The sequence below is a fragment of the Mixophyes fleayi genome, chromosome 4 (genome assembly GCF_038048845.1).
Source record: "Mixophyes fleayi isolate aMixFle1 chromosome 4, aMixFle1.hap1, whole genome shotgun sequence".
NCBI lineage: Eukaryota > Metazoa > Chordata > Amphibia > Anura > Limnodynastidae > Mixophyes > Mixophyes fleayi.
The window spans coordinates 84,139,809-84,211,897 of NC_134405.1; the positions used below are offsets into that span (position 1 = coordinate 84,139,809).

The window sequence follows — 72,089 nt, forward strand, 5'->3', positions numbered from 1 at the left end:
TTTTCTTGGACGTACTCCTCCATAGCCTTAGACTCCGGGAGGGAAAGGGGGTAAACACGGCCCCTGGGAATGGGTTTACCAGGTATCAGATCAATGCCACAATCCCAGATTCTGTGAGGGGGAAGTCTAGTGGCTTCTTGTTGACAAAAAACATCAGAGAAGGTTTGGTATGGTTCAGGCAAAAGAGTCACAGGCAATTCTTGGTAACATCTGGGACTATTCGGAGGAACCACTCTCTGTAGGCAGTGAGAGAAGCAGGACTGTCCCCAGGACAATATGTGACCTGATTTCCAGTCCAAGGTGGGGGAGTGGAGACGAAGCCATGGAAGTCCTAGGATGACTGGGTTGGTAGATCTCTGAATTACTAGAAAAGAAATCTTCTCCCGATGAAGCGCTCCTATCTGAAGCAGTAGGGGAATAGTGCGTACCAGATTGGACCCCTCAGGAATTCTTCCCCCATCAATGGCCATCAGAGAGATGGGTTGTTCCAAAGCTTGTGTGGGAATAGCAAATTGTTTAACTACTGCGGCAGAGATGAAATTTCCTGCGGCTCCGGAATCAAGAAGAGCCGACTGCGGGAAAGTCTTTTGTCCTAACTGAAGGGAAATGGGAATAGACAGGCAATCATTACTACTGGGAACTGACTGACACTGAGAAAAGAGGCCCAACGATACAGCTCCTGAACTCGTTAGGCCCTGTCGTTTCCCGAGCGTTTAGAACAAGAACTCAGAAGATGGCCGCTCTCTCCACAATATAAACACAACTTGTTCCGAAATCTCCTCTCCCTTTCTTCGGCTGACAGGCGGGTCCTCCCTAGTTGCATGGGCTCTTCAGGAGGAAGAACAGGGGTTTGGAAGTTGGGGGCCAAGCGAATCATACTACGCCGAGACTGTTCCTTCTCGGAATTACGTTCCTTGAAACGCAAATCAACTTTGACACAGAGGGAGATAATATCATCCAAAGACGTAGGGAGTTCCTGAGATACCAGCTCGTCTTTGATTCGGTCTGAAAGGCCCTGCCAGAACGTAGCTACTAGGGACTCATTGTTCCAGCGAAGTTCAGAGGCCATAGTTCTGAAGTGGACCGCATACTGTCCCACAGACTGGTTTCCCTGGCGGAGACGTAATACGCTGGAAGCGGCATTGGACACCCTTCCTGGCTCATCAAATATTTTCTTGAAAGTGGACAAAAAGACGCTGAAGTTATGTAGAATGGGGTCGTCCCTCTCCCATAAGGGGGAAGCCCATGCTAAGGCTTGACCGGACAATAACAAAATCACATAGGCCACTTTCGTTTTTTCGGAAGGGAAGTTCCCTGGTAGAAGCTCGAATTGTATGGAGCATTGATTTAAAAATCCTCTGCAATACTTGGGGTCTCCATCGAACTTGGGTGGGTTAGGTAACCGTAACTGTGTGGAAGAAGCTGCTGCTGCGGCCTGAGTTACAGGGGCCACTGCCGGCCCAGGTGGTCCACCAGCCACTAGGGTGTTCTGGACAACATCCGAGTAGATAGACTATTGAGGAATTTTAAAAGCTGCTCTTGGTTAGCTTCTTGCTTATCCATCCTTCCTACTAAATGCTCCAACAGATCTTTAGCTGTGGTATCCATGGTCAGAGCAAACTGTAACAGATTCTGGATACTTCTATTACTAATCTTGATTAGCACTGGCTTACCTGAGGTGCGGAGTCTAACGATCTCCCCGGTGTTCACCAAGAACTGCCGCAAGGCGGGGTGGGCTTCGCCTGCCAGGAGTCGCAGGTCGCGGTCCCCAGGTTCGCCCCAAGATGTAGTACAGCGGAGTGAAGCGGAGGTAGCGGAGTCAAACAAGCCGGTTCGGTACACAGGAATGGAGTCAGGCAGAATCAGAAGGCAACTCGGAGTCAACAAACCAGGTTACACGGGTACACGGGTCACAAGAATAGAAGAATGGTCAGCAAGCCGGGTCGGTACACAGGGATAGGAGAGCCAGGGAAGTCAAACAGGCAGAGATCAGCACACAGGAAGACACTGGAAACTGGAAGACACTGCAATCCACGAAGAACAGGAGCCAGGAACAGGTAAGTGTTGCTCTGACACTCAGCGAGTGTCAAAGTGAGGTTTTTATGCTGAAGGGGATTCAAAATCCCCGCCTCTGGGTTGCGGTCATGTGACCGCCTCCGGGTGCGGTCACGTGGTCCTGGATACGGAAGTGCGGCTTCTGGACGGAGCGGTGGGGATTAGGTAAGTCCGTTACACGATTGTCCCATGTCCGTCTACTATCTGACTACCTCGTACCTCCTGCCATATCTTTCGCTGCACTCTGTGTGAGTCCCCTAACATTACTCTAACTCATCTGTGCTACTTATGTGTATTACCTCATCTATTTGTGACTTTTTTCTGTATCCGGTGCTGCAGAATCTGTGGCACCTTATAAATAAATAAATAATAATGTTATTACCAGAGTTACTGAAATTGTTTAAATAAAGTTACCACTAATTTAGAAAAACAGTGTTGGTATTAGAAATTACTCTGCATGAGGAATGTGTTGAGATAAAGAGCGGCAAGGTTTGTGATTAGAAACAAAGAAATGATAAGGGCAGGTGACAGGGAGTATGAAAGAATGAGACAGTTGAGTTGAGGAGAACAAGAAAGAAGGGGGAGGACATGTAAGAGGTGAGGAAGAGGAACATTGAGGAGAATTTAGTAAAAAAGTACATGAAATAATAGTCTATAATAGAACTAAGAGAATATTGATGAATTCAAAATTGAGGATAAGTTATAGAGAAACCTCAGACCACAAGGATGAGAAACTGTGTGCCAGGAATACGTCAGTTGTGAGAGATAAGTGTAGCAACTCACAGTCCAGTAGAAAACAGTGTATGTAATTTGCCTACAGATGTTTATATAACTGAACTACAGTAGTTTTCCTTTATCTAAAAAATTGCTAACTTTAGAGATAATTAGACTAAGATTTTGCTTCAATCAGACAAAATTAAAATTCAAATAAACGTTTACCTCCCTCACTGTAGTAATATAATTAACATATAAATATATAGGGCCTGATTCATTAAGGCACACAAAACTGAAATATTTTGTTTTTGTTTTTTTAAAAAAATGCATGTAAATCGGGCATACGCACGTCTATATTCAACTAGAAGTGGTTCTGATGAAACGATGAATATGGTTCTAGATATGCTCTGCTTATATGGCATTTGCTGTATGCAGACAGACAATACGGGATACGTACAATACATATGTGGAATATAAAGTCTAAGCAGAACACAAAGGAACGAAAATAATTCAATTATTGTCATTTGTTAATAATATAGGGCCTGATTCATTAAGGATCTTAACTTAAGAAACTTCTTATTAAAGTCTCCTGGACAAAACCATGTTACAATGCAAGGGGTGCAAATTAGTATTCTGTTTTGCACATAAGTTAAATACCTGCTCCCCTGTACTTCGTCTGCCCGCACGGTTTGACCACTGCTCGTTCAACTACATTTGTTCACTCTTCACCTCGCCGGTAGCTATCTCGGAGGGCCGCGACCTGCACGTCCCTTGCAGTGAACCCCAAACTCCCTTGCGGGAGTCCCTGGTGAAGACCAGAGGCGTGTTAGACTCCGCGCCTCCTTGTTTAGCAGCACCAATACCTGCAGGTGACCTTCCGCCTGAAACACTCTGTGATATAATCACAGTTATGCCAAATCACAGAATGTTTGCTTGGCATTATTCATAGATAACAATGTACCACTGCCCCAGGTGACCATGATCCCAGAATGGTTGTTTACATTAACAAAAGATAACATTCAAGGGAGACATCCCTCTGACAATGGAGTATATTTTTATGTACATATTTGTATTTGTTTATATTAAAAGACATGAGAGCAAAGTCAGGAAACAATGAACCAGTGAGGGTCAGAAGGATTAACAAATATGTGTATCAAAATTAAACTGTCTCTGGTTTCACACTTTGGTGTATCACTCTGGACAGTATTTGGAAGACAACTGTCCACACTGTGGCTACTAAGGGGCAAGCCCAGAAGATATGTAGCAGTTCTGCCCATAAGCCACATCCTCTCCAACAATTAGGAGATGAGTCAGATAAATCCTGAGCAACCGAGATGGTGTACGATAGCTTATTGTCATTAATTTGTATGTAAATTCAAGGTGGTAAGCACATTGTGAGAAAGTCAACATTTGGACAAACAAGTCTGACCATAATTAAGTGAGCTTTGGAAAATTAAGGAGGATCAATCCAAATTTCACACCAAATGGATATGGTGCCTCTCATAATTGTTTATTTAACAATTTGTGGATGGCATGGGGCAGGGTTAGGAGAGTGGTGTGGGGGTCGAAAAAGTTACTTAATGCTTCGGTTGCAGATATTTAAAAAAGTCTTGATAAGGTATGTCGTACTATATGCTCAGATCCAAAAATGAGACAAAGAAGGGCCCTTCATAAATGTCTGTTTGAGTGCTCAGCCCTTTTTTTATTCCAGTTTGTAAAAGAAATGTTGGGTATTAAAACCGAAGTGTTGAGATGGGCAGAGATAATTATTGAAATTGTAAATTTTTTCCCAGTTATTCAAGTAATCCCAAAAATTTCTTGAGCTCCCCACTATGGATAGATGGGGCTTAGTCTTATGTGCATGGAGCCATAAAAAGTGTGGAAGGAAAGTCCGGTCCAGCAGGAAGAAGATTTTGATTGATGATGGATTTAACCAATGTCTCTCTTGATCTAGCATACAAGCTGCAATGTAGGCCTCTGGGTTCTCAGCTGAGATGTCTAAGTATTCTTTAGAACAAAGTAAGATGGAGGCTACTATTTTGGGCCTGTAACTTTTCAGTAGAAAAGCTGATAGGATTGCTTGGGCTTTCAACTTTGGATACAGAGGAGGACAACTCTAAATAGGTAGAGGAACTTTGGAAATGACCATTGTTAATTTGCCTAAACATGAAATTTATAGTTTTTGCCATTTACTGGGAGAGGGTTTAATGCTTACTGGTTAGGATAGGAGGGAAGTCATTAACATAAATACAGGAGAATGAGGCAGTGATATTAACCCCCTGGGCATTTAAGAGAATTGTATTGTGTTGAGTATATTATATATTATATTCGCATTTGTGGGACTCCAGTGACTTAGGAGAGATACATAGATTTAGGACTTCAGATTTGGTAGTGTTTAACTTCAAATACAAAACCTCACTATAGTGGTGTAGCACATTATGAAGTGACTGTAGGGAAGTTTTCACTTTAATAGCAATTATTAGGATATCATTGGTGAATACTCAATTTGAGTACCTGGTTCTACAAACAGATACCCTGAATGTTAAGATTAATCTAGTCACTATTGTTAGCCAAGATTCCAAGGCTATAGGAAAAATGAGTGGTTATAGTGGACACCTCTGCACTGAGTGATAGGAGAAATGCTGGAGGGGTGATAGGCAACATCTGCGCTAGGAGATTGTGGATTCTCCCGATATTGTCAGGAATGTCACGTCCACTAATTAATTGATTCGGGTAGATTAGTAGAGGTAATTGGGTCTGGAGTCTGGTAGCATTTAACTAAGAGAATATATATTAAGATATGTACTTAATAGCGATATCAGGATAAAGTTGGAATAATTTTCAGGGGTTGGGTACACCAAAATGTCCACAGTCATAATGTCAACAGGTTGTACAGATCGTACCCAACCTGATTAAACACATACAAGAAGTATGGTGCTAGGTTGTCAACAAAATAATTGCAGTGTTGGGGAATCCATCAGGGCCATGAGACTTTACTGCTAAGGTACTTATGGTATCTAAAATTTCAGTTGTGGAGCAAGGCCAAATAAGAGATATTAGCACTTTGTGGATGATCTGGGGTAGTGTACTTGGCTGTAGGAATTGGCAATCTGCTCAGAAAAAAAGTTGATATGTGCACTCATAAATATATAAGTAGTACAACGAAGCATAAAAGTTTGCTAAGATAGCAGCTATTTTGGTAGAGTTGGTCGTACACCCCAGTTTATTTCTAATGGATGCAATGCAATGATTTGAATATGTTTAAATTGGTAAGCTAGCAGCTTGCAATAATAGATTGTTATTAATTGTGATCTATTAGTAGCTGGCATATCAGCTAGCATTAAATGACTATTACACATAACTTATTGCTGTAGAGATGCAGGAGGGTGTGCAAGAGCTCCCTAGCTGGTTTCCCCCACAAAAATTAATAAATACAAAAGTTAAATAAATAAAATAGTATTAAATTATTTATATAAAAAGGTACTGCAACCTACTCAAAACTGCACATTAAACACATTTTTAAATAGCCAATTACCGATAAACAAGTGGTGATATTATTATTTACTGTGTGTTGAAGCTGTATAGCTTATTTTAAATGCACAATTTTTATTAATTTAGGAATTCAACCACCTTCTGAACAGATATCAGTATAAAGCAGGAGCAAGCTCATTGTGTTCATGAGAAGCATAAACTGCATATCGTTGATGCCAACTTTCCCCTTCACAATTACCCTCCACATTTATAGCTTAAACTATAAATATGAAATAACGACTCGGACACATATTAACAAAAACAGGTCACAGTTTAAATAAAGAAATATTTTTTGGTGGCGGAGAAATCAACTGTGGGACATCTCCAACTGATTACCTGGACTAAACGAGTGGATGGCCAACTGACCCTCAATCCACTAATCATAGATGACCTCCCATAATGAATGGCCGGTGCTAAGCCTGGTGTCAGAGTGACCATCTAGACTCACAAGACGTGCCCATACAAAGCAGGTCAAAGAGTTATCCCCACAAAAGGACCAAGAGTCACCTTTACCTCGAAGAGGGCAGTTACCTATAGCGGCGTGTGTATCAGTCGCTGATTGCAGTGCTTTCCCACTGAACTCTGCCTGCTCTATATCAAGGGAAAAAAACAAGGTTAGAGATAAACAACAAACACCCGGAAAACCGATACCTACAAAGCAGAGTTGGAGAGAGGGATTCTGTGAAGAAAAACTGAGGCAGAACAACAGCCAGAAAGGACATATATACAATAATCCTAACCACTCCTCCGCCAGCTCCCATTGGCTGTCCTGGAACTGCAACAAAAGATCTTAACCCTTGCTGGTAAGTGTTTAGTGTATTGGCGCCCAAACATATTTGTTGTGATATGTGATATTATCAAGCTATAGAAGGCAGATTGTTATCACCTTACATTAGTGTTATATGATCTTAAGCTTAAAACAACACCTAATTTAAATAATGAATATGGTGCATTCTCTTAGAACATGTTGGAGATGAATTTCAGGGAGTTCTCCCGTGGGCGTGACTTTGCCCCCCCTCTCGGACTCCGCCTCTTTAGTGTAGAGGGCAGGGTGGGACCTTGATGATGCAATTCATGTCAACATGACCCAGCCCCCACATATTGCAAATGATGCAATCACCCCCATACACCTTCCATTTGGTTCAAAAAGTAGACAAATATGCTATGGTTTTATTGCTAGAAGTACACAACAGAAAGGGAGGGACACATTTTAATAGCTGACCCTTGGAGATAATGCAGGACCCATCTGATTTGAGGATCAGGGCAGAATAGGTAAGATTTTGTTATTTTATTGATCTCTCTGAACTCCATTCAAAACTAAATGTTTAGTTTTGGGTGCAATCATCCTTTGATAACTATATAATGCAACAAGACATTTACTATTAATGTTAGATTTTCACAACTGCATAGCAGGTACACTTTAAAGGTATAGTTTTCTATACAAAAGTAATTTTATTATATAATTCTTAGCAAAAGAAACAGTCTTACAAAATGATTGTTATAGGACGAGATATTTAATTCAGAGTATATATTTTTGGGGTATTTCCCTGTGCAAATGGACTTAATTTTTATCTTTTCTCAGAGGTACTGCAGATGGTACATTTGACTATATTTTCAATGGAAGGATCATGCAGGCACATGTTATGCAGAAATGAACTTTTTATACTCACAAGTTACAATTAGAGATGCTCAGGCCCGGTTCCTCGGAAACCGAACATACCCGAACTTAGGGGATCCGAGTACTGTGCCGAGTCGGCCCGGTACTTTCCTGATTTTTCAGAATCCAGAACGAGACAAAATGTCATTGTAACGTCGTCGGATCTTGCTAATTTTGGAATCCATAAATACCCCCCTCCACGGCGATCTAGTGCCATTTGAGAGAGTGACACAGAAGGGGTAGCATAGAGTGTAGAGCAGTTGGGCAGGCAAAGTTAGAGAATTGAAAGAGGAGGGGGTAGCAGTGTTAAACAAAGTTATCAGTGACATTCAGGAGAGCTCCATAGCTCCAGTGTTAAATATCATTGCAGAAAAATGCACATAATAGTTCTTACAGGGCTGATGTAATTCTGCAGTCCAATTCTACAGTGTTATATAGGTAACACACAGAAAGGAGAGCTCCATTGGTAATTCTCATTGCAGAAATACAACTACTAGTCCTTGCAGGCTTTTGTTATAAATTTGCACAAAAAAGTGTATGCTGTTATATACACCTAAAGAGAAGAGCTCCATTGCTCCATTGCTAATTGTCATTGCTGAAATACAAATACTAGGCCTTGCAGGCTTTTCTCCTGACTATTCTTTTCTGCCACTGCTGTGTGCCAATGTGTCCTAGATATGGTAGGAACTGCCGTGTGTTTGAGTCATTGCTCTATCGCTTACCATCCAGCCCGGTCGCTGCAGTATTTGTCCGAAAGTGTATGAAAATAATAATGTGACCTGTGAGGTGGTCAAAATTGACTGCAAATGACTTGAAATTAGTGTTATTGAGGTTAATAATAATGTAGGATCAAAAAAAGAGCAAAATTATGTGATTTTAGCATATTATAGAAATGTTTCTAAAAAAATACAAAACAAAAACCAAAACAAGTGGAATTTGCTGGCGCTATATAAATAAATGATGATGATGATTAGGGTGGTTTTTCCAAAACCAAATCCAAAACACGAAGCTAATCCAGATCCAAAACCAAAACCACTTCACGGGGGTCAGTGAGCATCTCTAGTTACAATGTTATAAATACTCAGTGTCCCCTTACTTTCTTACAACAAAAATAAGTCTCAAGCAAGAAATAATTTAAGGGGAAGATTGAAACGCTTAAATTAATGGAGTGGTTCGAAAGTAAACAAATGCAGGACCTTTAAGTAAGGTTCTTTCCATCTTTACCGATTGATCACGCAGAGGTTTGCACAGTGTCCACTTGCCAAACCAGGAACCGTGCACTTATGTATGCACTAGGAATACAAACTGTGCATTCACGTGAAATGATGTCTGCTGAATATGCACGAGTATTCTGAGATTTAAATGAGTAACTGAGCATTAGTGGGTTAAATGTAAACAAAAAAAGAAAAACTATTTATGATAGTGAAATCTTCATTTGTAGTTAAAATTCAAGCATATAAATTTCTGAGCGTGTTTGCTGTGTCCTAGGTAAATGCCCTCAGCAGGAGGAAATCAATACCTATTTTTCTTTCTTGATTAATAATGCCCTTGAATTTCATACGTTAATAACCTTCAGACGCTGTACTTTTACGTTAAGGAAGGAGGCAGATTTAATTGTAAACCAAGGGGCTCCACAGGCCTCCAGATGTTTTAATTTTCCTGCATAAAAATGTGTGAACTATTAATTTTCATCCACAGTTAATGGTATTCCGCACATGAAGCGAAATCATTGCCCAGACGTCAGCCAGCCCCATGCTATCAGCAAGATAATGATCTAGCCCTTTTCTCTTCTGGCACCTTTTTTTTAAAAAAATATTTTGGTTTAATAGAACAAGGTAATAAAATACTGAGCAAGTAGATATGATCTCACTGGTGACCTGATGTTGATAGGTCACTGTGCTTTTCAGCATAATTGTAAATTAATGTTTACTGTGTTATTAAGAATTTTTAAAAGCAAAAAAAAAATTCAAGGCGACAAAAGGTAAAAAAATGTAAGGAAACGTCTTTCTGAACCGTCCTGCATAATAAAGACTTTAATTTCTTAAACTTTGGAACTATGTATTAGAATCTATACTGGGAAGCTGCCAATATCCACATGACTTCAATAGAACCTTCATGCCTCAGTGACATCACTAGTTTCCATTGAATTGATAGGTTGAGTATTGTTGACAAAATGGCTAAGCGATGGCCAAGGGTGTAACTATATCCCTGCAACTATGGTGCCACAGGGTCCTTGTCTTAGAGGAAAGCATGTATAAACTTAATATGACTTCATAACAAGTTTATTCAGGCAGTTAAATGATTTGGAAAATAATGAGGAAAACAGGACTGCATATATAATTCAGACTAATGAGCCAGATTGCTACTAATGCAATTACTACTCTGCCTTATAGGATACTGACTGGGGAAGGAGCAGACATTGTGGGGTTTACTTTGTGATGAAGCATAGATGGCCAATCACTGTGGTGGCCAGACATATCTATTTACTGGTGATCATCATCATCATCACCATTTATTTATATAGCGCCACTGATTCCGCAGCGCTGTACAGAGAACTCATTCATATCAGTCCCTGCCCCATTGGAGCTTACAGTCTAAATTCCCTAACATACACACACACACAGACAGACTAAGGTCAATTTTTTATAGCAGCCAATTAACCTACTAGTATGTTTTTTTTGGAATGGGGGAGGAAACCGGAGCACCCGGAGGAAACCCACGCAAACACAGGGAGAACATACAAACTCCGTACAGATAAGGCCATGGTCGGGAATTGAACTCATGACCCCAGTGCTGTGAGACAGAAGTGCTAACCACTTAGCCACCGTGCTGCCCACGGTGACGGTGATGTCCCGCTCTTGTGAATTGATCAACTGCAGTGTTGTGAATATGGTTCAGAACATATAAAAATGGCTGCCTCCACTCTCTGTAGCAGTAGACACGGTCTTCTTACACCCCTGTAGATATTAAACAAGTTCTAGGCATTGCTGTTGTTAAAGCTAATATTGTAGAATTCAGTGTCACTCCATTATACAGAATAATGTGGCATATAATATCCTTGTTAAAAATATCACAGAGCATTTCTCATACCAGTATCAGTAATACTTTTAATTCTTTCCATTCTTTAACCAATATCTGTGGATTTTCTTGTAATACACTGCTAATTTAATAATATTTTCCATCATAAAGCAAAAAATAATAAATGATTAAAAATAATATTTACACTAAAACTCATATCTACTCTTGCCTTCCAAACGTACATATCATTACTATTTATGTACTTCCAGTAGTTTTAATATGAGCTCTCATGGTGATATTTGTTGTACTTTGAGACTTAAATATCAGTGAACAAAAAAATCGTCATCTGGCCGGTGTTTTGTCCTATTTGGTCATTCCGATGCTGCACAGTGGGAGCATTATATTGATACAGTCTATATCCTAGTTAGTCCATGATTGGATGGTCATCTCGCCATCTTGAATAGCCAGTCATGGATTAAATTACAGATTGGGTATGGTATACTGAAGTAAAATTACAAGCATTTCATAAGTGTTAAAAGCTTTTATTGACAACTAAATTAAGTTTATGCAAAGAGTCAATATTTGCAGTGTTCACCCTTCTTTTTGAAGACCTCTGCAATTCGCCCTGGCATGATGTCAGTCAAATTCTGGGCCACATACTGACTAATGGTCGCCCATTCTTGCATACTCAATGCTTGGAGTTTATCAGAATTTGTGGGTTTTTGTTTGTCCACCCGCCTCTTGAGGATTGACCACAAGTTCTCAATGGGATTAAGGTCTGGAGAGTTTCCTGGCCATGGACCCAACATTTTGATGTTTTGATCCTCGAGCCACTTAGTTATCAGTTTTGCCTTATGGCAAGGTGCTTCATCATGCTGGACAAGGCATTGTTCATCACCAAACTGTTCTTGGATGGTTGGGAGAAGTTGCTTTTGGAGGATGTTTTGGTACACTTCTTTATTCATGGCTGTGTTCTTAGGCAAAATTGTGAATGAGGCCACTCCCTTGCATGAATGATCTCAGGATATGGTTTAGTGTTGGCATGACATAGGCCTAATGGTAGTGCTCACCTTTCCTTCTCTGGACAAGCGTTTTTCCAGATGCTCCAATCTGAAAGGGGATTAATCAGAGAAAATGACTTTACCACAGTCCTCAGCAGTCCAATCCCTGTACCTTTTGCAGATAATCAGTCTCTCCCTGATGTTTTTCCTGGAGAGAAGTGGCTTCTTTGCTGGCTTTCTTGACACCAGGCCATCCTCCAAAAGTCTTCGCCTCACTGTGCGTCTAGATGCACTCACCTGCCTACTGCCATTTCTGAGCAAGCTCTGACTGGTGGTGCTCTGATCTCGCAGCTGAATCAACTTTAGGAGACGGTTCTGACACTTGCTAGATGTTCTTGGGTGCCCTGAAGCCTTCTTCAGAACTATTGAACTTCTCTCCTTGAAGTTCTGGATGATACGATAAATGGTTGATTTAGGTGCAATTTTACTAACAGCAATATCCTTGCCTGCAAGCTCTTTTTGTGCAAAGCAATTATGACTGCATGTGTATACTTGCAAATAACCGTGGTTAACAGAGGAAGAACAATGATTTCAAGCACCACCCTCCTTTTAAAGCTTCCAGTCTGTTATTCTAACTCAATCAGCATGACAGAGTGATCTCCAGCCTTGTCCTCATCACCACTCTCACCTGTGTTAAGGAAAGAATCACTGACCTGATGTCAGCTGGTCCTTTTGTGGCAGGGCTGAAATGCAGTGGAAATGTTGTTCTTGGGATAAAGTTCACTGTCATGGCAAACAGGGACTTTGAAATTAATTGCAATTCTTCTGATCACTCTTCATGACATTCTGGAGTATATGCAAATTGTTATATATATATATATATATATATATATATATATATATATATATAGTGTAAGCATTTGGTCTATGGCTAACTACGGGTTAAATTCCCGACACATGCTTTTTTTTTGGGTATCCACAACAAAGATGGGATGTTATCCTTTCAATTCAAGACACTCTTCTGTGGTATATAGTTAGTATTTAATTTCCTGGGTGGTGAATTCAAAGCACATGGAATGTGCATCTTTATATATGAATATAAATGTTCACAAGAGAACTGTTTATACTTGTACTATGTCTCCATATACAACAGTGCAGGCTATAAAATAAAATGTATTTTATAACTGGGGAACAATGGTATTGCACAGCAATGGTAATAAACCATATTTTAATCAGTAATAAGAACTCTACAATACGTGCCATTTTCAAAGTAGTGGTACAACCAATTTAAGTGGAGATGAGAACATGTTTTTAATCCTTTTTATTATAATGTTTTTTTCAGCCTGCGGTAAATAATCTATTAACTGCTCTCACTGATTCTGCCATATTTCTGTGGCTCACAAAATTGAAGCATATCAAAATTTTAAAGGACAAATAAAACCTTGTACTAGTATCCACAATCAGACAATATAGGCATTAACAGATAATATATTGGCAAATATAAGGTTTCCATCAAAAGGCTTTAAATTGAGGTTTCCATTTTGAAAAAATCAGAAGAGGATGGATCTTTTTATAGAATACCCTGTGCCTCCTGTTTTGCAGTTCCCCAATGTCTCACTCTGGGTCATGGTTACAGAACCAATTTGCAGCTGTTGATGAGAGGTTGAAGAGGAATTGCAGGCACAATTGTCTGTCTCCTTACAATGGTCTAATGCACAGGAGAATAGTGAATACATCAGGTAAAGTTTAGATGTTTCATTTTGAGCAAGATTTGTTTAGTAAAAGCCTAAAGTTGCCAAAAACACATTAAAATAAAAGCATAAAACTGCTGTATCTCATAGTTCTGACATTTGCATTCATGGGTCTAATGACAATGATTGAAGTAAATATTCCTATTTGTTACAAGTTACAGCTCATTTGTACTAGATACACCATATTACTAAATAAGTCTTTTATGTTGACATGTTAACGTATTGTGAAAGAGCTGATGAAAGTCTCTCCTCGTCCTCTCCTTGTGAGTAGGTCCAACCAGTGAAGGCTTTTTAGGCTTATATATCATTTCCATCATCCAGGATGGATATACACGTAGCTGAGCAGCTAGAGTAAAAACAGATTGATGGCAGGAATTCAATCGATATTCAATTAAAGTTACCACTAGGTCTGTCTCTGTGGGTTTTTGGGCCAATGCCCAGACTGGAAGTCATATTCACAGCATGTTCCAGGGGAGACGCTGAGATTCCTATACAAGGGATTTAAAGAAGGGGGGGTGGTGTGCCTTGGGGCCCCTAAAATTAAATAAGGGATTCAGTAAGTCAATGAGGAGCACACATTTTCATTTTTCACTCTTTTGAAAATGTACTTTGAAAGTCAAATCCTACTGCATGGAACGTTTGTAGACAACAAATATCTAGACCCCCGTACACATCTGATTTTAAAGATATCCCTTAATTAGCAAAATAAATGACTAATTCCTGTCTAAATGATTGACCAATCTGTGGTCAAGTAGTTCTATCTATAGTAATATACCTGAAATTTTGCAAATTGGCACTGCTGAATGCCCCTAAAAATAAGATTTTTACTCACCGTAAAATACATTTCTCTGACTCCATTGGGGGACACTGCGAGACATTGGGGTGTAGTAGTGGGCTCAGGAGTCTTGTCACTTTAACTGTAAAGGCTTTGGACTCCTCCCCTGCTATGCCCCTCCTCTCCCGAGAGATCCTCAGTTTTGAATAACCAAGAGTGAACGTAAAGGAGGCCATATAACCTGGACAGGTCTTAAATTATAAAGAACCATATTTCACACACAGAACTATATACAGAGCAAGGGAGGGTGCGCAGTGTCCCCCAATAGAGTCAGAGAAATGGTTTTTACAGTGAGTAAAAATTTTATTTTCTCTTTCCTGCCATTGGGGGACACTGCGAGACTTTGGGGATATACTAAAGCTTCCTCAAGGGTGGGAATGCTCTGGACCAGTTGCACGCATAATCCTGCGACCAAAGCTTGCATCAGCCGATGCAAAGCCTTGAAATCTATAAAATTTAGTAAATGTGTGGACGGAAGACCAAGTCGCCGCTCTACACAACTGTTCCGCCGAAGCCCCGTGTCTAGCCGCCCAGGAGGCACCCACTGCCCTAGTAGAATGTGCCCTTAAGTTCTGCGGAATGGCTAGAGAAGCTGAAATGTAAGCCTCACGAATCGTGTACGTGATCCACCGAGCAATTGACTGCTTTGAAGCAGGCCAACCTCTTTTATTGGCGTCATGTAAAATAAAAAGATCTCTGGTTTTTCTGACCAGAGATATACGGTCTACATAACTTTGTAGAGCTCGTACCATATCCAAGTACTGCATAGACCCTTCTGAAGAGTCTTTCTTTGGTTGGAACGCAGGGACAACAATTTCCTGATTTAGGTGGAACCTGGAAACCACCTTAGGAACAAAAGATGGCTTGGTACGAAGGACCTCCCTATCAGCATGAAAAATAAGAAAGGGAGGGTCACAGCGAAGTGCCCCGAGCTCAGACACTCTACGAGCTGAAGCTATAGCCAACAAAAATACCGTCTTCCACGTAAGATACCGTAAGTCAATAGACTGTAAAGGTTCAAATGGAGGTTTAGAAAGAGCACAAAGAACCAGATTGAGGTCCCAAGGCTCGACAGGATGACAAAAAGGAGGTTGTATACTAAACCTATAACTAAACAGGTATAGGCAGGAGCCTATACTTCAGTGACCTAACTCCAAGTCACTTAAAAAAAACTGAGGATCTCTCTGGAGAGGAGGGGCATAGCAGGGGAGAAGTCCAAAGACTTTACAGTTAAAGTGACAAGACTCCTGAGCCCACTACTACACCCCAATGTCTCGCAGTGTCCCCCAATGGCAGGAAAGAGAAAAGTCTAATCAGAGAATTATAGAATTGTATTGCATTTACACAGGAGGGGAGTTGAACTACTGTTTATATGTGTCCCTGTCTAGTATATATCTAAATAACTGCTCCTTGCCTAACCTGCATATTCACTCAAAGATACACAGACTCGTTAGTAATATATCATACCGGACACTGTCCGGATTTGTGAGGGACAGTGTCTATTTTTGGCACCCAAAAGTGGTGTGGCTTTCTGTAAAAGGGTACGGCCTGGTCTTAAATGGTAGATTTGTACTGCAAAATGAAATCTTGTTTGTGCACATCAATAAGATGCACTTAGTAGTGAACGCTCTTATACAGCACAACTCTTCACATCGATTGATGCAAAGTCTTCACCCCCCACCCTGTTCTATAACTCCATGCACTCTCCTGTATAACTGGATGCAATCAGGAAAAACTAGGCACATGAGATGACAGAGCATTTGTGCTGCAATTTCACACTTTTGCAGTTCGTGGATGAGCCTTAGTGAGCTTGTATGCTGAACATATACATTAATATATTATCTGCTACTAAAACTATAGGATTGTGGCCTATTTCATGCACTGTAATGGACAAAAGAGGCACAATCCCGGAGACAATTTATGATATTTAATTGGCCTGACATATTCATGGGTCAATGGATAAGCTACATTCCCATGAATATTAGCTCATCCCATAAAATGGCTACATCCATAGATGCAGTTTACTAATTGAATGACCACTAAACCCCAAAATGGACATTTTCAGTTGTGAAAGGTAAAATACCAGTAGTAATATAATATTCCACTGCGGCTCTGTTAGATTTACTTCCCCACTTCTGTAACAGATAACTTATGCTCCCACCTCCCCCCATGCCGCTATGGGATTTGGTCAGGGGTAGATCTACAATTTTTTTTTGTTTAGTCGGATGGTTTCAAAGCTACTCCCACCCCTGCCTGTTTCATGGACCCGGCTCATCTATCCCACTGCGACTGGTCACCTGATTTGGCTCACTCAATAACAAGTTCCATTTTAGCAGAAAGTTTCTCCTTTGCTCAAAATCCCTTTCACTGCTAGGAACATAGACTCTACTGTCCCAGCAATGAAAGGGATTTCATAGCAACATTGTTTGCACAGGGAGCAATCGAAACCCTGGATCTCGCAGAGTTACTGTGACACCATTGCTCCTGCCACACTGTACATTTCTGTAAAGCAAGTCTGCTTAGCCGTCAGTCACCGCTTGTTTACTTAGAGGTGCACCTCCCTCCTAATATGGCAACTTGCTACAGTGGAATAACAGACAGCATGACGGACATATTTTGTGAATATAGGATCAGTTATTGTATTTATACAAGTTAACCCGTGCATGATACTCATACATTCTAGTCAAATCAAGCTACTTAAGGTGTTAAAAAGGTTCTTGTCATGCATTTGGGGCTAGGCCAGGCCTCCTCAGGGGAAGAGCATTACTTCCCGATGTAAGCGCCCTTTTTTTAACGTGGTTTTGTCCACATCACCACCTCATCATTCTTCTCCATCACCTCATCCTTCATCTTCATCTCCACATCTTTAATCTCCATCGTCTTACTGTTCTAAAACCTCTCGATACACGTTTCTGCTAAACACCTTATCGCTGTGCTCAATCAGTCTTCCTTGAAGGGCAGTATTCATAACCTGCACTTTCACATTACTGCTTCTCCGTACTCGTGAAAATGCGACATACAATTGTCCATGACCAAACACAGGCTCTGGTAAATAAATACCCACACGGTCAAGAGTTTGAGACCTCAACTCGTAAATTTAGCCTTTACTACCCCTCCCACGGGGGGGAAGGGAGGATGATGGAAGTTAACTGACTTCACTATTATAATTTTTTGGTCAAATAATGTCAGTATACCAAATTTCAGGTCAATTGGATGAGCCCTTTCTGAGAAAATAGTTTTTTCCACACACACACACACACACACACACACACACACACACACACACACACGCTGCTAGGCTTATATATATTAGATTGTTCAGATCACTAAAATGCAGCCTTTGGTAAATATAAATGCCAAAGACTGTGTAAATGCCAAAGAGTGGCTCTACTTGCTCATTAAGTGTGTGAGACCAGGATGAAAACACCTTTTTTTAATCATCTCATAGTACTAGATGTTTGTGTTTATTTGAAAGTTTTTGTCAGCTCTGCCAGTACATGAAAATACAAGGCCACACAAATTTTTTTTAAAAAAAATCCCCCAATTGCTAATTAGATGAGAAACAAATTACCATTACATTTCGGCAGCTTTCTTCTGCAAGAATAATTATATATGAAATGTATTTCTAACCTATCTACTTGTGAGCTGCAGTTTGAAAAAAATAAAATAAAAAATATTGTAGTCTGGGCTCGAACATCCCATATCCCTTCCCTACTCTTCATAAAATAAGCTAACAAGCTGTCACCACTACTTTGTTTTTTTTATTACTTTGTGACTGCCATCTGCTTAATAGTTAACCATTGATACTACAGAGAAGCTCTTTCAAATGTTTCTCAGCCATAAGGCAGCAAAATGTGGATAACAAGTCATTTTATGAACTTATAAACAAAAGTAAGATATGGCTGTAAGCCTTTTCATCTTTTACATATTAAAATCCTTGTGTACTTCCACTAACTGAACACGCTTAACGTTCACATAAAAAGCAGCTTTATTTCAGTCCACGTATTGTTGGGAAGTTGCCGAGATGAGGTCATAAGAAGTGATGATCTATTCCCGTGCCTTGAATAGGTCTGCCTGGTCAGCAGCCCTGGTGTTCTCTAAGCATGCAGTCTTGAGATTTGCTGTTGGAACATGAGATCCAAGAAACATCTGCAGCTATTTCCAGGTAAAACCTATGGCAGATGTGATTATATGTGTCCACAGATAACAGTTCCCTTCCCCCTCAGTAGTTATAATTTATAATGGATTTGCTCTGATTTCTGGCAGTGAAATGGATAAAAGGCAAGTTTGAAAATCTGAGATATTCAGTCCTGACGAAGCACCACTGTTACTGTCTGAGGATTCAAAGGTCACCTCAATACTCACTAATAAACAGGCCTGCAGCACAATCATTAGAATTGTTCAGTTCCGTATAGAAACAGAGCAGTCATATCCACAATGTAAGTCATGTAAGGTCTTTTCTTTTGGCAACTCCGTAAAGACTCTCCTGTGACTTGTGTTATTGTCAGACAGACAGGCTGCGGCTAGGCTTGTCCTGGTAGACAGGCCCAGGAGAAGGCTTTGGGGTGAAGCAGTGCATACCAGAGAGAATGTGTTGGTGTGTCTTTGGTTGGGTCACTAGATATGTGTCTTTTATGTACACTAAATGAGTGCCAAACACAAGACAAGGAAAGGACCATGCCCACTGATTATTAACATATGGTTTCTGCATGGTAGGGTTTTTTTTATTTCTTTAAGTATCTTTATTTTAAACTTTAGAAACTGGACTTTCAAAGTCACATTTCATATTATTAAAAAAAAATAAAAAATGAGTAAGTATATATAGTCACTCTGGCCCATTTATTAAAATTATATTACCAACTCCAAATAAACACTATATATGTGATCTCATATGGTTAAAGCTACTCATGGTACAAAGATTTAAATTCTAGTAAAAGTATTTTGGATACTAGTTCCACCTCCCTTTGGTATGCATGAATTATCTGTAAACACACAATGGAGAAGAAAGCCTTTATGGAGTAACCTGCAGGAAAAGTGACATGACAGGAAGAGATGGCAACGTAGATGAAGTCAATACGGGCAGACTGTGACCCCCCCCCGCCCCCCCCAACTGCTCATATACTAATCTGCAAACCCAGGAGACATCATTGCTGGTTGTTTTTAATTTCAGAGGATGGTGTAAGAATAGTCCAATATTGGCAGTGAAATATTTATCAACTCAGAAGGTCGAACGTCTGGAGACACTGGGTAGAGCAGCAGTAAGCCACAAAACTGACAGCTGTTCTCCTGGAACGAAAGGTAAGGAACGTGTAAGAAGCAGCATTGCAACCTGGAAAACAATTATTCAGCTTCAGCTTTTCACAAATACCCTGTAATTGAATTATAGTTAACAGATCCTCTTATCTAAAATACAGATCCTATATGCCTCTACTGCAAGTGCTACTTCTGCTGCTTGTATCTATTACTTATCCCATCCTATAGATGCAAGCTTGTGAGCAGGGCCATCTTACCTCTCTGTCTGTACCTAGTATTGTTTTTGCTCCAAATTGTACAGCACTACAGAATATGCTACATAAATAAATGTGCCTGTTAAAACTCAATATAATAACTTTATATGACTGAACTGGTTATTTCTAATCTTTCCATTTAACTCATCATTGATTCATGTGTCATTATTTCTCCAATTTATTTGTCTCAAAGGTGCTTTCCAAAAATAGACATGCACCCTCCCACTGTCAATTAGCTTGCAGCGCTGGAGACTGATCTATCAATGCAGCCACAATGCACAGACTTCGGTGCGATCCAGCTCCCAGTACCAGGGAGGTTCCCCCGATTTATTGCTACAATGAGGTTTCAGTAAGAAGGGTCTGTCCACAAACTAGCATTATGTAACCCCTTGTATATAAGGTCTTACTGAAACACTCACTATAACGTCTAAGGCTCTACATAACTCCTTCCCAGATCATCTCTTATTGATAAACACTCCATACAACGTCTACAGCTATAATCTATATCGTCATTCATTGATACACAATGCCTAAAACAAGTTCTCTATATAATCTCAATCATACACACCCCATATATCTTCTAAATCTCCATCTCCCCCAGATCTCTCATTGAAACACACTCCTTATAACCTTTACTGCTGTAATTCAGTTATACAGCTCCTTTACTCCTTTGTTTTTAGATCAGGAAACCACAGCCAGTAATCTCTTACTTGTGCTCAATGCAAACTCATTTCCCTCACATATATTCTCCTATACTCTCCCTCTCATACTAACCACAGAACACTCTTCGAAACATAGAACTTGACAGCAGATAAAAACCAGTCTGCCCATTTTTATAAAGTACTTCTTCCTTTTCTCCTAAACCTGCTACCCTCTAGTTTTAGTGCATGTCCTCTTTTTCTACTCATTTTCCTGTGTCAAATACTTTCCCTCCTGCACGTAGTTAAAATCTAGATTTGAAGCCTTATATCATATTCTTTCTCTGCTCCAATCTATGCATATCATTTCTTCCCTGATGTGTTTTATATGTAGATGATGGACCATTTTAGTAGTCCTTTTTTTGCAGATCTCTAATTTATATATATGTCCTTCTGAATATATGGCCTCCAGAACAAGGCACAGTATTCTAGGCGAAATCTTACCAGTGAGCTATATAGTGGCATCTCCAACTCTTTATTTCAGTTACCGATTCCTCCTACTATACTACCCTATTCTCTAACTGGTCTTTCACAACACTTTGCTATATTGTCTGCCTTTTAGTCACTCCTACATTCATCTCCTTGCTCAGTAATAATGTATTCAGCCTTTGGATTTTTGAGGCATAAGTGCATGATATTGAGTTTCATTAAACTGTACTTTCCACACTCTGGACCATTATTCTAATATATGCAGATCAGTAATCACATCTACTTAAAGGACCAATCTAAGTACAGATCCTAGAGGTGATCCACTGGTAACCTTTACAGAATGCACTCCATTTACTATAACTCTTGGTTGTCCATCCTTCAACCAATATGCACTCAATGAACTACCTTTGAATCCAAGCCCAGGACATAAGGTCCCACTTCATTAACTGAAGAATTACCCTTGATGAAGCCCAGCCATAGGGGTCTCTCTCAGAGGAAAGAGCTTTGGATAAACAATAGTAAACATGGACTGACTGCAGCGATGGCAGTGTCCTAGGGGGCACTGCAGTAGCTCCAAGAGACTTCTGGGTAATGATATGTAGGACAGACAGCTTAAATCTAAAAAAAACAAACAAAAGACAAATTGGTTAATTCACATTAATTTGAAAAACCCCCCCACCCTACAAGAGCTCATTAATGAAGCCTCCAGTGTATAATGAAAGGGGTTGCCTACTTGGGATAACCCCTTTCTTTCACCTGTCTTTTCTCCTAAGTATACCTTCTGTGTAGCGCATTGCTGTGGGTCAATCATGAGATCCTTCACTGTTACCTTGGAGTAGTTGCTGAACAGCACCAATAGAAAGCTGCAGGAGAGGAGACTTTACTGCTGAAGGTCTTCTCCCATCCTTCATACTGAACATGCAAGGTCATGAAGAGTGTATTACATTGCCATGGATGCAGTTCTATCATGTGCCACAAACAGTACACCCCTCTCATCCTTTGCAGTATCTCTCCTCCAGCACAGAAGAATCACAGCCCCTCCCCTCCCTCACCTATAAGAGGATGACCCCTGCCAATGTGCGACACAGATGGGGTACTTAGGGAAGAGAGGTATGGAACACTTCACCCAATCTCAGAAAACTCTGTGTAGAAATACCAGTTTCACCTGGTAAGTAGGAGCAGAAAGCTGCATGGAGAGAACGCAGTGCCAGCTCTTGTAGAGGCAACACAGAATCAGCCGGCAAACCAATAGACTTCACCTCGACTGGGAGATGGACGCTGAGCGGCCCGGAGGAGAAAGAAAGCAGCTTTGTTTCAGCTATGGGAAGAGGGGAGCCACAGCTGTGAGGGATGTAAGGAAGGAAACTGTTAACATAACATCACAAGGTGTCTGTTTCCAGGAATTCACTTACAAAAGACATCTAGATTTTTATGAAGCTAACTCTAGCCTTTAAAAGAGAAAAAAAAAATTTAAGTCAAGCTCTTAGCGGGTAGTAACTCCAAACTCTTTGGATGCGGGCCAGAATATGATCACTATTTTCCACTGCAGGCAGAGTTAGTAGAGTTCTAAACAGGAAATCACTACTACATTGAAGCACAACAAAGACACATAGGTTAGTCATACAATTTTGCACTTTTAAGCGCACAACAGTCCCTTAAAGTGGCATTCCACTTTCACATCCCTTAAACGTATAGGCAAATAAGTTAATGTCATAAGATGATATACTTGGATATTTACCATGAAATAGAAGTGGGAGGAGCATACCTGTATTACCTAATCTGTTAGTTCAGTCAGTGGTTTGTTACAGGACAGTTAGATTGCATAGACATTGGAGGAACTTACCCACTGCAGCCAATCACTTTGTTGTAGAGAAAGGAGGGAAGGCCCTTTAGCTGAATATTGTTATCCACATAGACATACTGCAGCTCCCGTGATCTTCCCAAGTCTGAAAAATGATATATAAATTTCCTCCAGTGTTACAGCGTTACCACGATCATACAGATATCCTGTTATAGCATGTATATAGTCCACAAAACAATCCTCTGACCTACAGATAAGCCTATGTTTACTGCTGTCATTAGGACTGTGATACTTTTACTATACTATCAATATACAAGCCTATTTTACTTGTTTAAATGTGAGTGTGATTTTTTTGAGTAATAAAGCTGTGTTAGAATATACTACACCATATGTGGATTCTGCTTTACCCACAAGTGCAGAGGGATCTTAATAAAGAACAAGCAAAAAGATAGGCTTATCTGTGTCTCTTTTTATATTTCTGGTACGCCTACTCACAACTGGAGTGTGCAGTGTGGTGGTGGGATCCACATTGGTTATAATTCATTACGTTATTACACTATGTGTGATATTTCTGTTTCCCCGATTCATGAGATGAGTCCATACATCTAAGGAATACACTGTATCTGACCTGCATAATTAACCTGCTGATGTAAGCATGTTCCTTCGTATATTTGGTACACATGTAGGACTATTACTTGGAAACAACACACTATTAGGCGCCCATCTCTTGTTCTGTATTTTGTTTTGATACATCTGGACTTGCCACCCGGTTTATTGGGAGTGAGGCAGCCACCTGTACATGTGGAGTGTTTTTTATTCATGTACTTTACTATACATTTTCATTTTATGTATTTATAACCGGATTATTAAGTAGAGTGCCGATTGTGTCTGCTTGTGGATATGTGGATATATATTTGGATATATGTATATATATATATCTAATATATATAAGCCTAGTGGCGTGTGGTAGTCTGTGTGTGAAAAAAAAAACAACAAGCTGCAGCGCCACCTGCTGGGTGGCGTTATACACTGACCTGCTAAATTCTTAGCATTATCTAATATATAAAAGTAAAAGCCTAGCGGCGTGTGTTAGTGTGTGTGTGGAAAAAACTATTTTCTCAGAAAGGGCTCATCCAATTGACCTGAAATTTGGTATACTGACATTATTTGACAATAAAATTAGAATAGTGAAGTCAGTTAACCTCCATCATCCTCCCTTCCCTCCATGGGAGGGGTAGCAAAGGCTAAATTTACAAGTTGAGGGGGTCAAACTCATTTTCGTGAGGTAATTTTACCTCATAAACACACATTAAAAAGGGCGCTTGCGTCGGGAAGTAACGCTCTTCCCCTGAGGAGGCCTGGGCTAGGCCCAAATGCATGACAAGAACCTTTTTAAGACCTTAAGTAGCTTGATTTGACTAGAATGCATGACTATCATGCACGGGTTAACTTGTTATATATATATATATATATATATATATATATATATACACACACATATATACATATATATACATACACACTGCAAAAACAAATAATTACACATAGCGAAAGAGATAATTATGCTAGAAGCAGATGCATGCCAAATTTAATTCCAAATACATCTCCATTCAACCATGCACGTCTAATTGGAAAAAAAAAAAAATCATCACATAATGTCTGTTTGTGTTCAAAGTGGAGGAGAGTAATGAAAAGAAAAAAAAGAAAAAAGTTTTTCTTTAATATAGTGAGGCATTAATAGAGGTTGTGACCTATCCTAATTATTATCATTAAAGTTTGAAGGTTGTGGAATTTTTTACATTCCTGGTTTTCATGTCTACCTATTGCTGGTCCACAAGTTCAATGAATCCCAGCCAAGCAGAAACATTAATAATATCAATTGATTATACTACCTTCCCTCCTGGGAATATGCTCTGTGCATCCACTACCTTGAGGCTGAAGGACAGAAGTGTCCAATTCCTTCCCAGCAGCTACAAGGCACAGGCAGAATGTAACACTCTCCCGAGTGTTCCAGCAGTCATATTATAATAATGTTAAACCATACATGCATTTTATCAGCTTATCCTCTATGGAGAAGATTTCCCTGCTCTTGCAGCACGCTGTCACTCTGCTGGCCCCTTGGCCGCAGCCCAATATGTTTTTCTATCACCGCAGCTCAGATGCTGGCAGCTGTAGCTCTATTGTCTGGAGAGCAATGCTTCTGATTTACATTGAGCTATGCACTGGACTAGCGGTGATGGCCAAACTTACACAAAGTCCAAATATGGGAAAGAAACTTCTGCTAACTATGCAGAAAGGACAAAACTAAATAATGTTTGTATAGAGACAGCACCTTGCCAAGAGCACATTGATGTGGTACAATAGATATTCCAGTCAGGTTGGAAGGTAGTGATAAAGATTACTCATGCATTAACTCCTGCACTTCAAGGGTCAGAAAATCACATGTCAGGACAGTAAAGGGGCAGAAGAGCATAGGAAAACATACCCAACTTTAAAGCAACATAACTAACTTCAGAACTGGAATGTTATTACACTTTAAAACCTGATGTTTGGGTCTTACAATGCCTTGGTTCTGCTAAAATATTATATAGACCGTTATGGCTTCCTATTAAGTATTTGATATATTTAATTCAAAACTAAACACAGCCCTATTCATTTAGAAACAACATTCAATTCCCGACCATGGCCTTATCTGTGAGGAGTTTGTATGTTCTCCCCATGTTTGAGTGGATTTCCTCTGAGTGCTCCGGTTTCCTCCCACACTCCAAAAACATACTGGTAGGTTAATTGGCTACCAAGAAATTGACCCTAGTCTGTGTGTGTGTGTGTGTTAGGGAATGTAGACTAAGCTCCAATGGGGCAGGGACTGATGTGAGTTCTCTGTGCAGCGCTGCGGAATTACTGGCGCTATATAAATAAATGATGATGATGATTTAATCATCTAATTCTCCCAAATTCAGCGATACCAAATGTCTATACTTTGCTTATGTCTTACTGGAGTCACCCATGGTGCCAAAAACAATTTTGTTTTCTTCAAGGTTAGGGGAGGCCCGAAAGACTCATGAGACCCCCCTACAGGCCATTGCCAGCACTAGTAGATCTATTAGTAATATGCAAGGGATTACTAATGTCCACTACAGGTATGGTCTGTGAATGACAACCATCTTTAGTCGATGCATATAACCAGCAACTCGAAGGGGTGTATCGTCTATTGTGGAGGGCTGTAAACATCCATTTGGCAGATTGGTTTAAAATTAAAGTAAACTGTAAAGGCTTAATAGTGAACCACCAGTGCAGCCACTTAAGCATTAAAATCATTGTTTGTATGTCTGTTTTATGTATGTATTCTTTTCCCTACAGTATACTCCTGTGGAGCACTGTGGTGCCTTATAAATATACCATCATAATAATAATAATTATATTTGTAGGATGCCTTAATGAAGCACCGGACAGTGGGTAAACAAAGTATACATAAAGGACAGAACAGGGACACACAAGGTTGACAAGAAGGTGCAGATGTAAGAACAAAGGGTAGAGATGGCAAAGCTCAGGAGAGCTTACAAGCTAGAGGAAGAGGGCAATGCAGAGACTGAGATTGTTACAAGTTCTCCTTTCATCTTGCACTTATGTTTATTAGTATATGGCTGGTCAATCATGGGCCAAGCATCAGGATAATTGTGGCCACATGCTTGTGCCCAAATTAGACAGATCTGCCAGTTGATTGGTTAGATCCCATGGGGTCCTGTTAGTGTGGGCAGACAATGACTCTACACACAGGCTGACCAATTAATTGTAGACTGCACTTATGACCGGTCCTGATAAAGATATCAAATATTAGGCCTGTTTGTGGCCTCACACATACAGAGCTATCAGACACAATCATATTTTATCTAGGATTTCTAGAAAAAAAGAAAGTTGGGTTTATTTTCTTCAGACGTCTCATACATGGAAAATGATGCATAAAGGAGTTATTACTTATAATTCGCGCTAGTGCCTGGTCTTCAAGAGTTTAAAATCAATAATCATGGTGTAAAAAGGTTTTAAAAAAACTAGGGGCCTGATTCATTAAGGATCTTAACTTAAGAAACTTCTTATTTAACTCTCCTGGACAAAACCATGTTACAATGCAAGGGGTGCAAATTAGTATTCTGTTTTTCACACAAGTTAAATACCGACTGTTTTTTCATGTAGCACACAAAATACTTGATAGCTTATTTGTACACTGAAATTTAAAGTTGATATTTGTGTGCTGCATGAAAAAACAGTCAGTATTTAACTTATGTGCAAAACAGAATACTAATTTTCACCCCTTGCATTGTAACATGGTTTTGTCCAGGAGACTTAAATGAGAAGTTTCTTAAGTTAAGATCCTTAATGAATCAGGCCCTAGAACTTTAAAAGGGAGTCCTCCACCCAAACTATTTTAGCATTAAGTGTCATGGCAGCTTTGATAAAAGAAATATACTATACTTCCATGCTCCAATCTTCAGGGGCTTCCTGGCTGCTTTGTCTGCAGTAAGCCCATCGTGGCAGACACGGCTACTATACGGAAGAGCCTCATAGTGACCCAACAAACTCACATGTGGCTTGGCCAGAGATTCTAATGTGGGAGCGGTCTGAGAAAGCTAAAGGTAAGATTGATTTTCACTGGCTTTATATACCGATGGCTAAACGTGTGGCAATTGGAATAACAAGTAATCTTTACTCGTCCTCTGGTCTCTTTTTTTCTTCTTAATTTGACAGAGCAGCAAGGATTGTGTCAGCTAGGCACGCTGAAGCTAGGAAAATGACTAACATTTTATTTTACTAAAAAGTAAGTGGGGAATTTAGGAACTGGTGTGATATAGCTACTTTACATACAACTACCAGATGAATCATTATCATTATGTTACGCAAAGTTAAATGTCTGGGACAAAAATATCAAGAGTCTGATGGAGTTTTTTTTTCTGTTACATTTCTGACATATATTGAATAAGTCATTAAAACATATCACCTTATTCTTATTTAATCCATCTCCTCCCCTGCCCTTCAATAGGTATGAAGACAGGAAGTCTGATATGCACAACAAAAATGCTTCCCTTATGGCCATAGCTTTCTTTCAATGTTCTGGTTTCTTTTAGAAGTTAATAAACACACAGGTCTACTACTTTAATTCTACAAGGCAATAGCTTTGCCTTTAGTGTGCTTTGCATTACGCGTAAAGTGTGTGCTTTGTGGTTTATGTCTGGGTTTTTGTTGCTGCAGACAAAAGATTTACAATATTCATCGTCTGCTATTGCTGATGTATTTTAGGTCCTTTAAATAGCTGAAGCAGGTAGTCAGAAAACTGGTTTCAGTCTGTCTCTAGTATACTCACCCAAAGGCAGAGATGCCAGGCGGTTACCAGCCATGGAGAGCTCATTGAGACTGGCTAACTGGCACAGGTGGCGTGGAATGCTGCACAGAAAGTTCCGATCCACTGTCAGGTACTGCAATGACTGGCACAGGTGCAGCTTTTCCGGTAAACTGACCAGATGGTTTGTGGTAAGGTCTAAAGTCTGGAGTTCTTTTAGCTTCCCAATTTCTAGAAACAATGAGTAAGTGACAATATCACCAAAGACACTCCATAGTCAGAGCTTTACAATAGGAGTAAAATGTAATGAAAATTCAGTTTCTGTTACATACTGGTGTACATGTTTTATAGAGACACGTGCAGCTGAAGCGGTGTAAGAAGAACCATACATAACGTGACATTTGCAATAAAGAGTCTCTCTATATAGATCATTGTTATGTCACACGAGTAGCATTAATAAAAAGGACTGTATTTAGTACAATCTAAGTGCTGGACTCCAAACTTTAAAGCTCATGTCCACTTTAATTAACCCATATTACTTAAACAATAAAAACCCTGACTCATTTCATTTTCTTGTTGCATCAATGGACATACTAAAATACAAACAAATAATAACAGAATAATATTCTCAAGAAGTATATATACACTAAACATAAGAACGGTTTAAATATTCCTCTTTATCAGATAGAGATGTGAAAAACTGCTGCCCTTTACTCTCTATCCTGGCAAAATTCAACTCCACCCCCTCTGCAGTAGCACTGCTATGATACAATATTGGCTGGCTTTAGCGCCGAAATCCCCACCCATCACCGGGACCTTTCAGAATAAGGTTCTAAGTTTTGGATTTGGCCAGTACAAAAGAGAGATTCTGGCTGCCCTAGATAAGAAAGAGGGGGAAGCTCTGAACACTTACAAGTGTACTTACTTGCGCTCTGAGAGACCTAGGTGTATATTTACTAAACTGCGGGTTTGAAAAAGAGATGTTCCTTACAGCAACCAGATTCTAGCTGTCATTTGTTTAGTATGTTTTACAAAATGAAAGCTATAATCTGACTGGCTGCTATAGGGCACATCTCCTCTTTCTCAAACCAGCAGTGCAGCAAATATACCCCTAGGTCTCTCAGAGTGCAAGGGATAATGCAGCTGGGTGAAGAAAAGAGTTGATCCAGGGTAGGTATATAAATAACAGGAGACATGAATTCCCCCCCCCCCCCATTGTATTCAATTCAGCACTAGGCATCTCTGAAACGTCGATGGAGACGCATAGCGCCAACGTTATGGCAGGAATCTTCATTCATTTTTCTGCGCACCTCCTATGGGGCGAGGGGAAAAAATAAGCGGAGATTCTTACTGTAATGGCTGGCAATGTGCACAGCCGGACATGCGGTGATGTCCACGCACCCCATGTGCCGAGTAGCTTGGGCTGGCAATGCAAACAATGGTGCATGCATTCTTGGACTCTAGTGGCTCACTGAGCTAGGAGCTGTACTGCTTTGCAGACATACCTTATAATTGTAGTGCACCAATCTTCTACACACTGTCAATCTCATTTTAGAGGCTGAACCAATGACCACGAGAATGCAGTCTATCAATTCCACTAGTGATGTCAATAGTTCTCCCATGCTACATGCTCATGAATATTGGTCAAGGATGCCTCTACACTGTGTAGGCAACATGTGCATGTTAATACTGGCACTATAGTGCGTTGTCATTCCCTGAAAATATATTCATTTCACTAAGCACCTGCTATTGTTCAGTCATTTAATGCAAAAAGCACCTGCTATGTGGTTTAAACCCAAAATGCCAAGAAAAGATTAAGTACATTTTAGTACAAATCAATTACGTTAAGCCTCTCTCTATCAGTCCCCCCTTATGACAAAGTATCAGTTAAAAGAACTGCCAGGAAGGAAGACTGTACCTGGACAGCTACACTATTAACCACACAGCATTTCCTTTCAATAACTTTTCATTTAATGTCATCTTGTAAATATCTCAATATTACAAGAAAGACAAAATAGCTATACCCAGCGACAAACATTTCCAGATATGACAGGTCTCAGAACCTCAAGACAAAAGCTTTCAGTTATCGCAGTGAGATATATGTGAAACCTATGTGAGTACATAAACTGTGGCGTGTTACCTGGAGGAAGGAATTTCAGACGATTGTTTGTCAGTCGTAAGTGGCGTAGTGACTTAAGTCTCCCAATATCAGGACACAAGATTTCCAGGGCATTGTCGCTCAGGTCCAAGGACTGCAGCTTTACCAGTGAACCAATGGCTGCAGAGAAGAGAGGAGACAGGCAGCCATAAAGGGACATTATATGGCTATATTATTTCTAAAAATACAATATATGGCTTAATAAAAAACAGGCTTAAGGCAGGTTTTCAGTTAAGTCTATAGCTGCAAAACAGCACAATAAGTAAATGCCCACACACGCTGCACGCAAGTCCTGATCAACATGTGACTGCTCCTGATAAGACGTTGCACTGGAATGACCGCTATTTAGTGTCCATACACACACAGCAATTTGTGGCTATTTTGGTCCAAATTAGCTGCTGGCGCTGGAACGTGTAATTCATGTTAAAGTGACCAAGAAAACATATGGAAGATCGCATTCATATTAACAAATAATTAAGAGCAAATATGGACATAATGACAGTTGCCTATTCACAATTCAGTTATACTAAACATTTATTTAAAACAAAAACATTAACACAAGTCCTACTTTTACATTTATTTAGTGATGAGTGCACACTATGAGGCAGCACTCCGGTTAGCATTGCTGCCTCAGAGGACTGGGATCTTGGGTTCAATTCTGACTAGGGTATTATCTATATGGAGTTTGTATGTTTATATGTGACTTTCCTCTATATGGCCCTGTATTTCTCCCACAGTTCAAAAACAAATCGGTAGGTAAACTGCTGACAAAACAGACCCCAGAAATTAGACTGGAAGCTCCAGTGGGTCAGAGAGGGATGTGAATGATTTACATAGCGTTGTACACATTTAAAGTATTATAACAGTAGCTGCCAAGTGTGACAGGTGAAAAACAATGATACATGTTTAAAGATTTAATCCTGAAGGATGTGTTTAATATTGACCAACTGGCAAGTACCACATCATATGCTGTGTACATTAACATTTAATGAAGGGAAGTTAAGTTAAATGCATTACAATTACATCAGGATTGTAGCCTGTAGTCATTTCTGTAGAATCATCATCAACATTTATATAGCGCCAAATTCCGTAGCGCTTTACAATGTGATCTGTATGTTATCTAATGTACATTGATGCCTCCATAGAGGTATCCAAGAAAATTATACCCATATGGGTATAATGCAACCTGTCCTTAACAGTAGATTATGTCACCAAGTAACCTGCAGTCCTGTTCAATAAGGGAGATAAAGTGAACATAGAACAACAATACAGACACAAAAGGAGGTATTTTGTGGTTTTTAATATAACAAATTCTAAAACATATTTTGCTTAATATGAAAGAATGTAGTTTTACTCATCCAGTTTTATCCCACAGAGCCAGAGAAGGCATTATTTAATATTTATCCTAGGAATTGAAGGGTGAGACATGCAAGAAGGCTTGGAACTACATTCTCAAACATATATTTAGAACTTTCACATAGTAGAGATAACCTCTAATCCCGGATATGCAGGATTTTTCCTTTGCACAGTTCCTGCAGTTCAGTATATCGTTTATATAATAAGACCACAATAGGAAGTATCTCACAGATGATTAGAGAAGACCAGTGTTTGTACATACTTTTACACATATTTGAAAGTAATACAAGATGCATTTTTACATTTGATAAGAGTGCATTTTTTTCGTTCAGTTTCCCCAAAATAAAACATAATTTGTGTATCTGACAAACAAATTATATTGTTACAAGTCAGGCACTCACCTTCAGGTACAAACACAATGTTATTTGAGTGGAGATACCTTGAAAAAACAAAGAGAAAACATAACAGCTGTTACCCTGAAGGATTTGTGCTAGGACATCGATTTCCAGTTATTACACTAGAGACATCAAGGGCAAATGACAGATACTATTGCTCCTGTTCCATATCAGAAATAGGCAAGCCAGTGGAATTAGACTCTACTTGTTTAATCATTCCCCTTGCTTTTACACTTCTTAGTATACATATTAAAGTACACCTGTCACCAAGACAAAACACTGAAGTCTCTAGTCCCTAATGAATTGATAGGACTGCTTTTTTATGAATATCAGCTCAGCCACCACACTGGATGTCTCCGCTGTGTATTGGCAACAATTACACATACCTGCACTACAAAGTATTGTTCCTTTTAATAAATGCATCAGAGAAGCGCTTTTTATCAGTGGATAGGCGTGGATGAAGGGATTTAGCTACTACACAGTAGCAGCTTGTGGTTTCTAGACATGTGATATAATTTCAAAGCAGGTGAGCCACACGCCAGTCAATGTGCCCTGGGGGGTATATTTACTAAACTGCGGGTCTGAAAAAGTGGAGATGTTGCCTATAGCAACCAATCAAATTCTAGCTATCATTTATTTAGTATATTCTACAAAATGACAGCTAGAATCTGATTTCTGATTCGTTGTTATAGGCAACATCTCCACTTTTCCAAACCTGCAGTTTAGTAAATTTACCCCCTGGTGTCATGTGGGCTAGACAATGGGCTAGACAATGGTTGCTAGATGCAATAGTCTACAATATGAACTTGCACAGGGTCTACATTATAAAAAAAAAAAAAGAAGGAACTTTGGCATCAGAAAAACACCATTAAGCACTTCTACAGACTAAAAGTAAGGGAGCTTAATAGACCACTAAACTCAAATATGTAAATGTTCAGATATGAACTATGGAGGTGTGATGCATTGCTCAGTGTGACCCTGGCATTCTACTGCAGCTCTGTAACAAAGTAAAGAATGCCCTCCTCCCTCCACTACAGACAGCTGAAGTTCTCTTATATATTTCAGGAAAGTATACTGATGGGATCTCAGACAGTACATAAAGCGGACTCTGCAGGTATTTGGGCTACTATGACATCACTTGCTTGTGTATGAAATAACCAATCCACACAGAGCATTTCTAAACGGCAAGTCTACAAAGCCATTAGTCATATGCATCCTGTAGTGTAACTTGAAAGTGCCTGTCTGTATTAGTAGTAGATCAGTAGAGCAACTTCACCATGCCAGCGGAGCCATATTGTATGGCGTAGGAAGAAGCGAAGTCCCTGAGCTGATTTACTGCTTGTACAGGTACTGAGCAAAGCCTCACCTCTCCTGGACTGGATCTGCAAGCCTCTAGTGTCTCTGGTAAGTGCCCAATCAACCACCCTTCCTCCCAAACTCAAACATTTTGCCCTTTTCCCCTGGCACCATAAACGTTGATCATAGATGGGCACAGTCATGTGCTCTAAAGTCCATTCACTGCTGGGAAAGTAGAATCTACATTCCCGACAATGAAAGGGATTCTAAGTGACAGGTGAGCCAGGTCATGTGACTGACCAGAATGGGAGGGAATTGGATTCCTTGCACTGCACAGGAGCGGGAGAAGAAGTGTGAGAGGGAGAGAGAGGGAGAAGTAATGGAGGAAATTACACTGAAGATGGAAAAATACAATGATAGATAAATTGGCACTACGTTTAATGTACCACCTGTTCCTGAAAGCCTACCAACCATCCACTTAACCCCTCATCCACTCTGCTTGTTCTCCCTCCTCTCCCCTGGTCCCTTTTTCTTCATTGCATCACTGCCTCCCTTCGTGCCTGTTTTGTCCACCCTCCCTTAGGATGTAAGCTCGTATGAGCAGGGCCCCTCTCCCCTCCTGTCTTCATACCGACTCTTCTGCTCCGCCCTCACTCAATATGTCTGCCCGGAGTTTCCGAAGCATTGATACTTAGTGTTTATTGTTCTGTGATGTTTTAACCTGTATGGTCTACTGTTCGTATTATGTAAGGTGCTGCGAAAACCCTGTGGCGCCCAACAAATAAATTATATTATTAATAATAATAATAATAATAATAATAATAATAATAATAATAATACCCTCTCCCCTGGCCTTGCTCTCATCCACCTCCCTCCCATTGGATTGTTCCCTAGCACCTTCCCCTCTCCAGGGATCCTATTCCCTTGCAACTTCTCTTCCCTCCTAAAATAATGAGATATCAAAAGGTGATTAAAATAAAACAAGAGACTAAAATAATTTCCAAACAGGTCTTGTTACAATCAGATAAGATAAATACCAAACTATATGGAGTTCCTTAATTATTATTTATTTTATTAGCAGTAAATAACACCAGTTTTTTTCTGAATGTGAATGCCCACAACCACCACCCCCAATCTCCCCATAACAATAAACATTGAATTTCCCACAAGATTAACACTGAACACAAGAAACTCTAATTTTAATGTTTCGGCGGTAAGTATTCCCCATGCATCAATAGGACAGAATATACATGGTAATATTCTGCATAACAGACGGCAACAACAATCTACACCGTCTCAATAGTGGCATTAGAACACCAGTGTACATAGGCTTCCTGATGGACTCCACAGCCTTGGTTCGTACAGCGCTGCTATAGCTGTATAGCCTGAAGCTCTGTGCATGCATTCTACACAGTTACAAAACTACATAGCCAACCCATGCAACATATAAATTGCTTGCACAGCTTTCTTCAGGTTTTTGCCACAGAGGTGTCATGGTGAATTTTTCACTTTGCTTAAGTGGAAAATGAAAAAGTATGTCCTGTCAGTGTACAGAGACAGTGCCCATCCAGATACCCAGGGAGCCTCTCACTCTTGTGAAGGGCACATTGAAAGACCAGTGTCTGGGATCTGGCTGCCTTCCTGCTGGCGGCAGTGCCATGTTCAGATACTTGATCTTGCCTGCCCTTCACATGCCTTGTGATGGGACAAAGCTAACTGCTATTTGTCCACCAGTCTCAAGGACAAGCTCTAAACTGAAATCCTTCTCCTCTAGCACAGGCTGCAACTTTAACCCCTTATTCACCAAGGTCAATTCTCAGCACAAACTACCTTAACTAGATATAGTACATATGGAGTGTTCTGCAAGCCTGTGTCTAGGGACAGGCTGAAGGACAGTATTAAAAATGATGTTTATTCTGGTTTAAACGCTTATGTTACTAAAATTTAAAGAGCCTCTCAGTGATGATTATTTGTGCCTATAATCAGGTTAGTTAGCATTTTGATTACAATATCCTCACAAGACATCCTGTGACCATTATCATAATTGCCCTATACAATTCTAGAAAGCTGTATAAAGCGCAACAGTATACTTATACTGTGTAGAAAAAAATAATTAAAGAGCAATAGCAAAGATATTTATAAGAAAGGGTATGGTAGCCAGGCTGCTTTAGTAGGAAGCGAATAGAGCTTTAAAAGGCTAGCTTCTGTTAGGCTGTATATGTTCTATTTAAATATACTATGAAAGATATACAGGACATTAATTGTTCGTTAGATATACTCTATATAAGCGTGTATAGGACGTTCCTCTCCATGCTCAGTTTACAAATGCTTTCTTAAGAAACTATTTGGACTATGGGGAATAGTCAGAGGCCTGCCAACTTGCTGCAACATTTTCCCAATATCATTGTAGGTTCAAACACCCAGATGTCATACTCACTTGTTGCAAATACCAAAAAAGGGTCAAAAAAAAAAATACACGCACATGATCACCAAGCTGATGTGGAGTTGGACGGATATGCATGAATAAAAAAAATAATAAAAAAAATCTAAGAAGCCACACATTAAAATAGTGTATGTGTGCCAATATGCAGAATCGGAGACATCTAAAAATGCATCTAACTCTGCACCAGTGACATGTGTGTCAGGTTTATATCAGGTGTACTTACAGCTAGATACTCTTTCACCCAAACAAGTGATAACCATAAGATTTTTTTTAATATTTGTGTTGATAGCGAAAAAGACATTCGTTATATAATACAGCAGATATAATCTTCCTTCTCGTGTACGAATACAAGTTGCAAAAATTCTAAAATACACCCATAAAAATGATAAAATAGGCATGAGCAATGAAGAAAGCTTCAGAGGTGAAACCACAATCGGCCAATCAGAAGAGGCTAGCTAGTGCTGGCAACAATCATCAGTGTGTATATGCACCAGCTCTCGGGCACCCGGAAGTGATACACCTACTGACAGTCGACTCAGCTCCCAATTACGCCCTTACTGTATTCTGACTGCATTTACATACCCCACTGCAACAAGAGCCCCTCAGCGTCTCCTCTTACAGTCACTGTGAGGAGAACTGCTAACCAATTTAGGGACAGTATAGAAAAAGACAAGGGTCATTATATTTTGGACATAGTGTTCCAAATGACATAACAACCCCTTATCTTGAAAGCCCAAAGCACGCTGAATAGTAGATCCTATACTTATATATTAATTGCTTACAACACCCATTACTGCCTGTGACTTGCTATCATAATTTAATTTATTCCAAGCACATTGACCACATATTATATATACGTTGAAAAAAGTTATGATCAGAGGAGCAAATAAATACATAAATAAGTCTATCATCTGTATCTTCATGTGACAACACAGAGACTTGTTTGGTCAGTGCAGACTATGAACAAGCCAAGCCTTTCTATATTGCCTTCATTCACAATAATATTTACATTGACTTCTATTTATTTCTCTGCCAATGGGGAGAATAATTATAAACACCATGCTAGATGTGCCTGTATCTGGTGTTTCACTTTAATCTCTGCACGATTCAATTCTTCCACTTGTGAAATAATGGCCAAAAGGCAATTTCCACAGACAGATCACTTAGTAACTGCATTGTCTCAGTTTTAATTTTTCAATCACTGCATGTTCCAGACCATCTCGTCTTTACAAGAGCCTTCCACCGCAATTAAGTCCCACTTGGCAATATAAATTTCTGTATACACTCAACATGACTTGAGCTACCTAGTCTATTGGCAACAGAGTGGAAGGTTTTCATACAATAATATTAAAGTGCAGTCTAGCGACATTATACACCTATGTGTACACAAATGCACCCGTGTTTATGAGGAAGCATATGGATTTCTGCCTGAAGATGACGACGTGTGCAGTGGTGTAAAATTGTGCATGTTTTGATGAAAATACACGTATGGATGAAGGACATTGCTCACTAAGTGTAGAATGGGTGATTTGATGCGTACACCTTTATCCCAAAATGCAAAACTCAGATTAAGTTTTGTGGCATAAGATTATTTAAATGAGCTAAAAGATTTGGATAAGCTGTATTTAAGGTGTGAACCCTGTTTTTCAGGAGGGCGCACAGCATTATTCTCCATCCAAAAGGACTGGACTTTAGGAGAAAAATGTATATGTTGAAATTTATGAAGGTGTTGCCCTAATGTGGTAGTGGAGCCTTGAAGTGATGTTTTTACTCTTTCCATCATGTAGACAAATACGAGACTTCTTATTTGCAGCTCAGAAAAAGTTCACACGCCTGTCAGACTGGAAGGAAAAATGTTGCAGAATTGAGATAAGACAAATCTATTTCTATACAAAATAGCCATCAACTATGCACTCAAAGCGATGTTTAAACATACAAGATACTCAATTTTTTTGATAATTTGGTTTACAATACCATAAGCAAAGATGGAAAGTCAAATATAAAATACAAGTTGTCTTGAAGATAAGAATGATTTGTAACAATTATGCATATACTAGCACGCACTTTAAAGAGCAAAAATTATTTCATATAAGGAAGTTGTTCTGGCGAGGGAGCATCATTTCTATGCAAAAACATACTTTCTGTCTGTAAGCCTAGGGAAGATCAGGAGGGTGGAACATTTCACATGAGAACATAGAACAATAAAGTAGGCGCATAAACAGCGTACAACATGGTAATTTAATCCGAAAAACGGAAGCTTTTACATACATATATTTGTAAATGTTCCAAATGCTGTTTCACATTACTTATCTTGTAAAAGTATTACCCCTATTACTTATTAATTGGATACCATGTATTTTTTTATCCAGCATGGTTGAATGACGGATCTATGAATAGGGAATGAAACATATTGAACACTTAGTAAGGGCTTTGCCACCCTCTAGTGGATAAACTGGAATAAACAGCTAACAAAGTAACCAGTCACTTACAACTCAACAAGGTTTGGTAGCTTCTGGGCAAGATTTTCTGGCTGCAAAATATAAAAAAAAAAAATATTATAAAATGTGCAAACACAGTGTACACCATACAGGTTTGATATAGAACACAGATGGCTTGTGTAATGAAATAAAAAACAAAAAAAAGATCCAGAAAAATGTCCCATTCTGATAATATCAAACTGTTTCTGTTCACAAATGAGGCAAAATTAAATAAATAAATCATTGTTTAAGGAAATCATAGGAGATTATATATATATATATATATATATATATATATATATATATATATATATATATATATATATACATACACACACACACACACACACACACATATACACACACATAGATTCATAACATTGCTTATTTGGCTAAAATGGCACCTGTCAAGCGCTGGGATATATTAAGCAGCATGTGAACAGTCCGTTCTTGAGGTTGATGTGTTGGAATCAGGAAAAAATAAATAAATAGGCAAGCGTAAAGATCTGAATTTGAACAAAGGCCAAATATGGATGGCTAGGTGACCCGGTCAGAGCATCTCCAAAATGGCAGGTCTTGTGGTGTGTTCCTGGTATGCAGTAGCTAGTATCTACCAAAAGTGGTCCAAGGAAGGACAACTGGTGAACTAGCGACAGGGTCATGGGTGCCCAAGGCTCATTGACACAGTGCATCACAGCTTGCTGTGTATGGGGCTGTGTAGCCGCAGACTGGTCAGACTGTCCATGCTGACCCCTGTCACCACCGTAATCTACAATAGACACGAGATTGTCAAAACTGGACCATGGAGCAATGGTGGCCTGGTCTGATGTATCACGTTTTCTTTTACATTATGTGGGTGGCCGGGTGCGTGTGCATCGTTTACCTGAGGAAGAGATGGCACCAGGATGCACTATGGGAAGAAGGCAAGCCAGCAGAGACAGTGTGGTGCTCTGGGCAATGTTCTGCTGGGAAACCTTGGATCCTGGCAATCATGGGGAGGTTATTTGGATACGCACCACCTACTTAAACATTGCTGTAGACCAAGTACACCCCTTTATAGCAACGGTATTCCGTGATGCCAATGGCCTTTTTCAGCAGGATAATGCGCACTGCCACACTGCAAAAATTGTTCAGGAATGGTTTGAGGAACATGACAAAGAGGTCAAGGTGTTGACTTGGCCTCCAAATTACCCAGATCTCAATCCGATCGAGCATCTGTGGGATGTGCTGCAAACACAAGTCTGGGCCATGGAGGCCCGTATTTGGCCACACCTGTTAATTATTGAATTGAGGTGTTTCAATCAGACCCATTGACAGAGGTGTATAAAATCAAGCACTTAGCCATGTAGTCTCCATTTGCAAACATTTGTGATACAAAATGGTCGTTCTGAGGAGCTCAGTGACTTCAAGCGTGGTAGTGATAGGATGCCACTTTTGCAATAGGACGTTTCATGAAATTTCCTCCCTGCTGAATATTCCACGGTGAACTGTAAGTGATATTATTAGAAAGGGGAAGCGTTTAGGAACAGCAGAAACTCAGACAACTAAGACTACGTACACAGAGCTTGGTCAACGATTGGTAAGGCGCATGGTGCGCAAGTCGCCAACGCTCTGCCGATTCCATAGCTGAAGAGTTCCGAACTTCCACTGCCACTAATGTAAGCACAAAATCTTTGTGGCGGGAGCTTAATGGAATGGGTTTCCATGACCGAGCAGCTGCATACAAGTCTCACATCACCAAGACCAATGCCAAGCATCGAATGGAGTGGTGTAAAGCACACAGACACTGGACTGTGGAAACCTGTTCTGTGGAGTGCCGAATCACACTTCCCTGTTTTGTAGTCAAGTGGGCAAGTCTGGGTTTGGTGAATGCTGGAGAACGTTACCGGCCTGACTGCATTATGCCAACTGTGAAGTTTGGTGGAGGAGGGATAATGGTATGGGGCTGTTTTTCAGGGTTTGGGCTAGGCGCCTTATCTCCAGTGAAGGGCAATCTTAATGCTTCAGCATACCAAGAAATTTTGGCCAATGCTATGCTTCCAACTTTGTGGCAACAGTTTAGGGAAGGCCCTTAAGTTTTGTGCCCAGCACATCAGGGGGGTCCCTGAGGAGGTGTTGGGTACGAAACATGTAGGGTGGTCTTGCTGCAAGTTTTATTATCCCATTTTGCTGGTTATTATTATTAACATCATTTATTTGTTAGGCTCCACAAGGTTTCCGCAGCGCCGCACACAGTACGAACAGTAAACTATACAGGGTGAAACCATACAGAACAATGAACAAAAAGTACCAATACTCCAGAAACTCCAGGCAGGATACAACGGAGCAGAAGAATAGGTGAGGAGACAGGAGGGAAGAGGGTCCTGCTCATGAGAGCTTACATCCTAAGGGAGAGTAAACAGACCAGGCACAAGGAGCCAATTGAGGCAAGGGGAGAGAATGTAGGACGAGCTGAAGGGAGGAGATGGGGGTTAAGTGGATGGTTGGTAGGCTTTGAGGAAGAGGTGAGTTTTGAGTGCACGTTTGAAGGAGCACAAAGTAGGAGAGAGACGGATGGAACGAGGGAGGTCGTTCCAGAGAAGGGGGGCTGCGCAGGAAAAGTCTTGGATTCTGGAGTGGGAAGAGATGATAAGAGTGGAGGAGAGGCGGCGGTCATTGGCCGAGCGCAGGGAGCGGGCAGGGGTGTGAATGGAGAGAAGGTTAGAGATATAAGGGGCAGTAGAGTGAGAGAGGGCTTTGTAAGTGGTGGTGAGGAGTTTGAAAAGAGTTCTGTAGGGGAAGGGGAAGTGTAAGGCAAGGCAGAGGAGGAGTAGCGCGAGAGGAAGAGGAGTCTTGAGCGGAGGGGGGAGAGAGACGGGAGTGGGGGAGGCCAGTGAGGAGGAGGTTACAATAATCGAGGCGGGAGATGATGAGTGCGTGGGATGATAGTTTTGGTGGCATCCTGAGAGAGAAAGGGACGGATGCGGGCGATGTTGCGTAGTTGGAAGCGACAGGCTTGGGCAAGGGAATGAATGTGGGGGGCAAAAGAGAGAGAGGAGTCGAGGGTGACACCCAAGCAGCGAAGTTGGGTGACAGAGGAGATGGTGGTGTTGTTGATGACAATAGAGAGGTCATGGTGGGATGGGAGTCTGGGCGGAGGAAAGACAATGAGTTCAGTTTTAGAGATATTGATTTTGAGAAAGAGCTCGGACATCCAGGAGGAGATGGCGGAGAGGCAGTCGGATACCCGAGCGAGGAGGGTGGAGGAAAGATCAGGAGAGTAGATATAGAGTTGAATGTCTTCAGCATAAAGGTGATACTGAAGACCGAAGGAGGAGATGAGAGCACCAAGGGAGGAAGTGTAGAGCGAAAAGAGTAGAGGGCCGAGAACAGAGCCCTGCGGGACGCCTACAGGGAGAGGGTAGGGGGTCCAGACCTGTGACAGCGCTTTTTGTGACAATACAGATAAGCTCTATTTTTATTTATTACTGTAAGTGTTTTTAACAGTTGTGATAAAATCTTTTGGACACTATTCCACACATGTTGTGGCCACTTGTTGTGACTTTTTCTCTGCTCTTCATAGGAATTTACTGTTTGTTCCTTGGATTCATATCATGATGTGGGACGACTTATGGAGAATTCCAGATAAGCCTTTTTGAATTTTATAAATTGTACACAGTTGATATAAGAACTATACACATTCTATTTGTGTTGAAAAATTACTGCACTGTGAGCGCTCTCCGGTTCTATTTGTGTTTCCAATTCTAGACGGCTCCCTTGCTGGCTGGGGTATGTTGAGCTGGAATGGCTGCTAGCGAAAGAGACTTTTCATGTTGGAGCACTGATATCAGAACATATATATATATATATATATGTTCAAACATAATTTGGTGACTAATGATAGATAGATACCAAATTATGTTTGAACCAAATGTCGTGGATACAAATATGCAGGAATTCCTGACAGAAAGGGTTCCTGGTGGGGACTTTAGTTTACATTTGTTCACACTGCATACAGCTCTGGACTGGCCGTGAAAACCCATCCCTTAAAGTGTACCTGTCACCTGAACACAGAGGTCAGCCATTTTGTGGCCTGAAGCAGTGTTCACCAGTGGCCAAAGACATCACTGAAGCAGTAAGTGAACTGACAGGCGGATCGCACATATATCAGTTCAGCAAACAATGAATGTTAGTGTAACCTACATGTAGACAAGCTGCAGCGCCCTCTATTGGAGGCAAATGTTTCTGGGAACATGTTACACGATGATGTCATAAATGGATATTAAAGGAGTTCTCTACTTTTTTTTTTTTTTTACAAAATACAAAAACTACTGGAATACCAGTTCCTGTCTAACCTCCTACACTTCTGTCAACAGAGCTTACTCCTTCCAAAGGGCTGTGTTGCGCCCTGTTGCTGAATCCTGACACAGGCTGCCATATTTATCTGACAACCACATTCTAGCACTGAATCCTTTCTGCCTGTAATGCTGGCCACACACAGAGCAACATTTACAGTGTTTTTGTACAACTGGCCAGATACTGTACTGTGTATGGCCCTAAGAAGGACACTAAACCCAATAATTACCCAATCAAAATCGTTCAGATCATGACGTTAGTTTGAAGACTACCGCTACTGTACAGAGTGTGTGGTCATCTTACAACCACACTAACAGGCTCCAGTTGGGCTGGAAGTGACTCGGACATTTGGCACGAACGGCTGATCTTATTCAATTTGAACAACCGTGTGTTGCCATGTAGGACACTGATCCTGTTGTGCGGGCGAACAGCCTGATCAGCCTGGGTGTAGCTGGCTTAGTTCTAATGAAGGACAATGCAGCATTATATTGTGGTCTGAAATGGCGGAGAGGAGAGAATTTCAGCTTGTATTCAGCTGCACAGTTAATGTAAATAGAAGAATAGAATATATGGGATCTTCCATATATTTTGTTAGTGTTACTAGTTTCAATTTTAGAAGCCAATATGTATTTTAGGTTTGGTGTTTCTTTAAGAATTATTTGCAGACAATGAAACCTGAAATATAAGTTGACAAGCTGGATGGTTATGGGATATGGCCATATGTTTACCATCCTCCTCTGCTCCCGCCAGTAGATTATTATACATTAAGAAATACAATGACAAAGACTTGAAAGCGTTATTCTACAAATAATAATTATACAAGTATATGGTATTTCAGATAGTAACACCATCTGATCAGCAGCACTCTACCTATGCTTTAGAACAAGCGCCTCTGGCTCGATTGGGAGTGGGACTAGAATGCATGCCCTCCTTTGTCATCAAGATAACAGTCCTATTATAACATTATGGGTGATCCAAATCTGGGCATGTAATGGTTCTTCAGATCTTACCTTAGCTTCAGGTTTGTGTTAGGGATTATGTCACCGTCACCATAACTTCGCACTTCATTCTGGATTTATACGAATGAAGGTTTATGGATATTAGGCAACATTTGCCCATTGCTTAATGTACCATGTTAAATGAAAGACCAAGTAGCGCTATGCCAGTACAAGGGTGATATCTCAAGAACTGTCACCCTTCCAGATCCCAGAGCACTATGGTTCCAATGCCAAGACAAAAATCACAAAACCCACAACTCCTTTTAACAATATTGATTGCACCTACCAGTGTAGTTAGAGAGTTCCTTTTCATATAAAGTCTCTCAAGATACTGAAGGCCTTCATCCTTTAGTAGTTCCAAAGGAAAATGGTTTAAGTTGCGATAATTTAAGAAGAGATTCTTGTGTCTTTCCAGCTTGGCCACAGAGATAGTCTGGCAGAGTTCAGAAGCCATGTTTGGCTGGGATCCATCCAAATGGACACACTGTTCGCCAACATCTCAAATCATCTCTAAAATCAGGAGACAAAAAAAAAAGTTAAATGGCAAGATTACATTGCTATATAGCTAATGCATATATGATGTTCCCTTCCTCCCTGAGCAAAACCTCAAAGAGTCGCACACTGGAGCAGCAGATAGGAGATGGCGGGAGGGCAACCACCAGGTGAGGGAACAGGAGGGGGTGGTGTCCCTTCTTTCAAACCTTTCTAGTTAAAGCCCTTTGAAAAAAGGAGATAGAGGCTCTCATGTAAAGTGCATGCCACTTAGATGATCCAGAGCTAATGAATCACACATCCCTCTTATAATACATTGGGTTACATGTTCACCAAAAGAATAATACAAGTATCTACAATGTTAAATATGAAAGAAAGATCTGGCAAATGCTTTATTAAGAGAACTCCAATGAAGTTACATTAAAGTATTAACGCCCTGACCGAAAATTAATAAATACATGGGCTGGGGCACAACAGTGCATTGTTGGGATAAATTGGTTAGGGGCCCAGCGGATGCCACTTCAGATCATGGGCCCCATGCTCTTCAAAAAGAAGAGCGGGGTCTCGAGCATGCGCTCTCTGGCACATGCACTGCTCAGAAGGGCAGAGAAGGGCCTCGGGGATGTGGAGGTCTCAGAAGGAGGATGGGAGTGACCTGCATGCCTACACCCACTGCACATGGAAACGTTGTCCCCATGTCTAGCACTGTCCCTCTGATCAAAATACTTTTGAATATCAGCAGATCTTAAAGCAGGGCACTCTTCATTTAGATCTGCCAACATTCAAAATTATCCTACTAACTAGAGTCACTGGTGGGGTAGCTTACAAATTAATTCACCAAAACATGCTCTAAAATAGTTTTACCCGCTCCCAGACATTTTCACAAGACCGACCCCTGCAAATGTGCAAAGTCAATAGATAAATCACTATTAGCACATCACTGATGTACAAGCACATTTTTCCCTGATGACCATTTTGGCTCTTTAGAGCAAACAAGCAGTGAACGTTTGGCATACCCCCTCCCAACTTGCTTTGCACTTAGCCGTTTACAGAGTGTCAGCCAACAAGTCAGGAGGAGGCGAGTATCAGATGTCCATATCAGAGCACAGCTGCAGGAACAGATGCCGGGACACTATTGTGACTGTTTGTCAGTCTACATCAATGTAAAGAGGCAATGGACTCAAAGAAGTTGCTTATCCTGAAATTTCCACCAAATAAACAAGAGCTCTTGTACAAAAAAACAAATATTCTGACTTTCCCTTTTTGTAGCCCTTACATATTTCAAATAAATGCAGTGAATTTTTTTTGCTGTTGGGTAATACAGGATAATCGCTTGTGGGCACTTCTAAAAATAATATATATATTTATTTATATTAAGTAAGCTACAGGACACGTTCTTAGAAAAATATAGTCAATAGGCCTTAACATTAAACAGTAAGATTAACATAACTGTGACGTGGCACAGTCTATATATGTGAGCAAATGTTTACCTAAACTGGGGGGACAGAAACATTTGGAAATGGGAAACAGACATATAATCCAAAATTCTCAGGAGATGTCTTATAGGCACCTTAGTTGATGCTCCAGTTTACTTTACTATTTGTACTGTGTATTATGCTTCAGACAGACATTTTGTCTTCCTAGTTATATTCATCACCCTGCCAAAAATGTATGGTATTTACAGTTTTGTTTGCATGCAGTACTCATTTTTCAAGGTTATTTACCAACTTTGCTCAAAAGGTGCAAATCTCTGCTAAATGCATAGCAACCAAATGTTAGTATGGTTTTAGCAGAGATTTGCACCTTTACGAAATGTTCATAAGTTTCTCTCATTAAGTAAGCAAACGTGACAAAGTATAACTTGCATCGTTTGTAATAAAAGATAAAGATTAAAATCAGTACTATCCAGTTTTTTTCACATATGGTAGGCTACAAATGTTACCAATACGGTACAGGCTTGCTGGTTGTGTTTTTGAGTTGTGTCATAGAAAAAAAGTTACACAACACAGGCGATCTGACCAGCAATATTTTTTTATATTTTATATACTTAACTGCAAATTACAGCAAGCTATTTATTAAATTTACAAGTCAATCTAAGATTTATTTATTTATTTTTTAAATCCAGGGAGAATGCAACCTTAGTATACAACTACAACAATCTATATAACACATGTCAAAAAAGTTTGGCACCAGTAGTAAAACTTTAGTGGCTCCAGTGCTGCAATATTATGCTATCAGGCCACATAAAATGCATTTATTGTCTCTACACGTTCTCAGTCAACATCATTTTCAAATATAACTACATCTTTACCTTAGTGTTTAACAGAGTTAGCATACACCTCTGGATGATACAGTCTAGTAGTTAACCAGAGGAAGGTGCCTGATGGACATTAACTGTAGTGTAGTATGATTGGACTATGAACAATAAAATCATGTCAAACTATTGCAAGCACGATAATTGATTCAAGTATTAAATATATTCACTGGCTTAATAACTAATGTATTGACCGTGATAATCACAGGCATAATCATATAATTTTTACATACAGAATATCTAAAATGTGATGATTGCATCCACAATAATAAAATCATATGATTACATAAACAAATAGTGTCATGCAAGATAGTTGCATGCATAATATTGAATGATTAAATTAACAAATAATCTCATATATTAAGATTGCATGCACAATAAGGCTCGTTACACACTACAGTGTTTTCAGCCAATTATTTGGTCAATCAGACAAACGACCGTTCGGCCCAATATTGCATTAGTGTGTACACTGGAACAATGAACGATTAGCGTTCCAAAGCACACAAAATCATTGATCGATTTTTTCAAACTGACTTGTAAATCTTGTTCAGTAATGGAACAAGGTCATTTCAATCCTGCAGTGTGTATGCGCTTATGATCAGGATCTCCATAGAGTTTAGAGTCAGAATCTTTTCAGCTGATGGTTTTGACAGTTGAAGTGCACAGTAAATCTTGTAAAACATGTTTAGTGTGTAGTGCACACATGTATCTGCATGCTGATCAGGACTTTTTTTTTTATTATTATGTGGTTGGTAAATTCGTTATTGATAACACATCAGGAGAAAAGGTCTGTAGTGCGTATCTAGCCTAAACTAATGTATTGATGATTGCATGTACAAAAACCACGTTATACAAGATTGCATACTCAATATGCTCTAGTATGATGAATGCATGCACACTAATCAAGTCATGTCACGTATGTTTACATAAACAATCTCATGTATGATGATTATATGCACTGTGTAATCCAGTCAGTGATGTAACAAATAATCTCATGTATGATCACTACATTTGCAATGACCTAACGTAAGTAGGATTGCATGCACAATAATCTAGTGATACATGCCTGCATGCCTAATAGTGCCATGTATGGTCCTTACATTTACTCATATTAGTGTAACCCCTGAATGGCCAGCCTGCTTCCCCCGATATACAGGGCACAATAGGTTACTATAGAGCGTAGTACCGACACAAAGTAACAGCCTCCCACCGGCACCGACAGCACATCACACACTCACCCTTTTATTGCTCTTGAAGACCAGACAGATAAAGTGGCCTCAGCCATAAAACCCTCCACCTGATTGGTCTTGGGGGAAGTGCTGTGTTACGGTTGGTTGGTACACAAAGTAGGTGGGTTTACCGCGGACCAATAGTTTTTAGGGTAACATGTAACACCTTGCTAACTAAACACTTATTGGCTGCAGGTCACAGCGCTACTACAGATGGCATGTTTCCTATTAGCCCAGGGCTTCCACTAGGTACTTTGTTTGGCTGCGTATTATTGGCTGTTAGGTGACTGACAGTCTTCAGCACCTATAGTCATTCACAATAATAATTGGGAAAACAAAGCTGTGTCTTAACGACCGGCATAGTCCCACGCAGTCACGGCGGTCAGTTAATGCCACCAGTAGAGCTAATGGCTTCTCTTTCTCACTGTCTCATCATTGGACTAGGCTTAGGCTGCCGGTGGCGGGCTATGCTGGGAGTCGTAGTTCCACAGCACATGGCAAATAGCTGGTAATAGCGCACTGCAAAGTTGACGTCACATGACGGTAGCCGGTATGGGCAGGAGAACTGGTTGCCATGGGAACAGCTCTTTAGGATTTTGTGACTTGCACCTTAATAATATTTTCTGTATTCTGAAAATAAATAGCTAAATTCAGTTTTAAAAAGTCATCATCATCACCATTTATTTATATAGCGCCACTGATTCCGCAACGCTGTACAGAGAACTCACATCAGTTATCAGTTTATTATCTGAGGCATACACATAGGGTCATATCGCTGTATACTAGACCTGGGGTTATTGTTTTACCTGGTCACAATCCATTAGCAAAAGTGCATGTCATTCATATAATGTGTTACCAATGGATGGATCCCTTTAATACAGTACACAAATTTGATGTGACCTATAGCAGTCAGTCATTTAGTCAATAAATAAATTACTTTCACTAAAAAAAAGATAATTCCACCTGCTAATTGATTGCTGTGGGCATATTCTGCACATTTGCACCATATTAGTACATCAGACGTGTCAAACTTGCAGGCTGCATGCTGCCCACACGCTTATTTTTGTAGCCCTACATTATTATGGGAAAGTAAGTGGAATGCTGCCTGTCATTTATTTTATTCGGTTAAAGTACTTAAAAATTCACTGAATACGACAGAACAGTTTGTTGTGAGTTCAGTCAACTTTCCCTGTGAAAGTCACGTGCGCACCCCGATTCCGCTCATCTCTCTCCACCCATGCTGTATGTTGTTGCACGCAGTCAGGACAATACGCTTTTGTAATTCAAGCGAACTGCTTGGTACTTGGTAATCTGTGACTTTGTGCTCAAAACGTTATCATTATTCGTTTGGTAAGTTAGTGTCCAAGTACGTTTATACGTAAGTTTGTCGATTGTTTATCGATGGTTATTTATCTCTTTAGTTTTCTTGCTGCACACACAATTTTGGACTTTGATTCTTTGGCATACTTGCCAACTCTCCCGGAATGTCCGGGAGACTCCCGCATTTTGCGAGAGTCTCCCGGACTCCCGGGCGAGTGTGGCAATCTCCCGAATTCTGCCCACTTCACTAGGAAGTGCCCACTTCCTAGTGAAGTGGGCAGAATTAGATCCCAAACGCCGCGATTCCCGATGAATCGCGGCGTTTAGCCCCGCCCCCCGCTGTCAAATGACGCAATTTGCGTCATGACGTCACAGGGGGCGGGGCCGAAATGACGTGATTTTGGCCGCCCCGCCCCCTCACGCCCCCCTCCACTGGCTGGCTCCCGGAAGAGAGCTGAAGAAAGTAGGTAAGTATGTTCTTTGGCCCAATTGGGGTTTTGAGTTTGTCATGAGAGTAGTACATGAGCACCATATTGTCTGTGGTAGCTTAGCATGTGAGGTTACGGGGACATAATACGAAATCCCCGGGCCACATAACAAAATATGTAAGGGGGGGCAGTGATCCCTGTTCACCCTGCTCTGCTCTTATGAGGAACTGAAAGCTTAAACGGGGCCACAAAGCAAATGTGGTGCCTCCTCCGATGCTCACAAAAACAGAGTGGGGGCCGACGTAACGATTTGAATGCATTAAAGGAATGACTTGGCTAGAATTACAGTTATATTTTTATTGAGTAACAGCAGATTGGTATTGTTAGCTCAGCCAACCGTTGGTTGCAGGGGCGGGCTGGGCAGGGGGATATATGCCCCCTGGGCCGGACAAAAAAATATTATTTTGGGCCAGTCCCTACAGTCATACTAGGTGGCTGGCCCCTCCCCCGGGAGGGGTGTCAGATTGACACCTAGTGCTCAGCTCCTCCCAGTAGCACCCCTCATATTATTTGTTTTAGGTTAACCCTAAAACAAATAATAACCTTATTAGTATATAGTGCGAAGCAAAAAACAAGCCCTTTTGCTGGCAAAAACATCAGTGGGTGTATTTACTAAACTGGGGTTTGAAAAAGTGGAGATGTTTCCTATAGCAACCAATCAGATTCTAGTTATCATTTATTTAGTAAATTCTACAAATTGACAGATAACATCTGATTGGTTGCTGAGCAGGCCTGTTTACTCCACTGTATTCAAGGGATAGCCTCCTGTCTGGACTCACTCCAGGACTCCTTGCCTGATTCCCAACCTGCTGTCGTCACCTTCAGGAGCTGGTCCTTCCACTTCAGCTCCTGCGACAGTCTCATCCTCCTCTTTGCGGCTGCCGACACCGGAGAAGTTTGATGAAGACCCTAAAAGATGCCGGGGATTTTTGAACCAATGTTCCAATTCACTTTGAATGTAATTTCCCTCCTAAACACTCTAAGGTTGCTTTCATCATCTCACTACTCTCTAGACAAGCCCTGGAATGGGCCTCTGCCTTACGAGAGCATGATGATCCCCTTCTACAGAACGTCTCATCGTTCACCACAGAGTTTCGGAAGATATTTGATGAACCGGGCCGGGTTTCATCCGCAGCCTCCAGCCTCCTATCCCTACGCCAAGGTACCCAAACTGTTGGACAATATGTGGTTCAGTTCCGCACCATGGCTTCCGAGCTCAAGTGCAATAATGAGGCACTTGTGGCAACATTCTGGCAGGGACTCATTGATCGTATTAAAGATGAATTGATGTCCCACGAACTCCCTGCAGACCCTGACACCCTTATTTCCCCATGTATTAGGATTGATCTTTGCTTCGGGGAATGAACCCAAGAGAGATCTTCTGCCAGACACTTTGTTCCCCGCCTTGCTCCTCGTTTCCAGAATCCGAATCCGGTTTCTTTGGATGAACCCATGCAGATCGGACGATCCCTGCTGTCCCCTTAAGAAACGTGAGAAGGTTAAAATAGAACCTCTGTCTATTTTGTGGGGCGGCTGGTCATCTATCTATAGCCTCCTGTCCTAAACGACCGGGAAACTCTCCCTCCTAGTCGGTGACAGGGAGGCCGTTCTAGGAGTCAGACTTTCCGCTCCCTATTCCACCTTGAAACCAGATTATCTGATGTCAACTTCTCTGGACACTCCTAGTGGCCCCTTAGTGACCTCTGCATTCGTGGACTTCAGCACTGCCGGAAATTTCATCTCTGCCACCTTAGTATTGCAACTCTAAATACCTACCTGAGATTTGCTTCAGCCGTTGTTACTTACTGCCGTGGATGGTAATCGTGTCGTCAACGGTTCAATTTCCAAGGTTACTTCTCCTGTTCGGCTGATGGTAGGGGTCTTGCCTTCGGAATGAATTGAATTCTTGGTATTACCCCAGTCCATTAATTCTGTCATCCTGGGTCTCCCATGACCCAGATTACATGCACCTCCGTTTGATTAAGGTTCTGCACGGGTCACTTCCTGGGGTTTCCGATGTTTCAAGAGATGTCTCCTCGAAGTAAAACCCAAGATGTGGAATACTTCCTCTATATCTTGTCAAGTGCTTTCCCCACAACTGGAGGTCCCAGCTCCCTATACCTCCTTTCGGGACTTCTTCTCCAAAGCAGCCTCTGAGATTCTTCCCCCGCATTGTCCTTGGGACTGTCCAATTGATTTGTTACCTGGGAAGCCCATTCCCAGGGGAAGAATTTAAGCTCTCTCTCTCTCCCTGAAAATCAGGCTATGTCCCAGTACATCACCAAAAATTTACAGCATGGCTTTATCAGAAAATCCTCCTCATCTGCTGGCACAGGATTCTTTTTCTTTAAGAAAAGAGATGGTATACTACGCCCCTGCATCGATTATCGGCAGTTAAGCGCCATTAGTGTTAAAAACAGGTATCCTCCTCCCCTTATTTGTGAACTGTTTGATCGGATCAGTGGCTCAAAAATTTTCTTGAAATTAGCTCTATGGGGTGCTTATAATTTAATCCAGATTTGTGAGGGGGACAAATGGAAGACTGCCTTTAGCACTTGTGATGGGCACTATGAGTGCCTTGTCATGCCCTTCGGGCTCTGTAACGCCCCAGCAGTGTTTCAATCTTTTGTTAACAAAATCTTTCAAGACCTTCTCTACAAGTCAGTGGTAGTATATCTGGATGATATATTAATTTTCTCGCCTGATATCATTTCCCACCGTTCTCATTTTAAAAAGTACTGTCTTGTCTATGTCAGAACAAACTCTTTTGTAAACTTGAGAAATGTATATTTGAGGTGCCTCAAATTCCTTTCCTAGGATACCTAGTCTCTGGTTCAGGATTGCAGAAGGATCCGGAGAAAGTTTCTGCTATTACCAATTGGCCACAACCTCTGGGCCTGAAAGCTGTTCAACATTTTATTGGGTTCACTAATTATAGACAATTCATCAATCAATTTTCCACACTAATTGCCCCCATCACAGCCCTCACCCGAAAATCAGCGAACCCTAGGGTGTGGTCCCCTGAGGCCATCTCAGCATTTTCCTCCTTGTAAAAAGCTTTCTCATCTGCAGCTGTCCTGACTCAACCTGACCAAGAGAAAGCGTTTTTTCTGGAAGTAGACGCCTCTTCGGTTGGGGTGGGAGCTGTCCTTTCACAGGAGTCTTCGTCTGGTATCCTTCGTCCTTGTGGATTCTTTTCTAAAAAATTCTCCACATCAGAATGCAACTACGGGATCGGTTACAAAGAATTACTTGCCATCAAGTCAGCTTTAGAAGAATGGCATCACTTCCTTGGAGGAGCCCTTCATCCGGTTACAGTCTTCACTGACCACAAAAATTTAATCTACCTCCAGGACGCTTGCTGCCTGAATCCCCGTCGCTCGAGATGGTCCTCTTTCTTTGCTCGCTTCAACCTAAAACTCACCTTTCGCTCTGGTACTACCTTCGCCTCAAAGTCCTCCGCTGGGCCCATGCTACTAAATTTGCTGGTCACGCTGGGTTTAAAAAGACCTCTTTGTTGTCCTGACACTATTGGTGGCAGACTCTCTGGACTGATCTTAAAGAGTTCATGGCTTCTTGTGAAATATGTGCCCAAAACAAGATTCCTAGGCACCCTCCCACAGGTTTGCTTTTACCTCTACCAGTTCCTGGACGTCCTTGTGTGAGTCTTTCCATGGATTCATCACCGACTTACCTCCTAGCGGTGGTTTCAATACTATTTGGGTAATAGTAGACAGAGTCTGGAAAATGGTGCATTTTGTTCCCTTGAAAGAGCTTTCATCTGCTTCCAAGCTCGCTCAAGTCTTTTTAAAGAAGGTGTTCCGGCTTCATGGCTGTCCACAAGAGATTATCTCTGACCGTGGGGTACAGTTCATATCACGATTCTCTAGAGCCTTCTGTAAAGATCTAGGAGTTGACCTAAAGTTCCCCTCCGGTTATCATCCACAGACCAATGGCCAGACGGAAAGCGTAAACCAAGATCTTGAACTTTTTCTCTGCTGTTTCTCCTCCGGTAATCAAGATGATTGGTACAACTTCCATGGGCTGAATTTGTCCATAATAATCATATACATGATTCCTCTGGATCCTCCCCCTTCTTTACGGTTTATGGCTCCCACCCCATCCTACCTGATTTCTCTCCTCCTTTAGCACTTACTGTTCCTGCCTCCCATTCTCTGGTTCAAGACTTTGCTCATATCTGGATCTCAACTAAAGAAAATTTCTTAAAAGCTTCACAATGGTATAAACAGGCTGCTGACCGTCATTGCAAGTTGATCCCCACTCTTCATCTGGGAGATAATGTGTGGCTCTCCACACGGAATCTTAGGCTCCGGGTACCATCCATGAAATTGGCTCCACATTTTATTGGACCATATTTGGTGATACAGATCATCAACCCGGTAACTTACAGACTGCGCCGTCCTCCCTCTCTGAAGATCCACAATACCTTTCACGTGTCTTTGCTTAAACCACTGATCCTCAATAAATTCTCTCGCAAACCTTCTTGTCATCATCATGATCATCTATTTATATAACGCCACTAATTCAGCAGCGCTGTACAGAGAACTCATTCACTTTAGTCTCTGCCCTATTGGAGCTTACAATCTAAATCCCCTAACATACACACATAGACCGAGAGAGACTGAGGGCAATTTAATAGCAGCCAAATAACCTACCAGTATGTTTTTGGAATGTGGGAGGAAACCAGAGCACCCAGAGGAAACCCATGCAAACTCGTCCACAGATCCTTGAGATCAGTCACATTCTAGATACCCGCAATCTGCGTGGGCATTCCCAGTACTTGGTCCATTGGAAGGGCTATGAACCCGAAAAACGGTCCTGGGTGTATAAGGAAGATCTTCATGCTCCTCGTCTTGTGGCTGATTTCATCAAAAGACAATCCTTGAAGGACTCCTCTTTCAGTGGAGATGGGGGGGGGTACTGTCCGGTGCCGTCCCCGCACACACATTAGGTGCTAAGGATGGCTGCCTTCTCTGCCCCTTGCGCGTCCTGTTGCTAAGCAACGGGATGCTACTTCCGGTTCTCGTCCGGAAGTTGGGGCGCATGTGCCCAAACATCGCCAACGGTTCTTTCTGTCGTCAGTCAGAGCAGCTCTGACCGCCGATCCCACACCCGCCAATGACAGCCCACTATTATCTATTTATTATCTACACTATTATTTATTTAAACCTGGCTCTGGCGCCATTAGTGTGCCAGAGTACCTAGGTCTCTAGTCTCCACACCTCATTTGTCTCCTGCATATACCTGTCTTCTTGGATTCTGACCTGGTTCTGCCTGACTACTCTTTTGGATCTCCCTCTGGACTCATACTGACTTCCTGGTATTGACCTTTGGCCTGCTGACTCTGCTCCTGCCTGCTCCTTCGGTACCAGCATTGCCAGCACGATTTGACCTTGGACTTTACGGCTACTGTTGTTCACCTGTACTTCTCTGGTAGCTATCTGGGAGGGCTGAGACCTACACGTCTCTGCAGCAAACCCAAAACTCCCTTGCGGGGGTCCCTGGCGAAGACCAGAGGCGTGATTTAGACTCTGCGCCTCCTAGCTTAGCAGTGCCAATACCGGCAGGTAAGATCTTCAGAGCAAGTCAACAAAAATATTGCGGTATAATCATCATTGCAATTTTATTTTTATTAGCTTATTGCCAGTTGTAGAATCTCATGGGGGTAGATTTACTAAAAGTTGTGTTAGATGGCGTTTTATAATGTCACACATCGCCAGGGTTTATTACTCCAAATTGCCATATTTACTATTTGCATTTTGAGGCTGGGATTTTAAATGTGTGGCAGATTTAAAACAGCTAAACCGCCGGATTAGTCAAATCCGCCAGAGCAGGTTTTTTAATACCTGGTTTTGATTGGCTAGATAGTTCAAACATGCTGTTTGAGCTATCTTGCTGTTCAGAAGATAAGAGGAGGCACCATTGACTTATGGTAACAATCATTATTTATTGATTGAGTCATTTATAATGAGCTTATGGGGCAAAATTTCTTTTTTATTATATTAAGGGGCCAATATGAATATGTAATTATTTTAAAGGGTAAATACTATTTGTTTGCTAAGGAGGGCAATAATTATTGCCCCACATGTGTGCACATGTGGCACTACATATTGCCCCACAATATAATAACACATTATTTCCCCCTTAATATAATGAAAAAATAAATTTGCCCCATAAGCTAATTTTTAAAATGTATTTTGCCCATTAATCAATAAATAATGATTGTTCCCATAATTCTTAAGCCAGTGGTGCTTCCTCTTATCTTCAGAGTGTCAAAATAGCTCTGCAGCATTCATTTTGCACAATCTCACCTCTGACAACCCCAGTTGTGGTTTTCCCAATGGTTTGTCAAATTGCAGCTTAGTGAATCTCACTGTTTGTATTTTGATCATGTTAAAAATTGGGATGTTGATCTGTAAAGTGGTGGTTTGTAAAACTGTTGTCTGTAGCCATTTTACTGGTGGTTTGCCTTTAGCAAATGCGGCAGTTTTGAAACCGCACCGAAAACTGGCGGTTTAAGCAAACCACCCTTTAGTAAATCTACCGCTATGTCTAAATAGATATTTAGATAGAGAATGGAGAGCATGAAGGAGAATATGAGTGAATAACTACTTTTGAAATATAACTATACTTAGGCTAAGCTAGGTGATTTTATACAATTCAAGGAAGTTTTAATACTCTTTAAATTTAAACTATTGGAGTACATTACTGTGTGTAAAATATATACATTTAAATATAAAAAGATGATGGTATTTCTCATATCCAGGTGTGTTTACCTTCTCTGGCATAGTAACTACTTTTATATGTAAATTTTATTAACAAAATATATAAAGACAAACTGTCCGCATTAGGTCATATTGGGTTTTGTTACAGAACTGTACTGTTCACTCTACATTCTGTACCACAGACACCTGGCTTCCTGTAAATCTACAGTGTGGATAAGCAGCTCTTGGTAGGTGCGTGTTCTTTATATACAATTGGACCTCCCTGAAGAGGAGAATGTTCAGGTTTCCACGCAAGGTTGTCAACTATGTGAAGAAGAAGACATTTATTTACTGTCTCTCAGCTGCCATAGATGAGCTGATGGGGAATCTCAGAGAAGACAACAACTGTGCAGACAATAGTGACATTTTATTACCCAACCAAGTTGTTGAAGAAAACAATGCAGCTCAGATGGTAGTGCCAACATATGTTCACATTGAAGAAAAAAACAAGAGCTAGAACAGTGTTTGAAAGAATTAAAAGCTACAATTAAGAAGAATACGGCAGAGCTGAAAGTACTCGCTAAGGAGGAGAGAAAATTAAAAGAGAAACTGGGAAAATAACTTCTGTTTTTCGGTATCATAGTTTGATGAGCAGAATAAGAACAGCAGTGCTAAATTTATTTTACAGGAGGTCTGGTGGGGAGGTAGCAATAGAGGAAATAAAAAAACATTAAAAAGATTTAAAAATAAATAAAATTATATACATGGTCAAACATGAAGAGTCCAAAGTTATTAGGTCTTTAAAGGATTATCAATCAAGGTGTCTTAAATAATAGTGGGTGGGAAGCAAGGAATGTGGGTGAGCCTAGATTATTATTTTTTTTTTGGGGGGGGGGGGGGGTTATTTACTTACACAATCAGGGCGGCCAGAAAGGATTCTCTACGTGGCAGACAAGAACATAAATATAGTCAGCTACAGCTGCTCGATCGCCCTCCTGGATCCGCCACTGGATAGCAAAATGATTGGATCATTATTGGATATGGTTTAAGATGCTTCAAGTGTTATTGAATTTCTTTTATCGCAAGTGTATACAAGTTTAATTCAAAATAAAAAATTCTCAACACCTGTGCTTCTCAAGTTTATAAAACATGGTATATTTTCACTTTTATAATTGTTCAAGTATTCAATGTAAAGGTGAACAATCTGTTCATTTGGACACCTTAAGACATTGGTGCTGGTCGGCAATTCTGTGATAGCAATATGTACCGAATACAAATTGCAGCTGCTGCTTATTAGTCTGATATTGCAACTTAGTGACACAATAATTTATCAGCCTGATAGTTCAGACCATTAGTGGGTAATTTGTCACTTCATAGTGTTATTCTCCTTATAAAATTCTCCTTATAAAATTCTTCTAATGGACTGATTGAGCTGATTTCTATGTGTTCAGAGATATAATACAATGCTGAAAATTCCTACTACTTCAACCATCAAACTGCTAATAATGCACTTTAGTCTGCATATCTAATGAAAATACTAATGCATATTATAAGTGGCTGTTACAATTGTAATATATCGTGTGCACATCTGTCACAAATATGGAATAGGTTAGGGCCATTTAGATCTGCCTAACTTAGCTCTACCGCTCAGGAGGCACGGAGGCTAACGACTCGAAAAGTTTTCACCAGCGACTCCCGCAAGGGTATATGGACTTGGCTGCTTTCGTGCTGCAGGTCGCGGCCCCCCTGGTGTAAGGCGAGATCTAGTGGAGATTTAAAGGTAGAGAAGAAGTTGATGCTCTGAGTAGGAGAACAGGAATAGAAGGTCTGGGATCTACGGCCCAGTAGGTAGTAGGTCCAGGTTAGATTCAATAGCTAGTACGAATATTAGCGGTGGTGTGATTCTGCAGCTAAATATACACTTAGGTCCAAGTATGCTTGGAGGCACGGAAGCTGGACCAGGGGACGTACAGTGTTGGCGGCAGGAATTCACAGAATATAAATATAGCAGTGCAGGTACTGATTGATGATTATGGATATGTGGCTGGACGTACACTTGGGTCCAGGAATGCTTGGAAGCAATGAAGTTGGATCAGGGGTTTTACAGCTTTCACAGCAGAGATCCACGTTCTATTTAAGAAGCAGGAGAGGTACTGGCTATGATTGTGGATCTGCGGATTAATGTACACTTGGGTTCAGATATGCGTAGCAGCACTGAGGCTGGATTAGGAGTGGTACAGCGTTCACAGCAGGGGTCCACGTTCTATTATAAAGCAATGCAGGCACTTGGGATGATTATGGATCTGCGGTTAGTTGTACACTTTGGTCCAGATATGTTTGAGAGCACTGAAGCTGGATCAGGAGTGGTACAGCGTTCACAGCAAGGGTCCATGTTGAGCACAGTACACCGTAGGAATAAGTAGAGAAGGCGGGAGTACGGCCAAGTAAACGCTCCAGGAACAACAGGCTGGAATTACGGAAATAACTGTCAAGGCAGGCAGAAGCCAGAATTAACATCCACACACTAGGAGAGACTCAAATAAATGGCAAACTATAGAGAAAAAGAGGTGTTTTAAATAGTGTGACCAATAGAGGGCGTCTACCAATAGGATGAATGGGAGCTGTCAAAAGGTCGAACAGCGCATGCGCAGACCAGGACCAAGATGGCGCCAGACCAAAGAAGAGACAGTGTCTCTCCGAGAGAGACCACCCGCAGTGGACCTCCCAGGTAAGTAATCCGGGACCCGACCGAGCGATCAGCGGGCCTGGAGTGTGACAACATCTTATACTACAGTCATGGCTAAAAGTTTTGAGAATGACACAAGTATTGGTGTTTGCTTCTTCAATGTTTTTAGACCTTTTTGTCAGATGCTGCTATGGCATACTGAAGTAAAATTACAAGCATTTCATAAGTGTCAAAGACTTTTATTGACAATTACATTAAAGTTATGCAAAGAGTCAATATTTGCAGTGTTGACCCTTCTTTTTGAAGACCTCTGCAATTCACCCTGGCATGCTGTCAATCAACTTCTGGGCCACATACTGACTGATGGCCGCCCATTCTTGCCTAATCAATGCTTGGAGTTTGTCAGAATTTGTGGGTTTTTGTTTTGTCTACCCACCTCTTGAGGATTGACCACAAGTTATGAATGGGATTAAGGTCTGGGGAGTTTCCTGGCCATGGAGCCAAAATTTTTATGTTTTGATCCCCGAGCCACTTAGTTATCACTTTTACCTTATGGCACGGTGCTTTATCATGCTGGAAAAGGCATTGTTCATCACCAAACTGTTCTTGGATGGTTGGGGGATGTTGCTCTTGTAGGATGTTTTGGTACCATTCTTTATTCATGGCTGTGTTCTTAAGCAAAATTCTGAGTGATCCCACTCCCTTGGCTGAGAAGCAACCCCACACATGAATGGTCTCAGGATGCTTTACTGTTGACATGACACAGGACTGATGCTAGCGCTCACCTTTCCGTCTCAGGACAAGCGGTTTTCCAGATAATCATCATCATCACCATTTATTTATATAGCGCCACTAATTCCGCAGTGCTGTACAGAGAACTTACTCACATCAGTCCCTACCCCATTGGGGCTTACAGTCTAACACACACAGACACAGACAGACTAGGGTCAATTTTGTTACCTACCAGTATGTTTTTGGGGTGTGGGAGGAAACCAGAGCACCCGGAGGAAACCCACGCAAACACGGGGAGAACATACAAACTCTTCACAGATAAGGCCATGGTTGGGAATTGAACTTATGACCCCAGTGCTGTAAGGCAGACAATCTGAAATGGAATTCATCAGAGAAAATGACTTTACCCCAGTCCTCAGCAGTCCATTCCCTGTACCTTTTGCAGAATACCAGTCTGTCCCTAAATGATGACTGCACGTGTTTCCTTGCAGGTAACCATTGTTAATGGAGGAAGAACAATGAAATAAGCACCACCCTCCTTTTAAAGCTTCCAGTCTTTTATTCTAACTCAATCCGCATGACAGAGTGATCTCCAGCCTTGTCCTCATCAACACTCTCACCTGTGTTAACGAAAGAATCACAGACATGATGTCAGCTGGTCCTTTTATGGCAGGGCTGAAATGCAGTGGAAATGTCGTTCTTGGAATAAAGTTCATTGTCTTTGCAAAGAGGGACTTTGAAATTAATTACAATTCATCTGATCACTCTTCAATACATTCTGGAGTATGTGCAAATTGCCATCATAAAAACTGAGGCAGCAGATATTGTGAAAAAAAATATTTGTGTCATTCACAAAACTTTTGGCCACGACTGTAGTTTAGCAGAAATAGTTTGTACATGAATGAACAATGAGCCCAAATACGAATGTCTGTCTCTGTCTTGTTTGTTATATTCTTGGGTGAATAAAGTTCCTGTTCACAAGAGCATGTTAGCTTATGTAAAACAGGCAGACCACATACGCTCACAACATATTTCATTCCGATTCATGAGATTTACAGTCCTATGCTATTGTCTATGTTCCAGTTACACTACCCAACTGTCTATCTAAAATTTGTAACACGGGTCAAATGAGGAACGCTCCTATGCATGGGCGACTTAAATGTAGCCCTCAATTACAAACTGAATGGCACCTCTAGTCCCTCCAGACAGTCTATGGCTTCTTTTACTTTCATCTCCTCCGCCTTCTCTCAACTTCTAGCAGAGCGTGATCTATATGATGTGTGGAGAGCTTATCACCCACGGGAGAAGGATTTCACATATTTCGCCCATATACATAACTCATACTCAAGAATTAATCTTGTGTTGTCTGATAAATGGTCTCTTCAGCGTATCATTAATGTTGAGATATTACCTATAACTTGGTCTGAACTTGCCTCGTTGGTGTGGCAGCTGGAGCTCATTGCTAGAGACCGACCCCTAGAGCCTAAAGAATGGCATATTATATATTGGCGGATGATTGTAGGGTTTGGGTCATGCAGGATGCTCTTGATTCCTATTTAGCAACTAACATACCCGAGAATACCTTGGTTTATACAAACTGGTATGCCTTTAAGGCAGTCATTAGGAGAGTGGCAATTCAGGCCATGGCTAGGACTAGGAAAACGCAATCTGAGGCACAGGCCTCTTATGAATCACAATTAGCGTTGTTAGAAGCCGAGCATAAGTGTACTCCTTTGGACCCCAATATTAAAGCTGAGCTAACTGTATTGCACAGGAAAATTAACAAAGTTTCCCTCTTGCAGATCAACAATGTCATAGCTAGGCTCAACCAGCGGTTTTACACTTTAAGTAATAGAGCAATCACATTGTTGCCCCGTAAACTTTGTGTAATGAACGTTATCAACTTAGTCAAGGTTTTGCATAGGTACTCATATCTCCAACCCCCTCAGTATATCGAACCAGTTTGCTTCCCAATACGAGTGTCTCTATAATCTTAAAACTGAAACATGGCAAGGCCCCTGGCCCCGATGGAATCACGCATGAATTTTACTTCTCTTTCACCGAAGCACAAATAATTACCATCCCTAAACCAGGCAAAGACCTATCCCATTGCCATAATTACCATTCCATAGCTCTCCTTAATTCTGATCTCAACATTTTTGCTAGGCTAATTGCTAACCAGCTAACTTCCATCTTGCCACAACTTATTCATTTGGATCAGGTGACTTTTGTGCCTGGCAGACAGGCACCAGATAATACGAGGAGGGTTTTAAACATCATTAAGACATATACCGCTAGCTCTGTACCTCTGTTGCAACTATCACTAGTCGCCGAAAAAGCATTTGACAGGATCAACTAGGAATATACAGTATGTCCGCAGTTCTAATCAAATTTGGGTTTGGGGGATTTTTTTTTTATTCTCCAAGCCATATCCACTCTGTACAATGCTCCTTCGGCCAGTAATGGGTTCCTCTCCTCTTCTTTTAAGATCAACAACAGCACCAGACAGGGCTGTCCCCTCTCTCCACTAATTTTTGCACTGGCAATGGAATCCCTGGCCACAAAGATTAGAAAGGCTGATGCTATTAAGGGGATTTGTATAGGTACCACTCATCACAAAATCTGCCTCTTCGCAGATGATGGTCTCTTAGTTGCTGCAGAACTTGAGTCATTCTTGCCTGCATTATCCCAAATCCTGCAGGAATATTCAGAGGCTTCTTATTATTAACAACCCCTCCAAATTGGAGTCATTGGGGTAGCCCTCGAACAGGACTCCCTCCGGTCCCTCAAGTCACTTTACAAATTTCAATAGTGCCTCACATCTATGACATACCTAGGCATATGTATTCTCCCGGATTCTTTGTCAGTCATTGAGTGCAATTACCAACCACTGCTGAGACAGTTCGATACTCTCACCAAATCTTGGGCAAATTATGAGGTTTCTTGGCTGGGAAGGGTAGCTGCTCTGAAAATCATGTTGCTTCTGAAAATCCTGTATTTATTCCGATCTATCCATTACCTTGTCCCCGGGTCTCTCCTTAATACATTTTATGCTATAGCATTTCATTTTATCTGGCATAAGAAACACCCTAGGCTTTCCAGGGAATGAATGTTACACTCTAAATTGAGGGGGGGGATCTGGTCACACCTAAATTAGAAGCTTAACATACTGCATCGTTAGATCAACTTAGAGATTGGCAGGCCACTACCCCAGTCAAACCTTGGGTTACCACAACTCATCTCCATTCCCGTTGGCAGAACTCCTGTGGCTGGATAAGAGTTGTAGACCAATTTCTGTAACTACCCTATGTAGTATCACAGACTCTCTTATTGTTTGGGATAAGATGATGCTCTTGTCACCAGACTCATCTCCCCTCCTCTAGTCTCTCCACCATTGCCTTATCACAACTAATTCCAGACCTTCGCCTATACTTTTGGCATAGACAGGGAGCTAGACGAATTCAGGATCTTCTGGAGAGCGGCTCACTTCTTACCTTTTCCCAGCTTTGAGACAAGTACGACATCCTAGCTCGAGATTTTTATAAATATCAGACACTGGATACAATAATACCCATCACATCCCCCTTCACTGAAGCCTGCTCCCACGTGTATTTTTGTTCTCCTCCTTTTCCTATGCAGGATGCATCTCAACATGGTACCAGACCCTTCTGTCCCCTTCTAAAACACACGATCTGCCAGTTCAGGCTACATGGGAATCTGATTTGGGGATCACTATCTCTGCAGAGGATTGTGAGAAGATTTGTCAGAACATATATAAAACAAGTTAACCCGTGCATGATACTCATGCATTCTAATCAAATCAAGCTACTTAAGGTGTTAAAAAGGTTCTTGTCATGCATTTGGGCCTAGCCCAGGCCTCCTCAGGGGAAGATCGTTACTTCCCGACGCAAGCGCCCTTTTTAATGTGTGTTCATGAGGTAAAATTACCTCACGAAAATGAGTTTGACCCCTCAACTCGTAAATTTAGCCTTTACTATCCCTCCCACGGGGGGAAGGGGGGATGATGGAAGTTAACTGACTTGACTATTCTAATTTTTTTGTCAAATAATGTCAGTATACCAAATTTCAGGTCAATTGGATGAGCCCTTTCTGAGAAAATAGTTTTTTCCACACACACACACACTAACGCACGCCTCTACACATGTGTGTTCATGAGGTAAAATTACCTCACGAAAATGAGTTTGAGCCCTACCAAATTTCAGCCCTTTTTGAATTTTTTTCCCCACACACACTAAGAATTTAGTAGGTCAGTGTATAACTCTGCCCAGCAGGTGGCGCTGCAACTTGTTTTTTTTTTTCACACACAGACAGACAGACAGACGCCACTAAGCATTTATATATTAGATGACTAAGTGTATCAACCATTCAGAAATGATGATTAAGATTTTACACAGGTTGTACCTCACCCCAGATAAGTTTCACAGAATCTGACCTAAGTATCTAAATACTGTTGGAGAGAATGTGGTGAAATTGGCACGCTGATGCACCTTTTTTTGGACATGCTCAAGACTCAGATCATTGTGGGAAGCAGTCTTCCATCTGATATGTCAGGTTACTAAATCAAGTATCCTCCCTTGCCCCTCTGTTGCACTTTTACACCTTTAACCGCCCCATCTTCAGCATCACAATCATTATGTCACTGGGCACATACTTATCACCACCAGGGCAGCAATAGCCCAGCATGGAAAGTCACCAATACCCACTCCCATTTCTAAATTTATTGTTAAAACACAACGTAGCTATGTGATGGAAACCATTGGGTGTAAATATTCCACTGCTGTGTCCTCCCTGCTGTTCATGTGGTTCCCGAATATGAATACTACATAGAACATTAGCCCCCCCCCCCCAAATGTTCCTTTGTGCCTAAATTAGCCCCTTAGGTTCTACTGTAATGGCGTGCCTGACTTTACTCTTTTGAAACATTGCTTGTCTCTAAATAGGTCTCCTTCCTCCCTCCCTTGTTGCCCTCTCCTCCCCCCAGCCCGATCTATTTCTGGCTTATGTCTAATTTTTCTGTATGGTATTTTCTTTGTAAGTCAGCAATGTTGATTGTACAACTTTTTGATATTAATGATTGCATTGTGTATACATTGTTTTGTTTTATTTCATAAACACAATAAAAAAATTCAAGTAAAATTTTTTGATATCTGGTGATACATACACAGACAACTTCCTCCTTTATATAAACAGCACTTATATTGTTGCATCATGAAACAGAATATACATTGTCAGGACGACACCAGGCAACCGAATGCTTGCAAGTCTCAGTTTCCCTCTCTGGCCACCGGCCACTATCTGGCGTCGGTCACAATGCAAAAGTGCACAGTACAGGTTTATGAAGTACAGACTCCTCCCACAGCCATAGATTGATGGGCAGGTGAAAACTCCCACTTTACCTTTAAAAGGAAGACTCCTCAGATGCTTTGTAATTCCTCTTTACTACAGACTCACCCTGTCAGCGCTGCTGTTGCTGTGAAAAATACACAGTAAAAGCATGTAAGTAAAATCACACTTTATACTTTTATTTTGTCGCACATGTCTTACACCTGTATATCTCTGAACCTAGGTGCACTACTATACCTGTGTGTAGCCTGGCCTGCAGCCTTTACCTGCAGACTGTCAGCTGAATAGCTCATTCCTCTCTTAGAGGCCTGTGGAAAACCACTTCCTTTGTTACAAATTACATCATAGCAAAATTCCCTATCTCTCTAATGTACATTTAACTAGTGCTTAATTGTAGATTGGATACTAATCCTGTTGCTTGGCTCACGCCAAGTGGCAAGATCAGCCTGTAAAAGGCCAGTTTATGCAAATATAAACAAAAAAGCTAAAGAAAAGAAATAAACTAAAGCAGAGTTTACCTTAAAGTTTGTCACGCTGAAATGCTAGCATAGCACAATTTTTTAGCAGTTCAGTTTATTCATTGCTTGTGAATACCAGAGGACAATGTCATAAATTTTTCTCACCTGAAAATGGAATTTAGAGGGAGCAAACACTTGGTATGTAAAGCTGGATCACACTACAGATAATTACTGAAGATGCAATTTCTGCAATGATTTTACCAACGACTGATGAGCAGATTTATGTGTACACACCTACACGATTTACCTTCAGATCTGTGCTCTTCATCTGTTATAACTATCTGCTGACATAATTGTGACTCTGCATACTCATAATCTATAGAGTGTGCAGATCTGTCTACACTGCTGGTCGTGAGTGCATACACACATCCACATTTGCCCGACATCGTTCTATCATTGATAGTGATTTTTAGTCAGTTTATAAAATCAAAAGATACAATATGCTTTGGTGGGAAAAAACATGATTGTGGGAGCATACAAACTATTGCGATATCGGACCTAACTGTCGTTTTATCCTGTGATTGGCACAATAATTGGTTGATAAGCCTGTAGTGTGTACCCAGCTTAAGTCTCATACACTTTATTTGAAAGATTATACAGTCCAGAATGGAGTACACGGTAAAAGCCATCATTTACTTTCATGAATGCATTATACAAATATTTTATAATCACTATTGTTTTTTTATAACAGTTCAACAAAAAGTCACAATATCATTTTGTATACTGAAGATAAAATACATCCACGGAGCAAATTCTCACAGGTTCTATTTGTTTAATTCACTTTACACTAAAATGAATGTGAAATAGTCCATCAAGTAGATTATAGTCTGCAAACCACAGTTAGCTGACGCAAACAGTTCCAATTATGTACTATACTACAATGCAGAAAGCAAACTAGTAGCCAATATATCCTACAATACAGTTAGCATAGTAATGATCACTATTGTAATAATCTGTGCATTTAAGTCATGCAGTTAGTTGCTTTGAGAGTGGATCCTGGTAGCCAGGGCCTGATCAACCACTAGGCTGACCAGGCTGCAGCCTGAGGCGCTGGGTCCCGGGGGGCGCTGCCCTGTGGGTATTTTTTTTTTTAAAAAAAAATGTTTTTTTTTTTCTTCATTCATTTTTTTTTTCAGAGTGGGGGAGGGGGGGGGGGTCGCCGCAGGGGGGTGGAGGGCTCGACAATCAACAGCAATGGTGGTCAGTGGTTAGCAACACACAGCCAATCGCCAGGCTGCCTGTTGCTGTGCAGCAGACAGGAAGCAGGACGTCTTCACTTCCTATCTGCTGATCTGAGGAGAGGAGCGACGCTGGCACAACTACAGGTAATTGAAGGGGGGAACTGCCCTGCATATCTATAGGGAGGGGGGGGGAACTGCCCTGCATATCTATAGGGAGGGGGGGGGGAACTGCCCTGCATATCTATAGGGAGGGGGAGGGAACTGCCCTGCATATCTATAGGGAGGGGGGGGAACTGCCCTGCATATCTATAGGGAGGGGGGGAACTGCCCTGCATATCTATAGGGAGGGGGGGGGACTGCCCTGCATATCTATAGGGAGGGGGGGGGACTGCCCTGCATATCTATAGGGAGGGGGGGAACTGCCCTGCATATCTATAGGGAGGGGGGGGGGGAACTGCCCTGCATATCTATAGGGAGGGGGGGAACTGCCCTGCATATCTATAGGGAGGGGGGAACTGCCCTGCATATCTATAGGGAGGGGGGAACTGCCCTGCATATCTATAGGGAGGGGGGGGGACTGCCCTGCATATCTATAGGGAGGGGGGGAACTGCCCTGCATATCTATAGGGAGGGGGGGAACTGCCCTGCATATCTATAGGGAGGGGGGGGGGAACTGCCCTGCATATCTATAGGGAGGGGGGAACTGCCCTGCATATCTATAGGGAGGGGTAACTGCCCTGCATATCTATAGGAAGGGGGGAACTACCCTGCATATCTATAGGGAGGGGGGGAACTACCGTGCATATCTATAGGGAGGGGGGGAACTACACTGCATATCTATAGAGAGGGGGGGGGACTACCCTGCATATCTATAGGGAGGGGGGGGGACTACCCTGCATATCTATAGGGAGGGAGAGGGGGGACTGTCATGCATATGTATAGGGAGGGAGAGGGGGACTGTCATACAAATCTATAGGGTGGGAGGGGGGGGCTGCCATGAAAATCTATAGGGAGGGAGAGAGGTTGATATGTATGAAGGAGGGCAGAGGAGGGGGGCTGATATATGTGACTGGGGGAGTTTTGATGTGACGGGGGGGATAGCTAGCTAGCAGAGTGGAGGTAAGGAAAATAGCTGCAAGGGGGATGGATGCAGGGTGGGAGGTAAAGAAAATGGCTGCAGCAGGGGTTAAGGAAAATGGCTGTGGGGGGTTGTGGTTAAGGAAAATGGCTGCAGGGGGTATTTAAAAAATACAGCAGCTTTGGGGGGCAGAATCTCATGATTGTGTGGTGGTCACATGGGTGGTCTCAGCAATCACTAGAATACTAAATATTAGTGAGATGGGGCTGGTAGAGGTTTGTATTTGATTGACAACAAATATTCAGATATTGCTTATATATGCCTGTCCAATGGGGTACTTTTAGCTGGCCATAATGGAGTGTTTTGTTTTAACTAAAGGGCCTAATCATTCAGGGTTTGCATTATAATAGATTTTTGCATTTTCAAAACAGGACGCCAACTTTCCAGAAGCCAGCGAGAGGATAACAAAGTTGCAAGAGAGAAGAGCAAGAACAGGTAAGAGACAATGGCACAATCTGTCTAAATTTGAATGCTGGAGAATACACCTGAACATTCATATTCAGGAGTGTTCCTATACACCTATATATTCGGAGGAGGGGGGCGCTGCGGCCGCATTAGCCTAGGGCAGCCAGAACCCTTAATCAGGCCCTGCTGGTAGCTTTTGACCACTAGTTGATAAGAACTATATTTAAATGATGAAAAGTTCAGTTTATTGCTCAGGAATATTTTCAATAAAATGTAAATAAGTCTCTGAAAGAGGATGATAGGTATAGGCCCCACTGGATACACTGATTGTACTTTAGCATAAGTATTAAGAATAACAATTCAACTCCCACCACATACTTATGTCTGATGCATAGCTGCGAACAGAACAGATTCCCAAGGCTTAACTAGAGTCATAGTCAGCCAGAGTCAAAGGTCTGGTACACAGAGTAATGCAAGTCTGCTCAGGAACGATACTCATGGTCAAAGTCAAGGTGTCAGGACACAGCACTGAGTTCTAGATGTTAGACAAGGGTTAATCAGGGGCAGGCTAGGTTAGGGGGCACGGGGGCACCTGCTTCCCAGGCTGGTCCCATAGTGGGCTATCATAGGCTTGGTCACTGGGCCACCTGCATTTTTTTTCCTTTAAAATAGGCTGCTGTGTCAAGTCTTACCCCCCAGGCTAAAATTTGCAAGCCCTCACCTGGCATGGAGGAGAAGCTGCCAGCTGCTGCTCCTCCATATTTGTAATGGACTGGGAGTGTGGCACTTGGCCAGGATGTCACAGCTAAGTGGCACAATCTCTCTCTAAGTAGCAGAGGATGCCGCCCCCACCTCCTGTCTGCTAAGGTAAAAAGCAGTAGTGGTGGACACACAATCCCTGAGGAGGGGCGCAATTTCCTTAGTGGTGGGGGCACCACCTAGGTGCTACCAGAGCTAGAGCCTGCCCTGCCTCGACTCCTAGTTGCTTCTCAACTTTGGTGCTAGTGCCAATCATTTGAGGTGTAGAGGGTCCACATCTTAGTCCTGCCCTTGTATATACACTGTACATTAAGAACTGGCGACCATAGGGCACATTTAGACAACTGGAAAAGGCCAAGAACTAGCCTCTTAACAGCACATGTCACCAATGAATAATCAATATATAATACAAACTGATGAAGATAATATCTATATAAATTGTGTTCTTGGACCAGGTGTCATCACAGAGTTCATTATAGACATTTTTATTTCATAAGGAATAATGCATCTCTACTGTAAATTATTGTAGATATTAGAAGTCACCTTTTAAATTCTGTGATCTGTATAAAAATCTACAGCCCCCTTGTGATTTTATATAATCACATACCTCTTCAGTGACTTCTACTATCCATATAATTTATAGTAGGCAGTGCATTATCTTATATAGTACACAGGGCACCAGAGAATGAGCTATACTTTGTTTGATAGCTACGATGGAGAGAGGTCTTGATTGTACAATATTGCCCAATAGGAATTTTTTAAGGTACATTGGCGACCAGTCTTTGTATATACATTGACCATTAGAGCATAGGAAGCCGTTGTACACTAGCTACAACTGCTCATGGGAAAGCACAGCCCAAAACCGTTATAAAATTCCCATAGTTTCTTGTAAGTTGTGTTTGTATATTGTTTATTTCTATGGAAAACCTTTCTCCCAAATTCAACTTGAAATGATGGTTTGTCTTTCTTTTAATATGTCCAGTATTGATTTAAACATATTCACTAGTAATAAAGGATCATTTTATGTTGCAGCATATAAAATAAGGGCATATAATGATATAAGGGCTAATAATTATATATGTTCCGTGTACAAGTCGATTTTTTTTTATCAGTAATAGGTACTTTGCAGTGATTGCCTTGTACTACAAACAATGACAAAGATCCCTTTCTCCATCCTGTGGTACACAAAGTTAAATTACTGAGATACAGTTTTCTCTAGATTACTTTGATTTATTTGGTAAATAAATCATCACATAGTTCCGTCACAATATATAAAAATATGCATTCAGCATATTCTAATGTTTTTTTAATATATTATTGCAATAACAATATCATACACTGCATGCAAAAAATGACATTAACTTTATTTATGAAAAAGCTAATGTTTACCTTGTGCTTTAATATAATACTAACAACATTTCTATTAGATGAAAAACATAAAAATATATACCATAGCAAAAGTAATTTTACAATGATAATTCAACATATATGCTACTACCTTGATATGCCCTTCTCCTGCTATACAGCTGTATTCATTAAGACTTTTCAGTGTCATTTCAATTTCATGCTTACATCATAAGTTAGTATCAGCTGTAATAAACCACAGCTGCAAATTATGTCACCATCCTTTTTGATTCATACTTTTAAACTGAACGCAAATTATACTATACCATTTCAGAAATATGTTGATATCTTAACTATTTATAGTGTGTCATGTTTCACTACTCTTAAATTGTATGCTTTTGTGATCAGAGTCCTCATTCCTATTCATTCTCAATGCCTTGTAATTGTCACAATGACTTGTGTGTACTGCTTACTCCATACAATGATATGGGAGAGGTTGGTGATATACAAGTCCATAATAATTATAATTACGGGCCTCATAGTATAATTGTCCTATACAGATTCAGATTGTATAGCAGAAACAGAAAGCATAAAGCTTAGCTGTTATCTGAACCAGACAGTAGGGGGACCTCCAGTTTTGCAGAATTCTAGAACTATTTATAGGGATTGCATACTTCATCCTTTGGTTCAGTGAGAGTGTTGGTCATTTATAAACTTATCTGCGAGCATATGAATCACTTCTTACTGATTTATTTACAGTGGAGAGCTCTTAGGTCCCATGTAGCCGAATCCCTGTAGTCCTAATGTTTGCACTTTTCCAGTCCCCTTCAAGCCCTACAAAAAGGAAACAACTGATCCACACCTTGCAATGATAAAATCTAAAGAAATGTCTACAATTATCTAAAGTAAATCAGCAGTTCTGGATGAAGAAGAAGTATTTCCTTTCATACTTTGGTTCAACTATCTTACAATTCAAGCAAACATATTAGATCACTCAACAAACACAAATCAAACCCACATTGGCTCCGCTCCATTGATTCTTTATTTTGACCCCCTTCTAGTACAGCAGGTCCTCTTCTACCATGGCAATGCAGATTATATTCTAAACTAAGTAGAATCCATTTATAGAGGAATTCCATCTGCCACTTTCTCATCTCCTCTTCCAGATTCTCCTTCTCCTAGCTTCCGTATTTCTCAACATGACATGGAAATGGTCTATTCTTGGTCCACAATATGCAGTCTTGAAATCTGTGTCACTGTTTCACCATCCTATCTTTTCTCTGGTATCTTTCCTGAACCATTCATGCAGGGGACAATACTATCAAGAATAAATTCCAAGATCCAAGGTTTCCTGGTAGTTACTGCCTGTTTCCCATTTACTCTGCTGTTAAAATAATTTCCTAGCAGCTAAACAATTAATTATTATAAATCTATATGCTTATACATTTCCGGGATCAGCGATAGGGCCTCTGCTCTTTCTCTCAATATGCTGTCCTGGGCAAAAATTTGGACCTTTGGTGATACGTGATAACGTGGCAATAAAAGTGTGAATTATATCAGCACTGCAAGTTCACCATATTAATTGGGAGACAAATCCTGCTCTCAGG

At 41.0% G+C, this 72,089-nt stretch overlaps 1 protein-coding gene across 2 annotated transcripts; it reads right to left on the reverse strand.

Moving 5' to 3' along the window:
- Positions 1–18,532: 18,532 nt before the first annotated feature.
- On the reverse strand, positions 18,533–47,934 carry LRRC28 (leucine rich repeat containing 28). 2 transcript variants are annotated; one of them, XM_075207693.1, is made up of 10 exons: positions 47,832–47,934; positions 44,074–44,297; positions 38,467–38,507; positions 32,245–32,282; positions 30,470–30,607; positions 28,354–28,560; positions 23,040–23,142; positions 22,362–22,537; positions 21,655–21,814; positions 18,533–19,848 (listed from the first exon to the last, which is right to left on the reverse strand). In XM_075207693.1, the coding sequence occupies exons 2-10, from the start codon at positions 44,239–44,241 to the stop codon at positions 19,776–19,778; spliced, it is 1,104 nt and encodes a 367-aa protein (XP_075063794.1). In that variant the 5' UTR covers positions 44,242–44,297; positions 47,832–47,934; the 3' UTR covers positions 18,533–19,775. The 2 variants fall into 2 exon arrangements, with proteins under 2 accessions (XP_075063794.1, XP_075063795.1); XM_075207694.1 differs by lacking the exon at positions 47,832–47,934 and adding an exon at positions 47,694–47,810.
- Positions 47,935–72,089: the final 24,155 nt, after the last annotated feature.

What these genes read in the sequence shown, in the direction of transcription:
- LRRC28 (XM_075207693.1), bottom strand. Translation starts at nt 44,241, where the DNA reads ATGGCTTCTGAACTCTGCCAGACTATCTCTGTGGCCAAGCTGGAAAGA. An exon ending in TCTGAAATTCCTTCCTCCAG is followed by an intron (nt 28,561 to 30,469) that starts GTAACACGCCAC and finishes CATTGTTTCTAG; the next exon opens with AAATTGGGAAGCTAAAAGAA. An exon ending in ATGGCTGGGCTTCATCAAGG is followed by an intron (nt 19,849 to 21,654) that starts GTAATTCTTCAG and finishes CTTTCGTTCCAG; the next exon opens with GAGAACAGCTGTCAGTTTTG.